This window comes from Silene latifolia, chromosome X, assembly GCF_048544455.1.
Source record: "Silene latifolia isolate original U9 population chromosome X, ASM4854445v1, whole genome shotgun sequence".
NCBI classification, from domain to species: domain Eukaryota; kingdom Viridiplantae; phylum Streptophyta; class Magnoliopsida; order Caryophyllales; family Caryophyllaceae; genus Silene; species Silene latifolia.
The window spans coordinates 134345334-134417422 of record NC_133537.1 but is presented as its reverse complement, the minus strand read 5'-3'; the positions used below and the strand labels follow the sequence as shown (position 1 = coordinate 134417422).

The 72089-nt window shown below is 36.2% G+C and overlaps 2 protein-coding genes and 1 long non-coding RNA gene across 3 annotated transcripts; 1 reads left to right on the top strand and 2 right to left on the bottom strand.

Moving 5' to 3' along the window:
- Positions 1 to 22834: 22834 nt before the first annotated feature.
- On the top strand, positions 22835 to 24409 carry LOC141618387 (uncharacterized). Its single transcript, XM_074435485.1, has 5 exons — positions 22835 to 22972; positions 23062 to 23181; positions 23769 to 23906; positions 23995 to 24195; positions 24278 to 24409. The coding sequence occupies exons 1-5, from the start codon at positions 22835 to 22837 to the stop codon at positions 24407 to 24409; spliced, it is 729 nt and encodes a 242-aa protein (XP_074291586.1).
- A 33957-nt stretch (positions 24410 to 58366) lies between these two features.
- LOC141621605 (uncharacterized) lies at positions 58367 to 59534 on the bottom strand. The gene is made up of 2 exons (XR_012532491.1): positions 58863 to 59534; positions 58367 to 58653 (listed from the first exon to the last, which is right to left on the bottom strand). It is a non-coding gene; the product is annotated as an uncharacterized LOC141621605 (long non-coding RNA).
- A 5016-nt stretch (positions 59535 to 64550) lies between these two features.
- Positions 64551 to 67470, bottom strand: LOC141623623 (protein TIC 20-I, chloroplastic-like). Its single transcript, XM_074439741.1, has 3 exons — positions 67310 to 67470; positions 66343 to 66531; positions 64551 to 65475 (listed from the first exon to the last, which is right to left on the bottom strand). The coding sequence occupies exons 2-3, from the start codon at positions 66500 to 66502 to the stop codon at positions 64814 to 64816; spliced, it is 822 nt and encodes a 273-aa protein (XP_074295842.1). The 5' UTR covers positions 66503 to 66531; positions 67310 to 67470; the 3' UTR covers positions 64551 to 64813.
- Positions 67471 to 72089: the final 4619 nt, after the last annotated feature.

Genomic DNA, 72089 nt, shown 5'->3' with positions numbered 1-72089 from the left:
GTTGCTTAAATAATGTAATTTCGAGTTTCTAAGTATGAAAATATGTAATTATCGTCTTAAATTATTTTGGTTAATTTTAGTTATAATTTTACCTTTAGTATACAAATTTTGAGCTGTAATCACTAGCACGATTCATCTCGTACTCGTAACACTCCCGATTTTGTCCGTTAATTGTTAATCATTAAACAGGAAATTAAAGAAAAAAAGGACGGAAGAATTGGGGGTGTTACAGAGTGGTATCAGAGCGGGTATTCTTTTATGTTAGGTGTTGGGATCTTCATATCCCAACACTGCCTGTGTTTCTTTTGACTGACCTTAGTTTGTATAATATTTTATTAAATGAACTTAGGTTGTTAAATTGGTATAAAATTTGGAATATGCGCGGTGAGTAGAGTGTGGGTTTTAATGGGATATCGATGTTCAAAATTTGATATTGTATTATTGGATGATGATAATGTTTGGGTTTTTATAATTCTATGTTGGATGAAGTAGAATGGTTATATGTTATAAAATATGTACTATGATTTAACGGTGAATAATAATGTGGTAAATCGTGCTTATCTAAGGAATTCTTTTTATACATGAAGTATGTGTACATAATTATGCTTGAATGGAATAATGTAACTATAGGATAAAAGCCTTAAACTATATTATAATCATGCTTGAATGGAATAATATTTCTGATATTTGGTAGGATATTGCACATATTTTTACTAAATTTTATTCTTGGTGTAATTTAAGAATAATTGACAATAGGATAGAAGCCTTGAACTATATTAAGTTTGTCTCTGGAATTTTATTTTATATGCGACTGTGGTATTTGCAAATGAATGCTACTCTAGTTCAATCTCTTGAGAATTTGGCCATAGACAAGGCTAGTGACTTCACGGCTAGTATGAGTAAGGCTTCCCTAGACACAGAAACAGAGTTACTATAATTGTAAGAGTGACCCCATAGAGTTCAGGAGAACTGGGTTCGAGAAGTTGATAAGTTATTTGCAAGAGAAACCAAAGCATATAGAGGCGTCTTTGACTAGTATTTCTTTTGTTATATCTATTAAGCATATCTTGTATTTCTCGTATTTACTTTATCTTATGAATTGATATAAAAGTCTAAATAGTTAACTTAGCTTATAAGTATAAAATCACGAAGCGTAAGTTATGTTTTAAGGGGGATGGATTGTGACACTCGAGTCTTTTGATATGCCATCCATATTATATAAGGGTCGTTTAATACACGTGATAAATCATTATTAGTGTTAGTTATTGTTGGGCCTGGAAATCCGCAGATATCCCTTATCAATATCTTACCTTGGTCTGACTGTCAGGGTGTCAGGATGTCAAGCTACCAGGACACATGAAGATAGGCGCCATGCCATGGAGAGGACAACGGTCAAAATATCAGGACAATATTTGACCAAGAAGTCATATTATTAGAAGAATATACGCGCAGTAATTAGCAGCATTAATTGGAAAGATTCTGCAATTAAAGACAGGAATTAAGGGCGTAATAATGGGCATTATTACGAGCAATAAAGACAGAATATTTGGCATTAATGATGAGATAATCCAGCCGTTCAGCACTACTATATAAGAAGCACTTGGAAATCATTCAAAGTGGACAAGACATATACAAGCATACGATACTCTCTTACAACACTTAAGCTAATTGCGACTTATTGTGCTAAATATTCAATATAATAGTGAAATCCTCTCCTGGCTTGGTGTCCGTGGTTTTTTCCCATTTAAGGGTTTTCCACGTACAAAATTTCTTGTCTTATTATTATTCTTTTATCGTACTTTAACTTTCTTGCATTATACCCTGTCAACCTAACTCACAGATTGATCAGAGCTAGTTAACCCTGCCTAGACCTATCCTGACCTGATTTCGCCTTGCGCAAAATCCATACAAAATAATTGGCACCCACCGTGGGGCATCTATCTCTTTAAATCTTTTTTCTCATCTTATAAAAATCCAAATAACCTACAAAAATGGCCCAGCCTACCATTGAAGAACAATTGAACACAGCCCTCCAACAAATAGCTGAGTTGGAAAGCTTGAAAGAAAAAGTAGCCCAAACCGAGGCTGAAATCCTTCAGTTAAGAGAATCTGAGTCAGCTCTGAAACAAAAATTGGAAAAATTCAGGGAGCAGGCTCCAGATTCCAGCCAGGAACACCATTTGCATCGATCATAAAAAACATTGATTTTTCCAGTTTTGGGAGCCCAAGTGGTTCTAAGTTCGTCAATGTTGATGACGATGGTGAGCCAAGAAATGACAATGAAAAACCTGATGAATCTGCAGCAGCCATCATGATGGCAGTGGTCCAGGAAATCAAGAAGCTAAATGAAAAATTCGAAAAGATACCTGGAGTACCTGCCAGTTTAGAAGAGGCTGCCTCTGACGGCTATGCTGATTCGCCTTTCATAGACGAAATAGCAAAAGTGGACTTGCCAAAAAAGTTTGTGGTCCCGTCCATGAAAATCTATGATGGAACTACGGATCCACAGAATCATGTGGCCCTCTACAAACAGAAAATGTTAGCTGCATCCATTCCCAGCGAGTTCAAGAAAGTTTTCATGTATAAGGGATTTGGAACAACCCTGACCGGACCTGCTCTACAATGGTACATCAACCTGCCAACTGGGAGCATCCACTCATTTGCCAACCTGGTCAACAACTTCAACCAGCAGTTCGCAAGCAGTAGGGAGTTGGAGAAGCGATCTAGTGACCTTTACTGGATTACACAGAAGCCTGATGAAACTCTCAGCACATTCCTCGCCAGATTCAACAAAGAAAAAGTGTTTATTCCCAGGTGTGACGTTGGAACAAAGAAGGAGGCATTCAGGCAGGGGTTACTACCTCATAGTGACTTATACAATGAGCTCACTAAGTATCCCTGCCATACCTTCGAAGATGTCCAGGCCAAAAATCTTGCTTTTATCAGGCTGGAAGAAGACAAGAGCTACAAAGTCGGATCATCCAGTGGACCAAAGGACTATGAAAAGAGCAATAGGAAAAGCAACAAAGGAAATAATTAAAGACCTACTCCATATTCCAGGCCGGGCCATTCAGAAGTCAACCTGGAACATGAATATCAAGGTAAGGCTAAAGTTTTCCCACCTATTTCTAAGCATAACTTCAGTGTTGATATTGCAGGGTTAATCCAGAGGCTTGACAACATGGGACCAGTAGTCAGATGGCCCAGAAAGGTGGAAAATCCTAACCCTAGGAGAGATAACTCCAAATGGTGCGAATTTCACATGGACGTTGGACACACGATGGATGATTGCTTTACCCTGAGGAAAGAAGTGGCTTACCTGCTGAAATCTGGATACCTGAAAGACCTGATCAAGACGAAAGGCAGGAATGCAGACCAGGGCAAAGAGAATCAGGAGCATAAGCAGGATCGCAGCCTTCCTCCACCACCTCCAATCTATGAAGTAAAGTTCATATCTGGTGGATCAGAAATCTGCGGCCTGACCAGTTCAGCAGCAAGAAAGATAGCCAGGACACCAAGGATTACATCACCCTATAAACCGGATCACCTCCCAACAGTCACTTTCAGTGATTGTGACCTGGTAGGCATCCCTGATGTTCATCATGATGGCCTAGTAATTTCTATGCAGATTGGAACTGCCACAGTAAGAAGGATCCTAGTAGATGGAGGCAGCTCAGTGAACCTGATCATGCTTGACGTACTGAAGGCCATGAAAATTAAAGAGGATCAAATCACCAAAAAGTCCAGCGTTTTGGTAGGATTAAGTGGAGAAACCAGAAGCACATTAGGAGAAATCCATCTTCCAACCTACGTTGAAGGAGTCTCATCCTATGAGAAATTTGGAGTCCTAGATTGCTTGTCATCCTACAATGCAATTCTGGGCAGACCCTGGATTCATAATGTCAAAGCTGTGTCATCGACCTATCACCAGTGTATTAATATACCAACGGATTGGGGCATAGCCACAATCAAAGGGGATCACAAGACCGCCCAAGAATGCTATACAACAGCCTTGAAACCCTCCAAGGCAGGTAAGTCCCTCGCATAACAATTACCATACCCTGTCAGGAGTACCTATGTGGCACATCTCAGAATGGAAACAGATCAGGTAATCCTAGACCCGGAGTACCCTGACAGGTATGTTTTAGTCGGATCTGATGCTCCAGTTATGTCGGGCGAATCGGTAAAATTCCTTAAAAATAAATCATCTTGGTTTGCTTGGTCTCATTTTGATATGACCGCAATTAGTGCTGATATAATTACACACGAACTTAATATTGATCCATCTTTTAAGCTTGTACAACAGAAAAGATGAAAATTTGCAGCTGAAAGAAATGCAATAATCAACGAGGAAGTGGAAAAACTCCTGGATATGGGAATGATCAGGAAAGTAATGTACCCTGAATGGCTGGCTAACGTGGTTGTTGTGCAGAAGAAGGATCGAAAATGGAGAGTCTGTGTAGATTACACTGACCTGAACAAAGCTTGCCCTAAAGACCCCTTCCCCCTGCCTCATATTGATGCCATGGTAGATGCAACAGCAGGACATGAGATGCTAACATTCATGGATGCCTCTAGTGGATTCAATCAAATAAAAATGCACCATACTTGACCAGAGAGTAATCGCATTCATTACGAGCATCGAGGCATATCTTTGTTACACAGCATGCCTTTCGGCCTGAAGAATGCGAGGGCAACGTCTGTTGCCCGGTCAACATGATGTTCAAGGATCAAATAGGTGATATCATGGAAGTCTACATAGACGACATGGTGGTAAAATCCAAGAATGCAAAAGATCATGTGAAGCATTTGGAAGTAGCGTTCCAAATATTGGAAAAATATAACATGAAGCTCAACCCTGCAAAATGCCACTTTGGAGTCTCTGCATGTAAGTTCCTTGGTTACATGGTTACAAAGAGAGGCATACAAGCAAGCCTGAATGATAAAAAGCTATCCTGGAACTTCAGTCACCCAAGTCTGTCAAAGATATTTAGAAATTGACAGGCCGGGTAGCCGCCTTGAACCGGTTCATATCAAGATCCTCTGAAAGGTGTAAAACATTTTACAACCTGCTCAGAAGAAACAAGTAGTTCCAGTGGACGGATGAACATGAAGCAGCCTTTCAAGACCTAAAATCTTATCTGTCATCTCCACCCTTACTGGCTAAACCAGAGAAGGGAGAACCTCTGTCAGTATACTTATCCGTCACTGACACAGCAGTCAGTGCAGTCCTTGTAAAAGAACAGGAAGGCCAACAACATCCTGTCTATTATATAAGTAAGAGCCTGCTGGATGCTGAGCTGAGGTATGGATTACTTGAAAAATATGTCTTAGCTTTAATTATGTCGTGTACTAAGCTACGTCCTTATTTTGAAAGCCACCCCATTATAGTCAGGACCAACTTACCCATAAAATCTGTCCTGCGCAAGCCCGAATTATCAGGTAGGATGGCCAAGTGGTCAGTTCAACTTAGTACATATGATATTTCCTTCGAACCCAGGGCAGCGATCAAATCGCAGGCCTTAACAGACTTTGTGGCTGATTTCAGTCCTAACCTAGAACCTGACCTGAAAAAAGAGGTTAATCAATTAGAAAATAAAACCCTAGACCAAGAATGGACTCTGTTCATAGATGGGGCATCTAATGCCAGGGGGACATGGTTAGGATTAGTGCTTAAATCGCCACAAGGAGACATGATAGCTCAGGCTATAAGCTTTGAATTCAAAGCTACTAACAATGAAGCGGAATATAAAGCTCTGATAGCAGGCTTAAAAGTATGTCTAGACCTCGGTGTTCAAAACCTAAAGGTAAAAACTGATTCACTTTTAATTGCTAATCAAATAAAGGGAATTTATCCGGCCAAGGATGCAAAAATGATTTCGTATTTAGAATATGCAAAACACCTTACCGCTAAATTTGCTTTATTTGATATAGATCAAATATCAAAAGACCTGAACACGCAGGCTGATGCTTTGGCCAGCCTAGGTTCAAATTTTACCCCCGCAGTTTTCGATAAAATACCAATTGTTCATTTATTAGAGCCGGCTATCAGTAAGGCTGAACAAGTCAACCCTGTCGGTCAGGATAGTAATTCTTGGACCAAACCCTATTATGATTGGTTTCTCCGAGGAATACTACCTCAGGGAAGACACGAAGCAAGAGTTTTTAAAATCAGAGCTTCAACCTATGCTATTATCAATAACACTTTATTCAAGAGATCGCAGGCTGGACCATACCTGAGATGCTTGGAGCCTGAAGAAGCCAAACAAGTACTTCAAGAAATACACGATGGACATTGTGGTAACCATAAAGGAGGAAATATCCTGGCAAGTAAAGTACTCAGGACAGGCTACTACTGGCCTACACTGAGGGCTGACTGCCTAGAATACTCTTCAAAGTGCGAAGCCTATCAAGTTCATGCACCAATAATACATCAGCCATCTGAGCTCCTTCACTCAATTTCCGCACCCTGGCCATTCATGAAGTGGGGCATGGATATTGTAGGAAAGTTGCCTGTAGCTCCAGGACAGAAAGTATTCATGTTGGCTATGACTGATTATTTCTCCAAATGGATAGAAACTGACTCTTTAAGGCAAGTAACCGAAAAAGAAGTAATATCCTTCATCAGAACGAATATTATTTGCAGATATGGAGTCCCATCAGAAATAGTATGTGACAATGGAACACAATTTGTGGGGAAAAAGACCAAAGCATTTTGCCAAGAACGGAATATCAGCCTGGTAACATCAACCCCTGGATATCCAAAAGCTAATGGTCAGGCTGAATCCAGTAACAAGGTAGTCATAAGCTGCCTAAAGAAGAAACTAAAGAGAAGACGAGGCAGATGGGCTGAGGAACTTCCATTAGTGCTATGGGTAGACAGGACGACCCCAAAAGCATCGACAGGCCAAACACCCTACTCTTTGGTGTATGGCTGTGAAGCTGTCATCCCTGCAGAAGTTCGGGTGCCGACATCAAGATATAGCCTGAACAACGTTGAAGCAAACAGAGACCTGATGCAAGACAACCTGATCCTGACGGAAAAGCTAAGAGACGCTGCCAAAATCAGGATGGCATCATACCAACAAGCAGTAGCCAGGACTTACAACAAAAATGTTAGAATTAGAGTCTTCAGGGAAGGAGACCTTGTCTTACGAAAAGTTTTTCCAAACAAAAAAGAAAAATCAGCAGGCAAGCTCGCCCCTACATGGGAAGGGCCTTACTTAATTGATTCAACCGTTGGACAAGGAGCATACAGGCTCCAAACATTAGAAGAAGAAATGATCCCAAGATCTTGGAATGTAACACACTTGAAATTATTCCATGTATAAAACCAATGTCAAGCCAAAATCAGGTAAAAAACTATACCTTTACTATCAGTGATTCAACCTGACATGCTATCTGAAAAATTACGTGTTTCATATGCTCTATGTGCAATCCGTGTCTATATATTTAACTAACCCAATTTCTCTTATTTTTGAATCCTGAACAATTATACATGATGAATGTTTATATGCATAAAAATTCAGGATTGAGGGCTACTCTACTATATATCAATTTCTAAAGCAAAAATTTGCACTTAATTATGCCTAACGAGTTGGTAACCATCACCGGATACAGTAAATGTCAGGACCAATCAGGCATGAAATAATTGTCTGACCTGACTAGGTTTACTGCACATATTTACAACCGGCTGGATGCAGCAAGACAGTGCAAGGGTGTTTTATCCCGACCATTAGTCTAAAAAGCCCTCCTGTCAGGCCGAGTACCAAGCCCTCCAGTCAGGCAGGGGACATAAGCCCTCCTGTCATGCCGGTTTTCCCACCCCTTTAACCACTATGGCTAAAACCATACTTGGTTGAATTACTCACGATAGTTCAAATGACAGGACAAGTTCAAAAATGTCTTACAGGTTAACAAAATAAAGATTTTGATAGGTACACAGGATTGGAAAAACAAAGTTCACAGGTTCGAAAAATTCAAAAGCAAACAGAACATCAGGAAATAAGCAAAATTAGCCAAGGTATGCCATTACTATCATATTAATAAAGCCCTTACCCCCTGGAGCAAAGGCACCGAATATATATATATATATATATATATATATATATATATATATATATATATATATATATATATATATATATATATATATATAAGAGAGTTTTTTCGAGCGATCCGAGAGCGTCCACATCATCAAAAAACCAATTTAGGAAACTATAATTTTTGATGTAAAAAATAAAGTGGAAAATCTTTTAATTATTATAATATGTATATTTCCTAAATTATATTCAAGGGATATTTCCAATTTTTATATCAAACTTTTACATTTCATTTGGCACAAAAATATCGTTAAAAAAATTATGAAAATAATATAATTAGCTTTGTGTTAACAAAATGCTATCATTAGAGTATAAATTTCATATTATTTGCACATATTAAAGATGGTGTATTTCTTAATATGTAAAATTGTGTACTTTTTCGTATATTTTGTCCCACATTGGAAAATAAGTAGGTGTGTGAATATACTACATATAAATAGTAGAATTGTCCCACATCGAAAGATTAGTATAAGGTTATGTGATCCTATGATTATAAATAGGATGCATATTTGGAACTTATGTATCCACCCAAAATTTTTTGAGTCTCATAAATATTGTTTTAAAGAGTTCTTAAGATTTTATATCATTATCTACAATATGATATAAAAAATAAAGTGGAAATCGTTGGGAACTACCCGGGAAAGAGTTAAGAACATGAACAAGAAAATAAAAAAAATAACTAAAGGTTTTACTAACGGTAGTCTCCTGACACAATACAAAACTAAAGATTTTACTAATGGTTGTCTTCTGAATGCATTAATAGAGCGTTAATGAGTCGTTATATGTACGATGTAGAGATCCATATCTAATGATCGAGACTAAGTGGTTTTACCTTCAAAGAAAAATAATATTTATACAATAGTGGTTTTTTAAGAAGAGACATGTATTTCTTGGTATGTTATATCTTTCACCTTGAAAAATAATGTAGGCATTATGAACATACTACGTCTAAATAATAAATTATGTATCTCACATTGTAATAATAGTATACGGTAGAGTGAATCTATAAATATAAATAAGAGGCATCCTTGAAACTTAGGTATTAATACAAATTTTTTTGATATAAAAGATATAGACTTTTTAGTATGTTATATGTCCCACATTGAAAAATAATGTAGGTGTTGTGAATATATTATGTATAAATAATAGAAATGTCCATATATATATATATATATTTTCTATATTATATTAAAGTGATGTTTATAATTTTAATATAAAAACTTTATATTTCATTTGAAAAAAAAAAGTATATTATGAAAATTATATAATTAGATAGTGACAAAAAAATGCTATCATTAGAGTGTATATGTATATTGTATTGTATTATATTTTCTCATTATTAAATCGAGTTGATGTCAAAGTAGGTGCAAACAAAAAAATGGTGTACTTAATATGTTATTTGTCCTACATTGAAAAGTAACGTAAGTGTGGTGAATATACTATTTATAAATATTAGAATTGTCCCACATCGGAAGATTACCGTAAGGCATGGTGATCTTATGATTATAAATAGAAGTCATAACCCAAAATCTTTTGATTCCCTTAAGTATTGTCAGAGATAACTCTTAAAAGAGTTTGACAATAATGAGTTCTAACCTAAGTTAATGTTTGGAAAATCTTTTATTTATTATAATATATACTATCAAATAGAATTTTCCCACATCGAAATATAGCATAAGGTGGGTGATTCTATGAGGATCCTTGGTACTTAGGCATTAACCCAAAATCTTTTGAGTCGCTTAAGTATTGTCTTGGAGAGCTCTTAAAAGTTTATATCATTATATTTTCTACCTATGGATTTTATATGTCACATATTGAAAAATAATGTAGGTGTGGTAAATATACTATGTTTAAATAATATAATTAGAATTGTGTTAAAAAATATTTTATCATTAGAGTATAAGTTCTTATCATTTGCACATAATTTAATTATGATAAAAAAATAGAAAACAAACGTCCATGGTAGCATGTGTAATCTATCAAAGTTCAAGGTTACCATGAGAAATTTCCAATATTATAATGATATAGTTAATTAAATTTGCATTTAAAAAAGAGATATCCGTACCAATAAAACAATAAAGGGGGTATTATTTTTTAATTTTTATTTTATTGCCACGCCATCAAACTTAACGTCCATTTAACAGTCTTTACATTAGGGGGTACCATGGGCAAAAAAATGGAACCTCAAGGGTACCATAGACAAATTTTTAAAAGTAGGGGTAACATGGAAAATCGAACAAAATTAAGGGGTACCACGAGAAATTTCCGTATCTCAATTATGTTAAATTTTGTTTGAAGAAAAACAACGTACAAATATTAATGGAGAGTACTTGATCATATTATTAAATTTAAATATAACTATTAGATATAATGAGTAGCAATTGTCTGTATTCGGTAGTCGAGATCTGGTTGGATGTCGAGCTAAGTGCAAAAAAGATGGTGTAATTCTGAGTATGTTATTTGTCCCACATTGAAAAATAATGCAGGTTTGATAAATATATATTACGTATAAATATTAGAATTGTCCCACATCAGAAAAAATTCAATTTTTGTGAATATATTACTTATAAATAGTAGAATTGTCCCACATCGAAAGATTAGTATAAGGTGGGGTGATTATATAATTATAAATGAGAGTTAACCCACGTATGTATTAATCTTTTATTTTTTTTGAAAGAGATAATTTTAATAATATGTAAACAAATCATTAGACATATAATGTAAACATTAAACGTTATAACTTTTTTTTTGCATTATAAATAAGCTAATTACCCCGTTGCAACGCACGGGCATTCAAACTAGTATTCATTAAGCCAGGGATAGTCTCCCTGACCTACACAGAAACAAAGAAAATAAAATTGTTTGTCCAGGGACATCCCCCCTGGATGGGCCAATACCAGCAAAGAAAAATTCAAATTACTGCTTCTCCTTAGAAACAGCATCAGCACTCTCACTCTTGGCCTGACCAGCCTCAGCATCAACATCCTGCTCCCCTGGAGAATCGACCTCTTGTTCATTGCCCATGTTGTGCAGATCAGGATACTTAGAGGCAGCGAAGGCCATCTCAGCTTCAGGGTTCCAATTCACCCTAGCCTCCACCGGCTCCGATATGGCAGCCACTTTTCCATTAATATAAAAATACAGGGAGGCATCATAAAGCTTAAACTCCAAATCATCCCTCTCCAGGGTGAGCTCTTCATTCCTGTCCAGCGCCTCCTGTAAAAGCTGTTTGTTTGAGCCTGCCTCAGCCTTAGCAGCATCCCTCTCAGCCTGCGCCTTCGCCAAATCAGCAGCCAGGGCAGCCCGAGCAAAATCCAGTTCAGACTTCTTATTATCATGGTCGGACCTCATAAGGTCAATCCTGGCTACCAGAGAAGTAGCCTGATAACCGTTTTGGAGACAGGCCGCGACACCCTGACCAAAAACAAAAAGAATAATATAAATATTATGTCATAATAATAAAAACCTCCAAATAAAATACACATATTACGAAATATACATAATAACAAAAATGGCGTACCTCCCTTACAGCAGTCAAGACACTTGCCAAAAGGCTGACAGAGTGATCTACTGAAGCAACTGCCTGAGTAGCAGTCTAAATAGGATCAAGGGTGAGCATGACATCCGACTTGGAAGCAGCATAATCCCTGATTTTTACTTTAGCAGCCTCCACATTATCTACCCTGGCTTTCACTTCCCTGACTGGGGCAGACATATCAACATCTTCTATTTTTCTCTTCTGAGCTGCTTCAGCAGAGCCAGCAGGAACAGTAGAAACCTTGGAAGCATCAGGCAACTCGGTTAAATCAATAATAGGCTTAGCATCACCGCTTCTCTGGGAGCCTTCCTCCTTAATCTTAGCCAATCTGGCAGAAAGATCAGCCATACCAAATGGCAAGGCGAGTAGATGACCTGGTAGCTATAATACGAAACACTACATTAGCAATAAAAACTAACTATCCTGGAAGAGCCAAAATAGGAAGAAAAAAGAAAACAAAATAGACTTATCGCTGAAAGTAGAAGCACCGACGTGACCTTCGAAGGTTTAGGCACCCTGGTAGCACCATCGCTTTCGAGCAATGAGAAGATGGCTACCCAACAGAGAGGCCAAGACCTCTCCAATGGAGGAATAGCAAGAAAAGCAGAAATGTTTGCAGTAGGGTACTCAGTTTCAGTAACCCAATCATCAACTGCGCACAAAGGAGGTATGATTCAATATGATTTTATTTTTTACTGACGAATAAACATGAAGGATAAAAGGAAAAGCTAAAGTACTCTCCAGCAACGCAAACTTCATAGCTCAAATATGCCAGATCAGGGCCCACAGAATTGGTCCTGATAAACATGTACCCAGCAGCCTAGTTCTTGTCATGGCCACTATCCAGATTGCTGAGAAGGGGAGTAGTGTAAGGCCTGACCTCGAAGCTTATACGGCCAGGGCTATTGGTCTTGACAGCATAACAGGTCTTCAGGTCATCAAGGGAAAACGAAATATTGTGTTTTTTTTGCAGAGATACTCAACAGAGCAGACTACTTTCCATACCATAGGCATCAGTTGATAAGAAGGGGCACCGATTTCTTTAATAACCTCCACCATAAGAGGAGAGAAAGGAAGCTTACAACCTGCCCTGAAGACCCAGTCATAAATACAGAACCAACCAACCAGGGCATGTCCAGTCAGCCCTGATAGGAGAATTTTCAGGGAACCAAACTTCGAAATCAACAAGAATAATTCCTTTATCTTTCAGCACCTTTTCAAAATCGGGCTTCAGGCGATTTGAGAGAGACTGATCATCTTTCAGATCTTTTGTGGGTTTGAATTCGAAATCACCATGGAAAATTAAAATCATCTCGAGAGAAGAATCGTTCGGTTTATTAACCACAGGAGGTTGAGCAGCAGAAGATGAAGGAAGATGTTCAGAAGTAGTTTCTTCAGGGTTTTGGACAAGTGGAGTTCCAGGAGACATCGCCCCCGTGGAAGATTTCTTTTTTGCGGCCATTGTTGAAGGATTGTTAAAAATTAATCGAAGATTAAAAACTGGAAATTAAGGAACTTGAAGAAGAAGATCAACTTAATGAAGAAAAAGAGTATTTATAGTCGGTGAAACTAGGGTTTAAACTGCAACTTGGAAGAGTAATTATTGAAGAGGTTGCAGTAAGTGCAACACGCGTCATAAACTGATCAACTAGCCGTTACAGAAACTGATTAATCACGATCCAACCGTTGAGCAGTTTTCCATAGTTGGAAGTTATCTCCTTATTTTTGTCCTGACTCATCGAAAATAAGGAGATAAGGGGCAATTGTTAAGCCTAGAAATCCGCAGATATTTCTGATCAATATCTTACCTTGGTCTGACTGTCAGGGTGTCAGGATGTCAAGCTACCAGGACACATGAAGATAGGCATCAGGCCATGGAGAGGACAACGGTCAAAATATCAGGACGATATTTGACCAAGAAGTCATATTATTAGAAGAATATACGCGCAGTAATTAGCAGCATTAATTGGAAAGATTCTGCAATTAAAGACAGGAATTAAGGGCGTAATAATGGGCATTATTGCGAGCAATAAAGACAGAATATTTGGCATTAATGATGAGATAATCCAGCCGTTCAGCACTACTATATAAGAAGCACTTGGAAATCATTCAAAGTGGACAAGACATATACAAGCATACGATACTCTCTTACTACACTTAAGCTAATTGCGACTTATTGTGCTAAATATTCAATATAATAGTGAAATCCTCTCCTGGCTTGGTGCCCGTGGTTTTTTCCCATTTAAGAGTTTTCCACGTACAAAATTCCTTGTCTTATTATTATTCTTTTATCGTACTTTAATTTTCTTGCATTATACCCTGTCAACCTAACTCACAGATTGATCAGAGCTAGTTAACCCTGCCTAGACCTATCCTGACCTGATTTCGCCTTGCGCAAAATCCATACAAAATAGTTATATTGTTGTGTTTTTGAAAATGTATAATTTGTTTGCTGGTGGGCGAGTTTAAACTTCGGGGACGAAGTTTGTTTTAAGGGGGTACGATTATAACACGGGCGAATAATTTGGTAATGACTAATATAATAATTAGTAAATGAAAGGATAATTTAATGGTCTAAGTTACTTAAATAATAATAATAATAATAATAATAATAATAATAATAGTAATAATAGTAGTAATAATAGTAGTAATAATAATAGTAATAATAATAGTAATAATAATATAATAATAATAGAATAATAATAATAATAATAATAATAATAATAATAATAATAATAATAATAATAATAATAATAATAATAATAATAATAATAATAATAAATAATAATAATAATAATAATAATAATAATAATAATAATAATAATAATAATAATAATAATAATAATAATAATAATAATAATAATAATAATAATAATAATAATAATAATAATAATAATAATAATAATAATAATAATAATAATAATAATAATAATAATAATAATAATAATAATAATAATAATAATAATAATAATAATAATAATAATAATAATAATAATAATAATAATAATAATAATAATAATAATAATAATAATAATAATAATAATAATAATAATAATAATAATAATAATAATAATAATAATAATAATAATAAATAATAATAATAATAATAATAATAAAATAATAATAATAATAATAATAATAATAATAATAATAATAATAATAATAATAATAATAATAATAATAATAATAATAATAATAATAATAATAATAATAATAATAATAATAATAATAATAATAATAATAATAATAATAATAATAATAATAATAATAATAATAATAATAATAATAATAATAATAATAATAATAATAATAATAATAATAATAATAATAATAATAATAATAATAATAATAATAATAATAATAATAATAATAATAATAATAATAATAATAATAATAATAATAATAATAATAATAATAATAATAATAATAATAATAATAATAATAATAATAATAATAATAATAATAATAATAATAATAATAATAATAATAATAATAATAATAATAATAATAATAATAATAATAATAATAATAATAATAATAATAATAATAATAATAATAATAATAATAATAATAATAATAATAATAATAATAATAATAATAATAATAATAATAATAATAATAATAATAATAATAATAATAATAATAATAATAATAATAATAATAATAATAATAATAATAATAATAATAATAATAATAATAATAATAATAATAATAATAATAATAATAATAATAATAATAATAATAATAATAATAATAATAATAATAATAATAATAATAATAATAATAATAATAATAATAATAATAATAATAATAATAATAATAATAATAATAATAATAATAATAATAATAATAATAATAATAATAATAATAATAATAATAATAATAATAATAATAATAATAATAATAATAATAATAATAATAATAATAATAATAATAATAATAATAATAATAATAATAATAATAATAATAATAATAATAATAATAATAATAATAATAATAATAATAATAATAATAATAATAATAATAATAATAATAATAATAATAATAATAATAATAATAATAATTGAGAGGAGAGGAGAGAGAGAGGCGATTTGTGCGACATCCCGTCTCCACCTTTAGGGCTCCTTTAGGGCTACTCATCCTGCCTCCACATCCCGTCGTCTGCCACCAGGGTGGGGTTCCACCACATCACGTCGACTTTAGACCTCACGTCGCCGTCGTGCGTGGTTGTGGGAGGTGTCGTTCCTTTCGTCGTGGTTTTCGCAGGTTAGGGCTCTTTTCTGTTTTCTGTGTGTTTGTCTTTTAGGGTTCCGACATCCCTACTCTGTTACGTGGGTCGTCTCTCTCGGTTGTCTGCGTGGGTGTGTTGACGGTGGCCTGGTGTTTGCCGGCCGTTTACCCTCGTGTTGATCGAGTTTTGCGGGTTTTCGGTGTGCGAGTTTCTGCCGTTTTGTGGTTGCTTTTGGGCTGCCGTTTTTCTTCGCCGGAGAGGGTCATTGTTCAAGTGAGGTTTTCGTCGGAAGTTGTTGTTTTTTTTTATTTTCGTTTTTATATTTTTTTTTTTTTTTTTTTATTTACAAGGTTCTTGTCCTCTCCCGCTTTGTGTTTGGGGTGGCCTGATGTGGCTCCTCTCGCCTTCCGACGGTGTTAGCTGGTGGTGGTGGTGCTGCCATTTTCCGCTGCTGTTTGAGTGGGCTGTTCAGACTTGGTTGCCTTTTTCTGGGTGGTGGTGTGTAGTTGCGTGTGGGTTTGGCTGCTCATTGCGGTAGTCTGCTAGCACGTGAGTTGCTCGCTTCGTTAGCCGCTGCTTAGTCACGGTTCTTGCTGTTACAGCCGCTGGTACAGTAGGTTTGGCCTGCCACCGTGATTAGGTTGTGGTGCGTTGGTGGTCATATGGGCTGCCTTTTTGGTTGCTAGTAGCGGGTACATTTTGAGCTCTTAGCTGCTTGTGTGTGGTGGTTTCCGCTCAGGTGGTGTGTTGGTGGCTCTATAGTTTTCTGTGCAGGTTGGTGGTGTGTTCCTTCATGCCCGAGCTTGTGCGGTACCATTGTCCTTTTTCGAGTCTTCATGGGTGTCGGGATGGTTTCGGTAAGGGCCTTACTAAGGCAGCTTGGAAGAAACATTTGCAGGACCGACATTGTCATGACGGGGCGTTGGACCTTACGCGGCAGACTCTTTCTGATAGTTGGACTGTCTATTCCAACGCCGAGAGTTCTTTGAGACGGATGGGGTTCTGGTTGTGTGGGGTGTGTTTTATGATCCATACTCTTGGTGCTAGATGTCGGCATAATCGGGGTGATATTGTGGAGCATCCGGAGTGTGTTGATGGCATTTACTCCTTCCATATTCATGGTATTCCGAGACCTTTGGCTCCTTCTACTTCGGTTTCTTCGATGATAGTGTGAGCTCGTTCGGTGGTCTATATCTTCGTTGGATCGTTTGCTGTCTTTGGGCCTTCGCACTGTGAAATCTATTCCTCCTAAGTGCCGTCTTGGGTTTGCTCGGGCTTTGAAAGGGGCCTTGGATGCGGTGTTTGATGCCCCTAGTGATCTCTCCCGCTGGGTTCGTTTGCTTGCTTTACCTCTTTGTTTGCTCAGGACTTTCGCTCCTCGGAGTAATCATGAGTGTCGGTCTGCTATTCGGCGTCAGCATCAGGAGGAGAGTATTGCCAGGGCTATTCTTGCTTGGGGGACACACCGGGGGTTTGCGGTTATTACGGAGTGCTTTGATGAGGGTCCTTCTTCTTTTTATGTGGATGAGGATCTCGATTTGAGTGACCTTAACCTCCGCCAATGCCGGCGGAAAATATCGATGGCCATTATATCTGGCTGCGTACGAGTGCTTTCTTCCTCTGGGGTCGCCCCCTACTCCGATGCCACTCTCGTGGCCCTGCGTGAGAAGCATCCTGTCGCCCCGCCTCCTTCATTGCCTCCTCTGTCTGGGGATCATCATCCTCTGGTTGCCTCTTCCGCGGTGGTCTTGGATATGATTCGGAGCTTCCCTCGTGGTACTTCTTGTGGGAGGGATGGTTTTCGTGCCCAGCACCTTATGGACCGTTTGAGTGGCGCCTATTGTGGCTATCTCCGATGATTTGATCACTTCTATTACTAGGGTGGTTAATCTTTTTCTTGAGGGTCGGTGCCCTCTTCCTCCTGGGTGAGTACATTGCCGCGCCCTCTCACACCACTCGTTAAACCGGGTGGTGGAGTTCGTCTATATCTTTGTCGGTGACGGTCCGGAGACGGCTTGTCTCTAAGGTTGGTGCTTCTATGGTTGGCCCGTCCTTATCTTCTTATTTTGATGGGCTTCAGTTCGGGGTGGGTGTGTCCGGTGGAGGAGAGGCTATCTTGCATGCCTTGAACCGGCTCATTGAGGCTCGGGGAACAGTGGGGCTTTCTATGTTGTTGATTTCGCACGCGTTCAACCTTGTTGACCGTTCGACCATGCTTCAGGAGGTCCGCCGTCGGTGCCCGCTCTCTCCGTTGGGTGGAGTTTTGTTATTCCACCCCGCCCGCCTTTTTTATGGGGAGCACCGCTTATGGTCTTGTCGGGGTGTTCAAGCAGGGGTGATCCATTGGGGCCTTTGCTTTTGCGTTGGTTTTGCATCCTTTGGTTTGCAAGGATCCGGACACTTTTGACCTCACTTTGCAGGCATGGTACTTAGATGATGGCACCATTGTGGGAGATACTTTGGAGGTGGGGAAGGTGTTGGACTTGATTAGGTTGGATGGCCCTCGTTTTGGTTTACACCTAAATGTCTCCAAGACGGAGGTCTTTTGGCCTGTTGTGAGGATCCACGGAGCGGCTTAGGGGTTTTCCCCACTTCTATTTCTCGGCCATTGCGCGGTGTTACGATTTTGGGAGGACCACAAGATTGTCCTGGTTTTAGCAAAGGAGATTGTGGCGACGAGAGTAACTAAGACCATTGAGTTGATGGATTTGGTTGCGAGGATTGAGGACCCGCAGTGTGAGTTGCTTCTTCTTCGAGCTTGACTTTGGTATATCTAAGCTCTACTTCTCTCTTCGCACTTGCTCCCCTAGTGTTTTTGGGTCTGTTCATCTTCCTTTTGATGCCGCTCTGCGTTCTAGCTTGGAACGATTGTCACCGCATCGGGGCCGGGTTTTGGGGATTGGCGGTGGCGCCTTGCTACATTCCCTTTTCATCTGGGTGGCCTTGGTGTTTATGCGGTCGGAGATGTTTTGTTCTATGCTTTTATTGCGTCCCGCTTGCGGTCTGGGTTTGCGAGGCTAAGCTCCTCGGCCCTTCTCGTGTTGTAGGTTTTGGCCTGCTTTTGATGATGCCGCATGGTGTTTACTGCGACTACGAGGTTCGATATATTAGGTCACCCTAGTGAAATTGTCGCCCCCAAACTTATGAAGAAATTGGCGATATTTATTTCACGACGGTTGCTCGCCTCGTAGTCTGTTTTTTCTTTGACACCTCGCCGATCGCTCTATGGCGGTCTCGGCAGGTTCTCACTCCTCGATTGGTTACGTGCGGTTCCTATCTCAGGGTTGGGGCAGACTATGAACGGGAGGACTTACCGTAGTGTGTTGGGGTATCGCTTGGGTGTTCCGTTATTCTCGGTATCTAGGCCCCGTCCCGCTTGCTCTCGGGTTTTTCTTTGGGGATGTTTTTGGGGACCACGCTGTTTCTTGTCTTTGATCGGCATCTTGTGGGCGTTAAACATCGGCATAACCTTGTCCGGACACTCTCTTCGACATCCGCTATAGATCCGTATTTCGGGGAAGGAGGTTGATATCGGTTTGGTTGATGGGCATGGTGGCTCTCTTCGTCCTGCGGATTTATTGCTTTATTCTTGGGACAGGGGCGTGATGTGTGCGTCGACCGACCGAGGTTCTTCACCTTTGACTCGATCAGGCCGGGTTAGCGGATTTTGTGCTTAGGGTCGGGTTGTCGCCGATCTTTGCTCGCGAAAGTGTGCTAAGTATGGGGATTTGTGCGCGGTAGCGGGTTATGGTTTCCTACCTTTCTCTTTCTCTTCACTTGGGAGTTGAGTTCGGATCTTTGCCTTGCTCAAGCGGATCCAGAAATTCTCGGTATCTCGGACGATCTTTGGGGCTCGGTAGCCGCTTACATTTTTACTCGTATTAGCTTTACTATTGCTAAGGGTGTGGGAGCCCGGATTGTCTCTCGGCTCCCCACCAATTTCATGTAAACCTTTTATTTTTATTATAATGAAAGTCTGCGCATTTTATAATAAAAAAAAAAAAAAAAAAAAAAATAATAATAATAATAATAATAATAATAATAATAATAATAATAATAATAATAATAATAATAATAATAATAATAATAATAATAATAATAATAATAATAATAATAATAATAATAATAATAATAATAATAATAATAATAATAATAATAATAATAATAATAATAATAATAATAATAATAATAATAATAATAATAATAAGATTTCGGATCATATGAGAATGGCACAAGCGTGAGAACCGTGAGAACGCGCGTCAGTCGTTGGATCTTGTCTGACGCGGCTAATCTAAGGGCCTATAAAGCACGCTGCTTTACCAAAACTTGAGGGCTTTGTCTTTCTTTTTCACTGAAATTTACTCGCGCTTCTTCGTTAAGCTTTCAACCATGGATTTCGACCTTCTTTGTTAAGCTTTCAACTATTTCTCTCTCCTTATTCTCTGTGGAGTTGCATTTTCGTCTTTCTGTTGGATTTTCTCTTACCTATTTCGTCATGAAGGTGAGTACTGTTTAGCTTCAAGCTTTTCTCGATTTCGTCCTTAATTTATGTAACTCTACTGTAATCTAAATTAATGTTTCTTATGTTCATTTTGCCGGATTATTCATTTTATTGATGAATTTTGAGTTCAGTATTGTTTTTAAAATCGAAATTTGTGTTTTCATTTGCATGCTATCGGAATTTGTATTTGTCGCATTGTTTGTTGATTTCGTAACTTGCTTATACATTTCGATTTGTTTGTTGTTTTTTAGTTTGATCTAATTTGTGCTTTTTTGAATTTTTGTTGAATTTAAAGTACTTTTAACGTAAGTAGCATCAATTTAAGACCACATGCAAAAGGTCATAATTGCGTGCACATTATTGTTGTAGATCATGTACATTTCAATAAAACTGATAGGACATTTCTTCGTGAAACGTGTACAACACAACAGAACTGATTAATATTACATGCAAAACTACTTTCGTTATTGAAGCGCAAAGGCGATCCCGAACTCATTACACGCCGTATTTCTCCGAGGTTGAACAACCTCAGTCCCTCTACTGTTGATGATCCTACTCCAACGTTCTCCCGTATTACCACCCGGATGTCACCTAAAAGTTTTGTTGATGTCCTTCGATACCTTGATTACAACCAATGGTGTGCTCTGGAAGAGATTGGTTTTTCTTCATTGTTTTGGCTAAGGGTTACAAGGCTTCCTTTACGCCTTGGTTATTGGTTAATTGAGAACTACAACCCGTATTCGGATTTCATCATTCTACCTGATAAACAGCGCTTTCGTGTTTCTTCTTCTTGTATTCATGATGCTGTTGGCCTCCCAATTGGAGGAAAACCTGTTTTACTTTCATGCTGTAGTGATGAAGATGCAGAATGTGATGCGTTTTACGCGCATTGGAAAGCTCAATTTCATGTTGATGGTCAAGTGGATATCAAGACCCTTGCAGAGCATATTATTTGTCATGATGATTACAAAGATCAATTTAAGATTAATTTTGTGGTGCTTGTTTGTGTCTTTGTTAATGCGCAACAATCGAAGCCGTTCGTCAATCACCATGTACTAAAATCACGAGGAATGTGTCTGCCATTGGTCAGCTTGATTGGTGTCAATTTGTCATGGAGAGTTTGCGGTATAACACAAAGGATTGGGTCAAGAAGGGAAAGAAGAATCACTTTGGTGGACCTCTCCTGTTTCTAATGGTACAAATCTTATGGGTTACATTTATTGTTAGTTATTATGGTTTTAAAACCTGCCATTTTCCAGTCATAATCCTGTTTTCACTTGCAGCTTGTTTATATTGACCGTGTTGTCCATGAAAAACGATTCGTAGAAAGAGATTACTATACTCTTTTGAATTGGACATCTGCTGCACTTTTCTCAAGGGAAAAGCAGGAGATGGAAGCTGGTCAGTTTGGTCTTGGTCGTGTAAAAGGTTGATTGATGGAAAGAATTAGATTTTCTAATCCATGTAGACAAGTGGTTGAAAAATTACGGAGAGTGTCGAAGGATGTTAGTACTGATACAAAATCTCCAATTTCATACTCGTCTCCGGAGGTATATCCATTGATTCTCGAAGTATTCACTATTCCTTTTCAAGATTCACTTTGAAATATTTTCTTTGTACCTTCATAGTACTAAAGATGTACCTTCATAGTACTAAATATGTACCTTCATACTGTGCCTTGTCCAGAGTTTGATGACTACACTGCTTCAAAGAAAGAGAGTCATGGAAGATATGGTTGTGTTAGAGGAGAAATACGCGGTTGGTTTGCAATGTTTCCCAGGTGAAGAGTGTGTCAAACAGGCCCATTCGGCAACTGAATTTGTATATTTGACATATGGTGGTGGTACCGAAGATGTGTCGTGTGCACCACCGTGGGAATCCAGCACACTAGATGAGGATGAACAGTTTATTGCTGTAGCAAATGCAGCTGAGAAAGCGTACAAATTAAAACTTGCTCGTGCTAAACACAGAGAACAATGTGCTAAGTGGAGAAATTCATTTGTGCCTGTCACTGGTGAATTTTCATTTGATTTAGGGGTGGAGAAAGACTTTGCTGAGAGTGAGGCAAGGTTAGCTGCAGCTAAAGGGGTTAAACGGGATCGCCGTGAATCTTCTTCAGCTACCAAAAGGGTTCATTTCATGGCAAGTCCTTCTTATATACCTCTATCCAGCAACAAGCAACAGTCATCTCGTTTTGATCCGTTGTTTTCTGCTATCCAAGATGACACCAATGTGTTAACACCTCTTACTACGGTGCACCTTCAAGTGGCTGATTATGTTTTCGATGGATCGGGGCACTAACAATCGTCGTTGCAGTTAATCTAAAATGTGTACTTGCTAAATTACCATTTTGTGTATGTCATTTTCAGTGTTTCACACCTGACAAGTAATTTGTCATATTTTTTGCTCTAGTGAGCACTTATATTCGTACAAGTTCGAACAAGACTTATTTTGCAACGCGAATGCATTTGTGGTCATTAAAGCCGTCTGAACATGTTTCGAGTGTTGTAACTGATTGCTGGTCATCATATTTGAATTGTAAAGAGGAAGAAAATAATCTTGGTACTCCAAAGCGGTTCTTTTTTACCATGCTTGTGCATGTAAGTAGATTTACATACACTCTTAAATGCTGTGTGTAATATGTATTTTGAAATATTGTACTTCCCTCTTTCGTTACTTTCTCATGCAGTCTGTATTAGCGAAACCCAGCCCAGGTTTAAGTGATGAAAAAATTTATGAATTATTCGAGGCTCGTGCAAAAATGGAGTTGCAGCTTTTCCTGGGAATAGAAATAGCTTCAATCGCACTCGTAAGTTGTTATTGTTTGCTTGACATACTTTGCAATTTTCTTTGCCATTGTTGTATTGCATTTTTTAAAAATTGAGACATACTATTGTCGCATAAGTCCTTTCTTTTTTTGATTAATTCCAACTACTAAACTCATTTGAACCTCAACTTGTATATACCCATTTTATATTAAAAAAATTCAGATTAGGCCAAAGTAGGATAAATGGCCATTTAACACAATGTTAATGCTATAATTTCTCAATGTACTTTCTAAACGTACTAAATGTACTTTTTAAATATTTACAATGTTAACGTTGTAATTTCTCAATGTGGGGAATATCTAATATGCATGAGCAGTTGCAACTATATGCACACGTTGGGAACATAGACCATGAGTCATACTATCATTCCATGTCTGCATTCTGCTTTTGTTTTATTTCAACTGCTTGAGTCAAAGGGAATTTTCTTTGCGTTTGTATTAAATAAGGTCACTTTATATTACAATGTACTGTTCTCATTTTTTACATGTGCCTCATGATTAGTTAAAATGTACCCTTTGAAGAGTTTGACTGTACTTATGGTTGTACGTCATTTGTTTTGTAATTTCAGTTTTTTTTCCCAATTGTACACGAGAAACACTTTTTCTTATACGTGGTTGACCTGGTGAGGAAGTGTTTCGTCATTCTTGACAACTCACTCTCAGATGAAGATGCCATCAAGAAATATGGTGTATCTCCACTGTTAACAGTATGTTTGAATTTGACACATTTTTGTTGTTCTATTGACTTTTGACTATTAGTCACGCTTAACACTGGTTTATAATATTTTGTCATAGATTGATGCTTTTGGAAGGTTTTTGGGTGAGAACCCAAAAACTTCTGACTCTAGCAACATTGTGTTGGCTATGGATCCCATTGTTGCAAAGCTTAGTTGGAGAAATAACTACAATGTTGATGACTGTGGTATATACACAATGAGACACATGGAAACATTTATGGGATTAATCTCTTGGAAATGTGGCCTGATGAAAAATGATGTGAGTGTTGGTTCTTATTTTAAAGAAATTCATGTTCATTGTGTTTTGCTTATCTTGTTAATTGTTGGCTTCTGTTTTGCAGCGGAGCGTGCTTAAAGTGTTACGATACAAATATCTATGCACATTACTTATGTTCGAGCACAACGATTGCCATGAAACTGTTGCTGATCATGCGAAGAAGGCTCATTTCTCTAAAGCTAGTGATTACATTTAATGTTCGGATATTATCTACGCAGATATGTTAGAATTTGTCGATGACATCCCCTGTTCATGTAGTATGATGTTTTAAATTCTAGTGTACGTTAGTATGTGTAATGATTTGTAATTGCATAAGCAAAATGTTGAATTTGTGAACCAATGTTTTGTTGCACTTAATTAAAGTACTTTTTTGTCTATTTTTGGCGTGCTATTTACTTGAACGTTATTATCTCCTTGAATAGCGACTTATGATGTACTTGAATTAGCAAAATAATATAATGTACATTTCAGTGCCCGCTTTTAAATCTCTTTTGTAAAACAAAGACATGCACATTATAAACATACATAATGGACATTTGAATTAAATTGAAAGCACATTTATTTCTATTATACATTGAAAACAGGGAAATAGGTCTAAAATCACGTCAAAGATCTATCTATAGCGACATCATAATCTAAGTATATGAATGAAATTTTGAAGTTTTCTATCTTATTAAACGATCACATGTATTACAATTTAATTAATATTTCATGTTCTTTTTAAAATAATTTAATGTACCTTTAAATATAATATAATGTACATTTTCCAAATAGTGCTTAATGATATTTTAGTTGCACCTAATTATCAAAACATGCACATTATGAATATAGATAATGGACATTTTAATTAAACTGTTTAGATAAATTACATAATATATACAAAGTGTAAACAGGAAAACTGTTTAATAAATCATCAAAGATCTATTTTTAATCCCTTCCCAAAAAATGGATTCACTCGCCCCTTGTTGGGTGTCTTTTGGTCTTGCGGCTATACAAACCACACATAAGGGAAAGGGTTTAGAGTTGGATTAGGTGGATTCGCGGTAGCGGTCTGCCTAATGCAACCCTAAACGCTTTCCCATCCCATTTTTGGATACCTGACCCCCTAGATTTAATCCCGTCCCCAACAAGGGTTCAGTCGCCCCCTCTAGGGTGTCTTTTGGTCTTGCGGCCGTTCATAATCCAACCGTAAACCCTTTCCCATGCCGTTCTAGGATACTTGGTCCCCTAGTTTTAATCCCGCCCCAACAAGCGTTCACTCGGCCCCTCTATGGTGTCTTTTGATCTTGTGGTCGTTCGTAATCCAACAACTTGATCTAATTTGTACATTATGAATGTCGAAAAAGTACATTTAGAACTTTTAGAAAATACATTGACAAATTATAACATTACCATTGTGTTAAATGGCCATATATCCTAATTTGACCTAATCTGAAGTTTTAAATTATAAAATGGGTATATAAAAGTAGAGTTTCAAATGGTTCTAGTAGTTGGAATAAACAAAAAAAGAAAAATAAAATAAAAAATGGACTTGTGGAATTATAGTATGACCCAATTTTTTAAAAAAAACCGCCACTTTAAACTTCTTCTCTTTGATATCTTATTACTTTTTGATAAACTCACAATTAAATTGTACTCACGTTTTCTCATTCTCAGATCGTTCATTTACTCTTATCGCTCTCTATCGGAATGAAGGTTATACTCTTTGCCTTAATTATTTGCTAAAAACAATCTGTGTTTACTTTTCATCTCGCTTGAATTTAACATAGTTTCCTTAGTCGTTAATGTTCAAGATGTTCATTATAAATCAGTCCTACTATTATTTCTCGTGTGCATCAATATGTCTAAATTTATACGCATTGTTTCCTAATGATTTTGATGTACTTTGCTATGGCTTAATATTTTTAAATGTTTAGGATGTATTTTCTTCATGTACTTTTTTAATGTTTAGCATTTACTTTCTGGATACGTGTCCTTCATATCAATATGTCGGAATTTATGCGACTTGTTTGCTAATGATTTTGATGTAGTTTGTTACTAATGTTTAGCATTTACTTTCTGGATACTTGTGCTTCATATTAATATGTCAGAATTTGTACACATTATTTCCTAATAATTTTGATGTTCTTTCTTTGTGGCTTAATATTTATGATGTATTTTCTTCATGTACTTTCTTAATGTTTAGCATGTTCTTTACGGATATCCGTATTTTTAAAGGCTTTATGTTTCTTCTAATATGTTTTTTTTTCTTTTTATTTTTTAAAAAACAACATTTAAAACTCAAGAACACAGATGTCACTATGGTTGTGCAAATCAGTCTGATTCACCTCTTGTTTGTCAACCTCCATCAAGATTCACCACACTCTTCTTCTCACGAGATAATTGAAGTTTCCGATCCTACAATAGGAGTAGTACATCATCCTAGCATTTGTCATACTTTACAAACATTTGACAAAAAATATTCTTCTCGTTGCGATAATTGATGTTGTTGTGACCTACGATAGACGAGATTGTTAATCGTCCTAGAGTTCACCGCACTTCGTGTAGCATCTTAAAAACTCCTCTTATCCTTTGTTGATTGATGTTCCCGACAGCCCCATTGAAGATGGGATTGTTGATCCATCTTGTAATCGCCACGCATTAAACAGACCGTGAGGGACAAACATGACATTGTTAGGGCTACCTTAGGAACAAGTCATGCGAATGCCACCGATAGAAATTCTTGCTCATTTAACTGAAACACCAATTCAAACGTCATATCAAACAGACAAGGTTTTCAACAAACAACCCACTTCGCTAGCAAACACATAGCGGCTCTTCGTAAAGTGAGAAAATTAATTCTTTGAAAGGAATAAGGATACGCCTACAAACGCTGCTTGTGTCATTCGGTTTAGGTGTGTTCCCGAAGATGAGGACTCTTACATTTTATGCGATCGAGCGGGGTAAAAAAGAAAGAAATTGTCTGCTAATCGTCCATCTTTATATCCGAAAACAGGGAATCAATATCATTTTAGTCGAGTCCTTCCCGTGAACCTCTCCTTGATGCTATTGACGACACGAATCCCTTCATACCTTTGACATCAATGCAATATCGATTTCAAATTATGTGTTCATCGCCCACGGCTCTGTGGATAACAAATGGTAATTACATCTGAAAGATTTAATATTTTATATTCATTTACATAGTTCATCTTTACATATCTGCTTGTTAATCATAATTCTATTATTGTTTTTGTGCGAGAATACGTTATTTGAGTTCAAAAATAATGTCCTTGGTTGGGATCAACTGTTGTCATTAAAACCGTATCACTATATCTCAAGCTTTGTCATAGATTCTTGCTCGGCATATCTAAACTACAAAGAAAAGGATGGGAATCCAACCAATCCCACACGATTATTTTTTAGTACACTTACATATGTAAGTTTGGTCATTGTTTTTATGTGTTTCAGTTTACTATTTCCAACATTTTCACATTACTAAAATTTTATCTTCATTGTGCAGTTGTTATTAATGAAGAACACAGGTGCTTCTATTAATGATCATCGTTACAAACCTTTCAAGCGCCGCATCGAAGTAGAATTAAATGAGTTTGAGTGGATTGATCTTCCATCCATTGAACTAGTGAGTCCCTCACTTCATTTAGTAATTGAAATTAAATTCAGATATTCTTGTAGTAGTCTATTTAAATAGAAGTCGGTGAATGTACTTTGTCAAAGTTTTCAAAATGTGCTATTACTTAACATGAAATTAACCTTTATTTGTCAGTGACCTTACAATTGTTTCTTTCCTCGATGCTAGTTCTTCTTCCCTATTGCACTTGAGAATCATTTTGTGTTGTACGTTTTCGACATGCCAAGGAAATGTCTCATTATTCTTGACAACCGCATTAGAAGGGGGAGTGTCTTAGAAGAGTATGGTGATAGTGTACTTGAACTGGTAAATTTACATTCTCCTCAACTATGAATTATTATCGTTCACTTGCATTGGTAAATTCATATATATTATGGTTCATCTCGTCTAATTTTTATTATTGTGTTACAGGGTGATGCTTTTGCACGGTTTTTGGGTGAAAATCAATCAACTATAGAGAAAAGTAATATAGTAATGGGCATGGATCCTACAATAGCAATGCTTCCATGGAGAAATAACAGAAATATTTTTGACTGTGGTATTTACATCATGAGGCACATGGAAACATTTATGGGAATAGCCACTTGGGACTGTGGACTGTCCAAAATTGATGTGAGTTTTACATTTTAATTGTAACTTATTTAGAACAAATCAATGTTATTTTGTTGGTTATTAAATTCTAATTTCATGTTTTTTTTTTTTTTTTTTTTTTTTTGCAGATGAGATCGTTGACAATGCTGAGATTCAAGTACCTATGCACGCTACTAACATTTGAGCACAACAAACATCGTAACAAAGATTATTACACATGCATTAGCGTGTAACGACATTCACAAATAGTTCCTGAATATGATTTATTAGTTTTCTTTTGTACTTTTGATCTTTGGCGTATGTACATCGAAGTTGTCTTTGGATGTGCATTCACCCAAGGTACTTGTTATAATGTACATTCTATAATGATCAGTTGTCCATTTTAAGGAAAACAAATGTTCACCAAAATCAATGATGTTCTTGCTTTAATACGAGAATGTTCATTTTAAGGAAAACAAATTTACATCCTGTGTAACTTTCTTGCTTTAGGATCTCACAATTGATACAATTAATTTATATCGTCCGTGGTCATTTTAATACAAGAATGTTCATTTTAAGGAAAACAAAAAAATATACTCCGTATACACTAATACTCCGTATACACTAATAGCAATATTGGAAATTGAGTAAATATGTACAATTAGTACGTAGTATTTTAATTTAACTATTACTTCTATATCATATGTTGCACACAATTTTCCTACTTGCCCAAATAACCCCAACACACGTAAATCTAGGGTGGACCTAATAATACCCTATTATGGAAGTATAGCCAATTTATGTTCAATTATAAAACACACAATTAGGTGTAAATCTAAAATAGATAAAAGGAATACTTCTTTCAAACAATCTTTCCAAAGAAAATAGTTCTTTCAACTACGGAGTATTAGGTAACTTCTCCATAAATTTTGGTTATACTCCACCTTCGTTTTCAATACTTCTTCATTGCCAGGTAATCACGTTCATTTACTAAATTGTCCTGAATTTCGTCCATTCTTTTGGTGTATTTCTTAGGTAATTATACTTGGTTGATTTAAATCATTGACAAAATCACCTGAAAATCACGCCTCTTTTGTTGGTTACATTTTCATCGTTTTCAGTTTAATTGGATGTTCATGTCAAGTTTAATGGGATGTTATTTATTGATTACAATTGTGTGAGATTTTACGTGTGTTGGTATAATTGGGGCAAGTACGAAAATTGTGTACAACATATGAAATACGAGTAATAGGTAAATTAAAATACTAATTGTACAATTTACTCAATTTCGAATATTGCTCACAGTGTTCATCGTTTAATTAATAGTGTTTTTAAAGTTTACGATGATGTTCTAAATGCTATCGTCAATGAACATTTTGGCATAACCATTTTAAATCATCTCTACGAGCAAATCATGTCATTATTTTGCTTGGGATTGGTAACAAATTCAAGAGGAAGATGAAAACAATTCATTGCACATCATCTTGATGCAAAGAAGACAATGCTAGGATGGCTATTCAATGGGAAGGATGCCATAATTGCGGGGTGGAGGATAACTATGCAAAAACACAATACTACAAGATGAAACTTACATGCTACAAATCTTTCAAAAAGTTAATCAAGCTGACAAACATAACATGGAAGCAGTATGCAAGTGTTGGGGTAAGATGTTTATCTTACACAATGAGGAAGCCCGTTTAAGAGAGGAATATGAAAGCAGATTACAGACAAGCATTTCATTTGGGGTTAGAACGACTACCAGGGATAATGTAGTGGTTTTCCGAAGGTGTCTTTGTTACTTGACAGACAATCTCTTAACAAGGAGGACATTGCACCTGTTTCAATATCATTTGGCACCCGAGTTAGAAAATCTTGTTGTTGTAGATAGTGAAGAAGAAGATTTTGACTCTATCCCAACGTCAATTTCCCGACCAGCGGCCGAACTTGCTTTTATTCTATTAAATCAAACCGAGTAATACTATATATTAACAGCTGAGGTACATTTGAGTATAAGTTTTATATTTACCTCATACCCCTTGTACCTACTGTTGATTTTCAATGTCCATTCAGAATATAAGAATATAAGTACATTCTCTTATTTGTTAATGATATTTCATTATATTGACGTAGTACCTTTTGTAATTTTTGAATTTTCGATACATCATGAAAAGAATTGTCCCATCACTGTATTTACAATGTCCATTACGTGCATTAACAATGTACCATTTAAATTAAATAATATAAATTAATGCATCTAATAATTACACTCTCATATGCAAGTTGTAAAATAATTCAGGTGAAAAGACACCACTATTCATGATTATTTGCTTAAATGAGACATGTGTCAAATGGCAGTTGTAAACTAATGCATGTGAAAAGACAAATAATACTACACTCATAAATTGTAACTTCTCCTATTCTTATCCAAAGCAGTTTATATATAAAAGTCACTATAAATACTTACCTAAACTAGTGTGGTAATTACAAATCTAAGGAATAATCATACAAACCGTCTTCACTGCCTTAAAAAGGTACTCTAATTTCTGTTTTTTTTTTTTTTTTTTGTTCTTATTATTTTTTCCCTGCAAAAGAAATGCATATCTTCATGTAAATAAGTATATCGAATATTATTGCAAGAATAATGCAGTAATGGAATTGTAATATGCTCTGGTAATTTATTTCATACAAATAAATGTTTCTATCTAATGTATTCCTGCCAATGTCCATTGTCATGCCTTTAAAGGAACATTTATTTTATTGATAATGTTCATAGGAAATATTGTTGTGCACTTTGATATAGCATATATAAAAAATGTATTGAATGTTAATGACAGTAAACGACACAATACTATTTAATTAATATTAGAAATACTTACAAAAGCCATTCAAGACTGTTTCAAAATCAGTTTAAATATAAAACTCACTATAAATACTTGTCTAAACAAGTGTGCTAATTACAAAATCTATGGAATAATCATATAGAAAACGTCTTCACTCCCTTGAAAAGGTGATCTGGTTTATGTAATATAGTAGCCTATATAACATTCAGATTATTTCATTTATAAGTATTATTTGATTAATCAGTATGTTTTTTAATCTTGTGAAAATAAATATATACTATAGTCCCCAGACGAATTAAAAGTTGTTTGGTCCGAAAATCAAACCGCATTTGTGGCTCGAACGTTTTGCCAAAATTAAGTATAGTAGATATTTCAATCTGGCAATGTGCTTAATATTTGCGGGAGAAGATTATTTTACCTTTTCTTTGTAATCTGTTTTCACAATAACATTGTTTGCTCTTTGCATGATTATACAATGTGAAAGCCCACGTTAATTTGTTTTACCCTACAATATGGCCTTAAATATGGTTGAAGTTGGTACTTCCCATACTGCCTTAAGTTTATTGTCACTCTTTTTTAAAATACGTTTATTTTTGCACGAACGAGAATATGAGTTCGGTTACCAATGTGGAAATAATGTCGGATATCGAGCAAAAACTCGCTAACGTTGAGTATGATCTCGCTGAAACGAAACGTGAAAGAGATTCACCGGATCAACATCTTATTGAGGTGCTTGGTAAAAACGAAGTATTAGAAGAACATCGGAAGGGGTCATGCGAGAAACTCGGACATAGCCGAAATGAATGCAAAGTCACTACAACAGGTGGGCATTCTTTGAAGCGCAGATGAAGTATATCACGGTTTGAAAGAGACAAAGATAGCCCGACAACTTGAAGCTAATAGACAAAAACAAAGATACCGAGAGGCCGACATGGACCGTCGGTTTCTCACGTGTCACAAAATTTGAGAATCATATGCTCTTCTTGATGGTGAAAATACTATACCTTGGCCAAAATCGTGAAGGCTATGGAATTAATAGACGGTTATAAGAGACATCTAAAGGAGGACTTGCTGGAGGGTGAGAGCAAAGTGTTCATCCATCTTTTGCGATGTAAAACGCGTTAAGAACTTTGATGTTAATTTATGTATAATTATAATATGCGGTTAAATTTAGAAACATATGCGTTTTCATTAAGTATTATTGTCGAACATATTAGCGATTTATTATGAATGTTTATTTGAATCTAAATTATTATCATCTACCTAAGCTTTAATCGTTTAGAATTGACCCTTTCTAATGTAAAGCCGATTCAATCTTGATCAACTATAATGTACTTTCAACATTTTACAAATGTCCATATTACTATGTAACGATGTACCAAAGCTTTAACCCCGTATTTCTTTCAAATATTATCCTCTTAAAATAAGGGAATGGGTGTGAGGTTGCACTAGGAAGACCGCTGTCTGCCTAATCACACCATAAATCCTTCACTGTCCCGTTTTAGGATACTCAGCCCCCTAATTTTAATCCCGTCCCCCAAAAGGGTTCACTCGTCCCCTCTAGGGTGTCTTTTTGTCTTGCCGCCTTCGAATGATAAGCAAGGGAAAGGGTTTAGGGTTTGATTAGAGGGATCCGCGGTAGCGGTCCGCCTAATCAAACCCTAAACCCTTTCCCGTCCCGTTTTAGGATACCCGGTCCCCCAAAAAAGGGTTCACTCGTCCCCTCTAGGGTGTCTTTTTGTCTTGCCGCCTTCGAATGACAAGCAAGGGAAAGGGTTTAGGGTTTTATTAGGGGGATCCGCGGTAGCGGTCCGCCTAATCAAACCCTAAACCTTTTCCCGTCCCGTTTTAGGATACCCGGCCCCCCAAAAAAGGGTTCACTCGTCCCCTCTAGGGTGTCTTTTTGTCTTGCCGCCTTCGAATGAGAAGCAAGGGAAAGGGTTTAGGGTTTGATTAGGGGGATCCGCGGTAGCGGTCCGCCTAATCAAACCCTAAACCCTTTCCCGTCCGTTTTAGGATACCCGGTCCCCCAAAAAAGGGTTCACTCGTCCCTCTAGGGTGTCTTTTGTCTTTCCGCCTTCGAATGAGAAGCAAGGGAAAGGGTTTAGGGTTTGATTAGGGGGATCCGCGGTAGCGGTCCGCCTAATCAAACCCTAAACCCTTTCCCGTCCCGTTTTAGGATACCCGGTCCCCCCAAAAAGGGTTCACTCGTCCCCTCTAGGGTGTCTTTTTGTCTTGCCGCCTTCGAATGAGAAGCAAGGGAAAGGGTTTAGGGTTTGATTAGGGGGATCCGCGGTAGCGGTCCGCCTAATCAAACCCTAAACCCTTTCCCGTCCCGTTTTAGGATACCCGGCTCCCCAAAAAAGGGTTCACTCGTCCACTCTAGGGTGTCTTTTTGTCTTGCCGCCTTCGAATGAGAAGCAAGGGAAAGGGTTTAGGGTTTGATTAGGGGGATCCGCGGTAGCGTTCCACCTAATCAAACTCTAAACCCTTTCCCGTCCCGTTTTAGGAGACCCGGTCCCCCCAAAAAGGGTTCATTCGTCCCCTCTAGGGTGTCTTTTTGTCTTGCCGCCTTCGAATGAGAAGCAAGGGAAAGGGTTTAGGGTTTGATTAGGTGGATCCGCGGTAGCGTCCGCCTAATCAAACCCTAAACCCTTTCCCGTCCCGTTTAGGATACCCGGCCCCCCAAAAAAGGGTTCACTCGTCCCCTCTAGGGTGTCTTTTTGTCTTGCCGCCTTCGAATGACAAGCAAAGGAAAGGGTTTAGTGTTTGATTAGGGGGATCCGTGGTAGCGGTCCGCCTAATCAAACCCTAAACCCTTTCCCGTCTCGTTTTAGGATACCCGGCCCCCCAAAAAAGGGTTCACTCGTCCCCTCTAGGGTGTCTTTTTGTCTTGCCGCCTTCGAATGACAAGCACGGGAAAGGGTTTAGGGTTTGATTAGGGGGATCCACGGTAGCGGTCCGCCTAATCAAACCCTAAACCCTTTTCCGTCCCGTTTTAGGATACCCGGCCCCCCAAAAAAGGGTTCACTCGTCCCCTCTAGGGTGTCTTTTTGTCTTGCCGCCTTCAAATGAGAAGCACGGATCCGCTTAATCCAACTCTAAACTCTTTCTCGTCCCGTTCCCCCCTGTTATACTAAAAAAAAAAAAAAAGGTTTACTTGGTCCGTCGGGTGTCGTTTTATTTTATTTTTTTTAAAAAAAAAATATGTTGACGAGGGGGTTGAATCCCCCCCCCCCCCCCCGGGTCCATGCATTCTCGCACCAACACATGGAGCATGTAAGCCACCCTTTTCGGGGACTGCAGTGGCCAAGCTTTAAGGTAACTAACTAACTATTTTAGGGTATTAAATGTATTTATCATTTCCTTTATTTTTTAATGGATTACATTACAATAGTAACTAACTACCTACAAGAAAAAAGAAATGGAGTAAAAAAATAAAAGTAGTAACCGCTTTTAGCTCGGTCGTTTTACATTACCGTGTAGACGTTGTCATAGGAGAATTGTTCAACAAATAATAATTTTGAAGTTACGCCCAATTTCCCTTGTTATACTAAGGTATTTTCTTTTCAATTTCGTTTCTTCTCTATCATAACTTAATATAATGTTTAATTTGGATCACTTAATTGTTCAATAGCGAATAATTTTGATGTTTTGATTTCGATATTTATATTTATTTCTTGTTAAAAATTAATTCGGATTAATGTGCATGAATTATTTTTTCTACCTTTAGAAACACATTCGCATTGTTCTTCCCCAATTTTATATCTCTGAAGTATTCTTTTAACATTTACTTTCTAGTTTCTATTAATTTTGAATTTTTAATTGAAGGAAATAATATATATTGTTCATACAACTTTAAATTAATGTGCGTATTGTTTTTAATATAGAAATCTTTCCGAATCATCTAAAAGTACATTATCTTTGTGACTAATGTACATTTCCTAAAATTAGGTAACCGGTGATTATTTCTACATGTCAATTTTATATTTTCAATTGAATGTAATAATATAATACATTCATTTAAAATAATATCTTTGTTTGTTTTTAATATAGGAACTTTTCTGAAATATGTAAAGAACATTATATTTTTTATTAATGTACATTTCGTAAAATTAGGTAACTGATGATTATCTCTAATTGTGAATTTTTGGGTTTTTAATTGAAGGTAATAATATAATGGACATTCAGCTTAAATTAATGTGCCGTTTGTTATTAATATAGAAATTGTTCTCAAATCATCTAAAAGAACATTATATTTGCGATTAATGTACATTTCGTAAAATTAGGTAAATCTATGATTATCTCAGACTTGTTTCGTAATTTCATTTTTTTATTACGGACTATGGAGCGGAAGATAAAAAATCAAAAGGAGAAAAGTTACTTTTATTTTTTCACCAACTGAAAGTTCCACTGATGGTAAAAATGAGTGTGCTCCATTTACAAGAAAGCGTAAATCAGCTACTATTAACAGTAAAACTAAGTCTATAAAATCTTTCGCAAAGAAGATAAATGAAGAAAGTGACGATGATCTTGCAGTTAAGAAACAAATTGTTTCTGTTAATAAACAAATTGTTACTGCAAAGAAAGAAAGTCCTCAAAAGGGTAAAGTAAGTAATAAGATGGTATTGGGTTCCAAGTGTAAGCAGAAGTTTGATTTCTCTTCGTTTAAAAGTGCATATACGAGAATGTCTCCTACAGGAGTAGTTGAGGTAGTTGAACGTTTGTCATACGAACAGTGGTGCGCGCTAGAAGAGATTGGATTTAGTGGGCTGTTTTGGTTAAGAGTTCGTTACATTCCTTTAAAGCTTGGGTACTGTTAATTAAGCAAAGATAACCCATACCAAAACTCAGACGATCTTCTTGATGGTGAGAAGTTGTACTTGAAGGTTTCTGATGTAAGATCAACATTTGGATTTCCAATAGGCCCTAAAACAGTTGAATTATCCAAAACTCATACTGAATCAGAAGAGTTTCAAGAGTTTTATGGCAAATGGAAGCAACAATTTGGTATAAAAGATGGACAAGTTCCACTCAAAACGCTTGAGAATTGGTTGATAAATCATGATCATGGTGGTGATGAATTCAAGGTTAACTTTGTTGTGTTTGCTGTTTCTTTGCTAATGAGAAACACGCAAAAGCTTTTGGTTAATCATCATGTTTTAAAATCGTTGATGAATGTTGATGAAATCAAAGATTACAATTGGTGTTCCTTTTTGTTAAAAAGTTTGCAAGAAAGCAAGATTGAGTTGGTGGAAAAGGAGACTCACTTCGGCGGGCCACTGTTGTTTTTGGAGGTAAAAAGTCCCAAAAAATATATTTGAAGTTCATAAATTAATTTAACATTGGAAGGTACGTTTTCATTCTCTTGTAATTAATTAATTTTTTTTTTTTTTTTTTTTTGCAGCTTATCTATGTTGATCGCGTTGTTCATGTGGAACGAAAAGTTGAAAGAGATTATTATACGTTGGTAGGTTGGACTAGTAGTTTGTTAACATCGAGAGAGAAGGATGAGATGAAAAGCGGTATGTTTGGAAATGGTAAGTTGGAAGCACCAATGGAGGAGGTGGTTGACAATACAGTGTCGAATCATCTATCAAACAAAGGACTACACGGAGGAGTATATTCTTGATCTTGCTAAATGTATAACTAGTTTAGCTCAAAACATATCATCTGTTAAGGCTAAGTTAGAAAAAGGAGCATCAATAATTAAGGAGAACAGACTCGCTCGGAAGCTCTGTGATCATGCATTTAGTTTACTCAATTTATCAAATGAGCATTAAATTACTCATTGATAGTGAAAGTTCTGTTGGTATTAATGTTCTTTGATATTCCGGATCTTTTCCTCGCCACTTTGAGATTGATGTTAGTAATCATCCTTTGGTTGTTGAAGCTTTGAATAATGTAAACATAACTTTAAAAAATAGTATTCAAGTTGAAAGCATGTCATTGAAGAGGCCGATTTTTTATACATACAAAAAGGTAAATATGTTGATCATATTTTTTGTTATATTATGTTAACTTGGTGCTTAAGTGTATTGTTCTTTAGTTTGATACATTTCAACTATTCCAGAAGCCTTGTGCATTGAGAAAAGAAGGTGAATTAGTTGACAATGGGAATGAAGATAACAAGGAAGGGGTGTCAAAAGGAGAGTCAGAAGAAAACAAAGTTGAATCAATTGAGGTTGAAAATGGGAATGAAGACAACAAGAAAGAGGTGTCAAAAGGGGAGTGTGACAACAAGAAAGAGGTGTCAGAAGGGGAGTTTGAAAATGGGAATGTTGACAACAAGAAAGATGATGACAAAAATGTACGAAATGATTCAAGCATCTTTATGTTGATAAAGGACGTGGAGAATGAGGAAGAAGCCAATACGGATAATCTTATAAATACCCTTGTATGTAGCATGTTATCTGAAGATTATAGTGAAGAACCCAAGGCAACCAATCCCAATCCAAGCTTAGATATTAGTATTGAACTTGATTTACTAAGAGGAGACAACGACCCATGTACAGAGCCATCTAAGTTTCAAGATCAGATCAGTATTGCGACTACGTTTACTACACCAAGGAAAAGGCACTGTTCTTGCTAGGTATATTTTATTCTACTCATTATGTTTCTTTTATTTAATCATTCTGTACATTTCGTTTGGGTATTATGTGCATTATTAATAAAGATAATGTACATATGTGTAATTAACTGACTTGTTTTGTGTAACGTCTGAACCAGTGAGAAGCTCTTTGAGTTTAAGAATGTCGTGGGTACCCGATATCTTTTTGCATCTCTAAAACCACTTCGGTATATAGCAGATGTTGTGGTTGATTGTTGGTCAGCTTACTTGAATTTCAATGAACTTGAAAGAAAATCTTCAGCACCACGTCGATTCTTTGCTTCAACCCTCGTATTTGTATGTAAAATTTTATTTCATTCTATATTACAATAATTTTATGTTATACAAGTGTATATTAATAGAACAATATTATGTTATGTGTGTGCAGCAAGCATTTCAAGGGCAAAGGAAAGAATTCAAATTTGAAAGAGAATTGGAAGTATTCAAGAGGCATTTTAGAAATGAGTTAAATCATGCTGGGATTATTGATGTGACAAAAGTTGATATGGTTAGCTCAAACAATATATATAGTCAATACAAAGTGTTTTCTGCTGCTAATTTTATGTCTGTTGTATCTTCTAATCATTTCTTATATAAAACAGTTTTTTTTCCCAATAATATCCGACAAGCATTTTTACCTGTTCGTATTCAATATGGAGAAGAACAAGTTTGTCATTCTTGATAATCAACAGCATGATGAAACCCCAAAAACTCGTTATGGAAACAAACCTTGGAATATGGTAATTGTTCAGTTGCCTTTCATTGGTTATTTTTTCTTTTACAATGTCATATTTTTTGCACGGTCTCTCTATATAGTTTGATCTGAATTTTTCCATGCAGCGTAATGCTTTGGCAGAATATTTCAATGACATTGGTGATTTGAAGGAAAGAGTAAGAGCAATGGAGCCTGCTGTATTGAAAATGCCTTGGAGAAACCATCAAAATGTTGTTGACTGTGGTATTTACACAATGAAACACATGGAAACGTACAAGGGGGGTCAGTATTGGACTTGTGGGTTGACAAAAAACAACGTAAGTTTCTAAACAATTTATATCCAATAATTGTAAATGTACTTTTGGTTTAATTAAATGATCTTTCTTAAAGTATTAAAAGCACATTCTTGTTTACAAGTTACCTATCTTAAAGATATTTTAACTTTTGTAGATGGATGGACTTCGAATATTGAGAATCAAATATCTTTGCACTTTGGTTTCATCCAAGTGCAACATTGTTTGTGATGACGTTTTAACAAAGGTGAAGCGAAAGATCAAGAGAAGCCCTTCCCAAAGAAACTGGATTCGTCTGATGAAGAATTCTACGAGGGTGATGAGACTGTTGGGGATGAGAAGATAGAAGATGAGGTAGTTGGAAAGAAAGAGAAGAGTACCGATGATATTGGTGTCCCTGACAACAATGAGATTGTTAGGGTTAAGAAGAGAAGAATGGAGGTAGGTTGTACGAAGGGAATATTATACCAAGATGGCTATGATGCTTCCGAAGAATGAGAACATGACAGATGTAAGTAATACAAACGACAAGAATATAAATGAGCATAATCTGGTTGACAGTGGTGACACTACCAAGGGCGAAGTCATCAACAATGAAAATGTTCATGAACATGAAAGAAGTCAACCAGAGTCTCTGAGCATCCTTGCAAATCGTAATTTACTAAGCACAGATACATGCATTATTACTCCTCTTCGAGTTTCGTGCATTGCATTGCTGATTATGTGTCGTATAGTAGAGGAAAACATACCGATTTAGCTAGGTATATATATATATCTCTACTAATGTACAATATTTAAATTTAAAATGTTCTGTATCCTGTTTTGAGTTAACACTGGTAGTCCTGAACCAGGGAACTTCTTGTGCATGTGGGTGAAATTTCTCTTCGGCGTATTGAAATGGCAACGCTAAGACAATCTAAATATTTAACGAGTGATGTGATCGATTGTTGGGCAAAACTTTTGAATGCCAAGGAATCTAGAAGAAACTCTTCTGAGCCTTATCGATTTTTTTTCACCACAACTGTGTCTGTAAGTCAAATATTTATATAAACTTATTTCAACAAGTAAATTTTGTAATGTTTTTTCCCTTGATTAACATTAAAAACTTTACTTGTCTTGTATACAGATGATGCTTCATGGAGAACTGGACACTGTTGAAAATTTTATCGTGATTAAGGATATAATGAAAGAAGAATTTACCCAATTCTCGGTTAACCCAGATAGAATTGATTTGGTTAGTATTGACAATATACACTCTTTCTGCATGTTATATTTAGTTTGCTTGTTGCCTAATTAAATCTTTTAAAATCTACAGTTCTTCTTCCCAGTTATATATAAAAGGCATTACAATTTACTAGTCATTGACAGCAACAAGTATAAGTTCATCATCGTTGATAATGTGCATCGTGACGGAAAACCAGAAGAATTTTTCCACAATAGACCACTGTCTTTTGTAAGATTCTATGCTCTCTTTTGCTTAGCACTACATACTGTTCTTATTCATTATTGTGAATGTACAATGACTTTACATAGAGTGTACCTTCCCCAAAAATTTTGTGTCTGTCTTAATTTTCTAATTTTTGTGATATTGTACCTCATAATTATTAGTGTCCTAATGTTTTCTTGCACCCCTTCTCCGCCAGCGTAATGTTCTAGCAGAATACTTGAAAGACATCGGTGTTTCAAAGGTAAAAGTTGATCGCATTAAAAAACTGCAGCCTATTCTTGCAAAGATGAAGTGGAGAAACAACACTAACAAGACTGATTGTGGTGTTTACGGTATGAGACATATGGAGATATTTAAGGGTAATCTAAATTGGACCTGTGGGCTTAAAAAAGGCGATGTGAGTTTCAGAAGTAATATAATTATTTTTAATACATAATTCAGTACACATTTGTACATGTTCTAATCCCTTGTTTTCTTTATTTTGCTAGGATGCTCCCCTACTGATTCTGCGGAAGAAATACATTTCATATATGATTTCAACAGAAGGCAATGTATGTTTTGATGCTGTACTAAAGAAGGCAATGGATTTCCGTTCAAACCCACTGCCATGGGAAGAATATGATGATGAAGATGAGGAAGATGCTGAATTGAAGCCGTAAAAACTTTTTTTAGTTTCGTTTGTGACATGTGTGTGAGTAATGTAACATATATTGAGGAAGCTGCGAGTCGTACAACCTGAAGTTTGAAAAAAATTTAATTCAAGAGAGTGTTATATTCCGGAAACAAATTTCAATAAAGTTTATTATGTTCTTGTTGAACAACAATAATGTTTATTGTGCAAAACGTCTTAAAATTATTGTACTCTGGGAAAACAATTCCAATCAAGTTGATGTTGTCCCTGCAGAACAACAATAATGAACCTTTAATACAAATGTAATATACTTTGGCAATAAGAGTAATGTACTTTGGCTATAAGAGTAATGTACATACAAGCCTTTAAGAATGTTCCTTGCAGAACAACAATAATGAACCTTTAATACAAATGTAATATACTTTGGCTATAAGAGTAATGTACTTTGGCTATAAGAGTAATGTACATACAAGCCTTTAAGAATGTTCCTTGCAGAACAATAATAATGAACCTTTAATACAAATGTAATATACTTTGGCTATAAGAGTAATGTACATACAAGCATTTAAGAATGTTCCTTGCAGAACAACAATAATGATCCTTTAATAAAAATGTAATATACTTTCCCTATAAGAGTAATGTACTTTGGCAAGATATAATCGAATTGTGCATACAAGCCTTTAAGAATGTTCTCGTAGTGTATATTATGGATGTCTATCCTTGAATCAAAAATTTGCACCTTCCACTTCGTTATCAGATTCATCTTCTTCATCGTCGTCCTCCACATCATCAGATTCATCTCCTTCATCGTCGTCATCTTCATGGTAGTATTTGGTGAATATGCATCAAAATGTAAATTAAATATCAGATTTTATAAGGAGAAAATGACCAAAATGAACAACTAAATTGATAATAGATTTAATGTTAACCAAATATACATTCTTTGAAATTCTCATCTGTGCCTTTAGAACAACCATAATGTTCATTGCACAAAGAGCTTATGTGCCTCCATATAAGATTGATGATTTTGGAAGGTAAACACTATGCGCTATGCTTGTATAATTTAATAATTATTTAACATTAATGTAATATGCTTTAACAAGAAACCAAATTATACATACCTGTCAGATGGTTTGTTTCTTTGCAAGTCCTAGAGTTGTGTCCTTGCCGGCCACATGTTTTGCAGTACCTCTTCTCTTTTCCTCTCTTATTTAGGGCTTTTAACATTTGTGATTCAATTCTCTTGCCCTTGGTCCTACCCTTGTTTTTAGATTTTTTAGGAACATGAATCACCAACTTCTCGTATTTTGCACCCACGTACTTTTCTATTTCTTTCATCTTGTCTTTCTTTTTTTTGTCACGGGTACACTTCATTACTAATCATATCCAATCTAATATCTCTCAGTTTTTCAATCAAAAGCTTCATGTCGTTATCATCACACTCAGCTACGCTGACACAAGAATAAACCTCTTGCCACATTTCGACTCTAACTTTTCCTATTCGAAAACTTTTGAGAGACATCTATCGATTTGCCATCTTTGTCAAAGACAGGCTTACTCATTGCGACTTTTGTCCATCTTTGCGTTATGTACTTTTCGTATTTTCTCGAAAATCTTGGTTCTGTAGAATCCAAAGGCGAGTGCACACAACAAGCCCATTCTCTCAAACATAGAACAGAACAAGTAATCTCCATGTTATCTGGTGAATATGCTACGTTCCATGACTTATTTGGCATCTGCAAGTCTGTTAGAATATATATTTTTGTCTCATCAATCTTCTCCACATCTTTAAAACGGCAATCAGACAAAGCTGCAACCAATTCTGTTTGGAAGTCTTTGAAAATGTTGTGTGAGTACATTTCAGAAGCATGGACTTCAAGGTTTGACTTTGTTTTCCGTGGGATTTTAGAGTGTTTGTTGTCACTGTTCAATTTGGACTGCTTGTGTCTTTGTGCTTCCAAGGCACTCTCATAGCACACCCAAAACTCAACAAGGGTCAAATGAGGTGTGAGGAACTCAAAGAAACTGTTTTCACTCTCGCACCTAGAAGTAACCCTCATCAAGCCGACATTGAAACATCTTTAAAGTAGGCGGGGATCCACTTTGTTCCCCGAGATCGTACAAATCTGAAAACCACTCGTGTTCTACAATTTGATAATCAGTCATTATCTTCCCCCATTGTTCTTCGAATTCATCAGGCTCAAGTTGGTTGTTCCAAACACACCTATTGAGCCTGGTCTTAAAATCCTCATCTTGAAACAGTTGATAACTGACTTTCTCTCTTAGTTTCTTCATTATGTGCCACATGCACAGTCTGTGTGTTGACTCCTTAAACACTTCCGGACCACCGACTTCATTGATTTGTCCCGATCGGTAATTATAATTCTCGGTTGGCACCCGCCCATTGCTTCCAAAAATGTCTTGAACAGCCATGTATAACACTCAATACTTTCATCACCTATCAACCCAACTCCAAACGTTATGCACCTTTTGTGGTGATCAACTCCTGTGAAAGGCACAAACACCATATCGTACTTGTTTGTTCTATATGTAGCATCTCGCCGATAAAACCTCACCGAACAAAGATGTAGTTCTTTATGCGGAGATCGGATCTCCCAAAACACTCCAAATGGCACTTGTTTTCATCTACTATAAAATCAAAGTAAAATGAACTGCATGTGTCTTTTCTCCCTATAAGATTTTCAACAAACATTTGTGCATCAAAATTACCAATGTAGGTTTTTATGTCCCTGACAAAGTTTTTGAAATCAACCTCAGTAGCCCCAATGTTGTTGTAACCTCCACACAGCTCCTTCCAACCTCTATAGGCTTTCACACCACCTAGTTTTAGCACCTTTACCTTTGTGACAAATTGCTTCAGACCTCTCTGTCATTTTTCGGTTTCCTTTCAAGAATATTGTAGATTCAGGCGAAGCAAGTGGATGGTTATGCGCTTCATCGAATCTGGTAACAATATAAGTTCCATTTTCTTGGTATTTAAACTGCACTAATGCACGACAGTCAATTCTTGTAATCGGCCTCACACGGCTTATATACATCACATCGATTCTCGCATCATTCTCGCAGATCGGTATCGATATCGATCCTCTTCCTTTTCCTACTTTCCTTTACACCTTGCCTATTGCAGACAACATTCCTTAATGCAAAACTGTTTGGTAACTCATTGCCTTTAATCCTTTTTGTTGTTGCAAGTCTTGGCGTAAACCCACAGATTGTACAATATTCTTTGTAGAATAACTCTGCTGATTCTAGCATTTCGAATACTTGTCCTACTTTAGGTTTCTTTTGCTCTGGACAGAATAGAATGTACTGGAGTGCATTTAATGTTTCAATTATTGTCCTTGGTGTTTTAAAGCTGTTATTTGTAGAAGAAGACGTAGTTGCATCACTTGTACTCATTGTCTGGTTCAACAGTAGTTAAGTAAGTAAGTATATTGAATATTATTGCATCAATAATGCAGTAATCCAATTCTAATATGCAGTAATCCAATTCTAATATGCTCATTGTCCATTATCATGCCTTTAAAGGAACATTTATTTTAATGCTAATGTTCATAGGAAATATTGTTGTCCATTTTGATATAGCATATATATAATGTATTGAATGCTAATGACATTAAACAAAGAAATAGTCATAATATTATTTCATTAATATTAGAAAAATATTTACAAAAGCCGTTTCAGGCTTTTAAAATGGTAAAGCCTACTAAGGCTTATACTGAAAAAAAAAAAAACACAAGATAATACCTAATAACAATAAACAGAAGATAACACAACATATTTCTAAACTAATCTAACGATGAGTCATAATAACCCTCATCCCCAGACTGTTCCTCAATTTCATATTCTTCTTCTCTTTCCTTCAAAAATCGTCGTTCTTGTCTTTTGTGATGTCTAATTATTTCTCGCACGATTAGACATAGTCGTGCAGATGCGAGAATGGCAAGGTACCGATTATTCTTTATGATAGTTATCACACCATTTTCATTTCCGTGAACCGCGCCTCGGTAATAATCCCTCTCCTTTACCTCTGGGTCGTTCCCTATAAGGAACCACTTTGACCAGCCCTTGCACACCATGGCCATGTTTTTCTTTTCTTCCCTCCCAAGTCGCTCAAACAAAATCTGGAGCAAAGCCTGAGTAGTAAGCAAATGATGTAAAGGACGACTGGGAGATGGTACATCCATCTCCACAGGAATGTCATCTCCATCAAACCAGTTTGAAGAAAACTAGCTTACTTTCCATTCCCTATAATGGGCCATGAAATTTTGTTTGTAAGCATCATTCTTCTAGGGAACTATCAGGCATTTTGAGTAGTCCATTGTTTTTTTTTTTTTAAGAAAATTAAGTACTTTTCTGAAGAGATTAAAAGTTTTGGTTATTGGAAAAGGTAGGATGGAAAACTAGTTGTGTACTCTTGGGTTTATATAGTGGATTAATTGATTATAAGAGATTAAATTCTGTGAACAGTTGTGTCTTTTCAACTGACACAAACATAATCATGGTAATTAATAAATTGGGTGAAGTTATCTATGTTACTTTAATCTATTGCATAAAATAGTATATGCACATTATGAAAATACGTAATGGACATTTGAATTAAACTGAATTCACATTTTTTTCCAAATAATGTTCCATGTTCTTTTTTAAATAATTTAATGTACCTTTAAATATAATATAATGTACATTTTCCAAACAGTGCTTAATAATATTTTTGTTGTACCTAATTATCAGGAAATGCAAATTACGAATATAGATAGTTGACAATTTATTTTATGGAACATGTTTTTTTATAATTAATATAATGTACATTTAGAAGTAATATTCAAATTAATGTGAATAATTGCGCGTCTTTTCACCACATAAGCAAGTTATTTCGTACAAATAAAGGTTCATATATAATGTATTCCTTCGAATGTCCATTATCATGGCTTTAAAGGAACATTCATTTTACTGCTAATGTTCATAGGAAATATTGTTGTCCATTTTGATAGAGCATATATAACATGTATTGAATGCTAATGACAGTAAACAAACAAATAGACACAATACTATTTCATTAATATTAGTAAAATATTTACAAAAGCCATTTAAGGCTTTCAAAATTATAAAGCCTACTAAGGCTTATACTAAAAAAAAAAAAAAAAAAAAAACACAAGATAATACAAAATAACAATAAACTAGAAAACTAACTTAATATATTTCTAAACTAATCTAACAAATGTCATAATAACCCTCATCACCGATCGCTCCTCAATTTCATATTCTTCTCTTCGGTTTTTAAATTGTCGTGCTTGTTGTTTATGATGTCTAATTATTTCTGCACGACTAGTCATAGTCGCGCAAAGGCAGAATCTTTCAAGGAGCCGATTATCCTTTGTGACAGTGATTATACCATTTTCCTGTCCCCGAACCGCCCCTCGGTAATAATCCCTTTCCTTTACCTCTGGCTCCCTCCCTATAAGGAACCACTTTGACCAGCCCTTGCACACCATGGCCAAGTTTTTCTTTTCCTCCCTCCCAAGTCGCTCAAACAAAATTCGGAGCAAAGGCTGAGTAGTAAGGAAATAATGTAAAGGACTACTGTGAGATGGTACATCCATCTCCACAGGAATGTCATCTCCATCAAACCAGTTTGAAGAAAACTGGCTTACTTTCCATTCCCAATAATGGTCCATGAAATTTTGTTTGTGAGCATCATTCTTGTAGGCAACTATCATGCATTTTGAGTAGTCCATTGTTTTTTTTTTAAGAAAATTAAATACTTTTCTGAAGAGATTAAAAGTTTTGGTTATTGGAAAAGGTTTTAGAAATGAAGGTAGGATGGAAAAGTAATTGTGTACTCTTTGATTTATATAGTGGATTAATTCAGTATAAGAGATTAAATTCTGTGAACAGTTGTGTCTTTTCAACTGCCACAAACATAATCATGGTAATTAATAAATTGGGAGAAGTTATCTATGTTAGTTAAATCTCTCGCATAAAACAGTATATTCACACTATAAATATACGTAATGGACATTTGAATTAAACTGAAAGCACATTTATTTTCCAAATAATGTTCCATGTTCTTTTTTAAATAATTTAATGTACCTTTAAATATAATATAATGTACACTTTCCAAACAGTGCTTAATGATATTTTAGTTGCACCTAATTATCAGAAAATGCAAATTATGAATATACTATAGATAGTGGACAATTTATTTGATGGAACATGTTTTTTTATAATTAATATAATGTACATTTAGAATTAATATTCAAATTAATGTGAATAGTTGTGTCTTTTCACCACTTAAGCAAGTTACAAACCGTCATTTGACATATTGAACAGTTGCAAGACCACTTGCAAAAGGTAATAATTACTTGCACATACTTATTATATATAATGCACATTTCACTAAGACTGATTGGACATTTCCTTATGAAACGTGTACAGCACAACGCAACACATTATTTTTACATGCAAAATTACTTTTCAGTTACTTCAAATTGCACACTTTTCCTTTCTCATTATTTTTAGTACATTTTTTCTCACCACAAAGTACATTTGCATTTATCATCCTTCTAAAACCAAACAAACAAACTATAAACCCTAATTTAACACTTTTCATTATAAAATTAATGTTTTTGGGGTTCTGTACATTACATCTAGTTAACTAAATTTAATCAAATCCGAAATTATGTTGAATTTAATCAAATTCAACTTTAACATCATCATAAAATCAATTCAACAACGATTCAGAAAGGAATTAAATAATATTGAATGAACATACCTCAATATTGACTATAGAAAACAATAATTCCAGATGAATGACCAAATCAATTCCGATTTTTCTTACAAAGTTTTGATCTTGAAATAACTGAATAGCTGATGAATGCAAAAGTTTGAACAAATTGACTCGATTTGCGCTTGAACACAAATTGATGATGAATAAACGATTTTAGATCACTAAATTTGATATCGAAAGACAAAAATTTACAAATTAAGGAAGGATTAATGATGAAATCGATTGATTTTGTTTCGTGTGGTTTGATTTTGTTACGTAGGCTTGATATTGCTTGACATGTACATCTTATTTTTTGTTTTCCGTGAAATTTTAAGAGCAAAGCGTCTAATCTCAAAGTGAGTCTTATTTGATGGACGGTTGAGAGTCAATTCTCACACGTTCTCGATAAGCCCGTTCTCACCGGAACTCTACCCTAATAATAATAATAATAATAATAATAATAATAATAATAATAATAATAATAATAATAATAATAATAATAATAATAATAATAATAATAATAATAATAATAATAATAATAATAATAATAATAATAATAATAATAATAATAATAATAATAATAATAATAATAATAATAATAATTAATAATAATAATAATAATAATAATAATAATAATAATAATAATAATAATAATAATAATAATAATAATAATAATAATAATAATAATAATAATAATAATAATAATAATAATAATAATAATAATAATAATAATAATAATAATAATAATAATAATAATAATAATAATAATAATAATAATAATAATAATAATAATAATAATAATAATAATAATAATAATAATAATAATAATAATAATGAGATAATTTTAGTATATTAGATGAAACCGACTTATAATAAAAGAGACGTAAGTTATTTACTCGGATTGATAAGCAACCCGTTTTGTTTTAGCTGGACCCGTAAGAATAACTTATTTAGTAATTAAAAAAAAAAAGATGAATCGACACATAACGTGTCTTTGGCATAGTCTTTCCTGGCAATTGAAGAAAAAAGACACTCATACTCACAACAACATAACACAAACCCTAAAATAGAAGGAGAAAAGGGGAAAAGAAGAGGAAAACAGCCCAAGTAATTCGTTTCTTTGCAATTTTTGCTGTCAATCTCCTCTAAATTTGTAAGTTTATCATAATTTATCACTTATTTATGTTAATTGTAGTTAGTTAGCGTAGTATTTGACTATTTGTCACCAAAAGCATGAAATTTCATTGATTTTTGATTGTTGTTATGATTTGTATGAACTATTCAATCAAAGGGTTTTTGTGACGATTTGTTAATGATGTTAAGTACGGTATAACAAATATGAAATAGTCTTATATTTTCTGGTTTTTAATTGTTGAGAATTAAGTTACTAGACTCTTCCATAAATGCAACAGTCTCAAACTCACTCAGCTCTCTCTTACGCGTCAAAATATCTTTCATAAATTTTGCATAAGAAGGTACATGGGTAATCAGTTCAGTAAAAGGAACAGTCACCTGGAGATCCTTGACCACATCCACAAATTTACCATACTGTCGCTCGACCTTGGCATCTTTCAGACGTCCCAGATAAGAAATTCTGGTAACAAGAAGCGGGTCTGCGACTTTCTCTTTACCTTTGTCTAAATGTGGCATCTCCGCAGCAGGGGAAGACGACACATCAGCAAGTTTAGACTATGGAAGAGCGTCTCCACTGTTGCTCATACTCGATCGAGCACAATTTCCACTCGATCGAACACTTTCTTCATGGGATCTACTCGATCGAGGAATACATACCTCTCGATCGAGAACTTCGATTTGGGCACTCCTCGATCGAGAACATAGGTCACTCGATCGAGGACTTCCGGAGGAAAAACCTCTCGATCGAGTACCAGATTCACTCGATCGAGAGCATGGAAAATGTTCAGCAGCGACGTCTTCAATTAGTTCCTCCAAAATAGTTTCCGGGGTTTCATAAACAATAATATCATCATTTTCCGGCATTTTTGGTCCATCATAAGTAAGACAACTTCGGAGATTGATTGCATTATATAGGCTGCAAGGAGGTGATCCATTCACTTGATTTGTTTGCTCGGATGTAAGTTGCGTGACTTGGTCTTGCAACTTTTCTATAGAATTTTCAGCTCTGTCTGAGTTTCTCTCGAGTTGAAATGCTAGGGATAGCACCAAGGACTTTAACTCCGCAATTTCTACATTTGTAGAAGGTGAATCGACTTGTTGTGGCATCGGATTAGGAGGACTAGAGGTACTTGGCATGGTTAAACCTTCATAAAGTTTAGAGAACGGAACTCCTTGCTTATATTGTTGGTAAGCACGAACTCGCTCTACATCCGCCATACAAGTAATAGGATCATGTCCTTCGGTACCGCATCCGCCACTAATCACCTCTTGCTTAATCATAGCATGAACTTGCTCATGTCCACTTGAAGTTTGTAGATTCTCCGAATTATCAACCCTTCCACTAAGACTTTCCACTTCAGCCACTAGCTAGAGATTCGCAAGCTCTTTCATTCAATCGTCTACCCCCTCTGGGATCCAACACGGCCCTTTGATCAGCATACAACCCATTGTAAAATTGGGTGCATAAGAACCATCGTTGGAAACCATGATGAGGTACGGAGCGAACTAACTTCTTGAACCTAGTCCAAGCTTCATTCAAATCTTCAGTGGCCAATTGTGTAAAAGTGGTGATTTGGCCTCTCAGCGCGTTGTGGTGGAAAATACCTTCTGTAAAAGGCTAAGGCTAAGGAATTCCAGTCAGTAACACCGGCAGCGCTTCCCTATCCAAGTCTCTCAACCATTCTCGGGCGTCATCAGTCAAAGAAAAAGGAAAAAGGACTCCTTTGACCCTATCCTGTGTCACCCCAGCAGCTAAAGGAATAGTAGAGCAATACTTCGTAAACAACTTTATATGCTTACATGGGTCCTCACCAGCTACTCCCTTGAAGAGGTTCCTCTCAACCAGCTGAATGTAGGATGGATGAATTCCAAAGGTGCCCGCGTCTGTAGTAGGAAGCAGGAAACCTTTAGGCAGAGAATCCACCGTAGGTTCTAAGTGGCTGGCGATGTTCGGCATTTTAGCAAGCAAAGTTGAAAGAACAGCAGGTATGACAATGTCCTCTTCTAGGACAGATTTCCGCAACACAGTTAAAGCACTAGAGAAAAATATAAGATCAGTCTCAAGGAATAGATTCCTTGAGACGAGAGACAAACTTAAAATAAAGCAACAAAATTACACCACCTCCCCGGCAACAGCGCCAAAATTTGACACGGCTGTCGCAACCCTATCAAAAATAAAACCAACGGGTCCCTATAAAACGTAGTAGAGGCAGTCGGGTATCGAATCCACAGGGAGATAGGAAAATGTATGCTAAACTAAGTCTGTCTAAGTAACCGTTTCTTGGGGTTTTGATTGTTTTGGTTCTAAACTACGAAGCTTTAAGGGAAGAGAGCAAAGAGGAAGCAAGGATTAAATTATAGAGAAATTGACAAACAAAGAGAGATAGCTAGGACAGTCGGTTCACCATGGTTTTCTAGGAGTCTAATCTAGGGTCATAGGTCAGCATAAACTCGGTCTGGAAGGTAATAAAAAGGTCCTCTCGGTCCGCTATTTGCCCTAAAACATTACTAGCTTAGCTTTCACCCTCACTAGCATGCCCTAATGTTCATTGCAGGTCTTACCTATTCCAATCTTTCGATCTAGGTCAAGGTGTAACGATATTGACTAGCCAAATGCGTCGACTCAAACAGCTAATTACAGTTAAATTCAATGATAACAACACAAACCTAATTTACACCAAACCCTAATCACATATTCATAATTCCCTTATTACCATGGCTCCCCTATGTCCTAGCATGGAAGAAATTAGCTATGCATGATAAATATTGGTGAAATAATGATAAACACAACAAATAAATTAAACATAACAATTAATTAGATGAGAGATAAGAGAAAGAGAAATTAATAGAAAAGATAAGAACAAGAATGAAATTACAATAAAGATTAATTAGAACAAAGATTAGGAATACCGAATACAAGAGAGTAGCAATGGAGTAATTAGGTCTAGAGAGTAAAGTTCTATGAGAAAGAATGAGATGGAAGAGAAGAATAAAGAGTTGAAGAAGAAGTTTCTCAGATCCAAAAATTAAAGGTCAAAGAGGTCCTGCTTCGTTCTACTGTCGTCCTCCTATTTATTCTAAAGATAGGAAATAAAATATCTTTGCGTAAAATACCCCTACGGCAGAACCTGCTCGATCGAGCAGAATAAAACCACTTGATCGAGGGAAATCCAGACCAAACATCTTGATCGAGAACATTAAGTGCTCGATCGAGGAACCAGAAAACACCCCATCTCGATCGAGTACAGTAACAACTCGATCGAGGATCTTTAGCAGCATAAAGCATTCGATCGACCAGTAATAGTAGCCAACTTGGTCGATCGAGCTGTATTAGCGCGGATGAACTCTTGAACACCTTTCGAAGCCACTTCACGCATCTCTAGGTGACAGATTTCAAGCTCTGGTTCTTCCTTCCCAAAATGCATGCAATTGGGACAGATTTAGGTTTGATTACCCTCCCTCCGGCTCATTCCTGCAATAAATACAAGGCGAACCAAAGTAAACTATTCGGGAGACATTTGTAGTTAATTACTACAAAAATAACACAGAAATGCGTGTAAATATAGGGTAAAAATCATATATAAAATACACGCATCAATGAGGGTGTTACAAAGTGGTATCAGAGCGACGATTTTGGAATCTAAAACTAATGAACCAAATGAACATAAGGTGTTCAAATAAAATGAACCCGGGTAGGAGTTGTTTGGAGCTACCGCAAAGGTTTGGGAGACGTCCTAAAACCTCAATAAGGCCCTCACAACTCCGAGCCGGCCACTACGGGATATGTCTTAGGGGGATCGATGCATGTTTGTGTTTATATGTGTGTGTGTGTGTGTGTGTGTGTGTGTGTGTGTGTGTGTGTGTGTGTGTGTGTGTGTGTGTGTGTGTGTGTGTGTGTGTGTGTGTGTGTGTGTGTGTGTGTGTGTGTGTGTGTGTGTGTGTGTGTGTGTGGTTGGAGATAGTATGGCATGAATTAGTTGAACATGGTGTAGAGTAATGGATGTGAGATGGCAAGGCATATTGTATGTCTTGATTGTTACGTTCTTGACGTATTTGGTTATAGGAATATGTGAATAGGTTGTTGGTTGTGTACTTTTATACTTGTTGTGAATGTGTTGGGAGTCGTTTTAGCATGATTCGGCCGAGTGTGGCAGGTACTCGACCGAGTAGAGGGTACTCGACCGAGTGACCTGGCACTCGACCAAGTGAGGGTATTTGTGAACATGGCAGTAGCTACTAGAATATGACCACTCGGCCGAGTAGAGGCAGTACTCAACCGAGTGGGGCATACTCGACCGAGTATGCTTTATGTTCATTTTAGATCAGCTACTGGAGTCGGAGCACACGATCGAGTAGTCAGTATACTCGACCGAGTAGCTTGTACTTGACCGAGTATTTCCAGGTACTTGACCGAGTAACTCTTTGGCGGACGTGATATTTGTTTAGAGCCGTAGGCTATGTGCGTACGTTTGTCTTGGTTATTGAAGCTCAAAAATGCTGCCAAATAGATCTGCTACTTATATCCAGGCTTCTGAGATTAGCCTAGATGAGATCAGTAGGATGATCGCGCAGCAGGAGGCGCTCACTGAGGCACTAAAGAATGTGGGGAAAGGGAAGGAAACAACGGTGGATGCATCCCGTTTGAGCGCCATTATTTCCCGCTTTAACCATACCACCTATGAGGGTACAGGCAAGCCTAAACTGCTTGACAACTGGCACCGGTAGATGGAGAGTGTATTGAAGGTTGTTCAATGTCCGGAGGATATGAAGGTGGAACAGGTTGTGTTCTACTTGAGAGATTAGGCTGGGGTGTGGTGGCACCGTGGCAGGGAGGCCGCATGGGAGTACTATAGAAACTTGGGTAAAACTGCGATTCCTTGGGCAGAGTTTAAGAAGGCGATGAGGGGCCACTCCGTTCCAGAGCATATCCGTAGGAGGTTGAGAGCCGAGTTTGATGATTTCGCTATGAATGATAGCATGACTGTGGCCGAATACTATCACAGGTTAAATGAACGGTCGCGCTATGCGGAGGACATGCAGTTGAGTAAACTTAGTCTGGTTCTCCGTTTTGAGAGAGGGATATCGCTGAAGATTATGGAGAAGCTAACAGCTGGGGTGATTTCTAATTTAAAGGAAGTCTATGAGAGAGTGGGGCATGCAGAGAGGTTGGTTGACATGGCCAAGGAGGTCAAGGAAAAGGGAAGTGAGAAGAGGAAAGCTGAGAGTGAGGGTGGCAATCAATCTAGCTACAAGCATGGTCCACAACCAAGCTACAGCTTATTCGAGAGGGTATAGCTTTAGTGGGAGATCTCGTGTGTAGGGAAGAGGTGGTCGGAGTACGAGCGGCAGCTTTAACTTCCAATGCTTCAACTGTGGTGGGGTAGGCCACAAACGGTTTGAGTGTAAGAGTGCTGGAGGAGGAGGAAGCTTCCCGCGATCTTATCAGGGAACTATTCTCAAAATCAGAGCCAGAGTTTGGCGAGTAACAGGCCAGCTGGGTCATGGAACACCAGGGAGGTCAAAGCAACAACAATGGCGGCTATAACCGCAACAATGGTCGATCCTATCAGCGCTCGAACAACAGTGTGACTCAGAATTCGGCGGCTAAGCCTACTACATCGGCGACTACTGTCCAAGGGGAGATCATAAGAACAGCGGCAAACGCTTTCTGATGGGTAAACAGGCAGCTGAGGATGATATGCGCAAGTTGTCACTAGTACTTTTCTTGTTATTCATAAGCAGACTTTTGTTTTGTTTGATTTGAGGGTAACCCATTCGTTTGTGTCTAGAGGTCATCTTTAACCATGGGTTTGGGGGAGTATGAGTTAGTAAAAGATAATGTGTTTATACCATCGGCGGAGTCGGTGTCATGTCATAAGTTGTATAAAGAGGTGTCTATGGTAGTCGGGCAAGTGGACTTATCAGTTAATTTACTTGAGTTTCCTATGGATGGGTTTGAGGTCATTGTTGGGATGGATTGGTTGGGTAAGTATGAGGCCAAGATAGACTTTTGTCAAAAGAAAGTGTCCTTAAAAGGTCCTAAGGGAGTTAGAGTGTCATATCGGGGGTTTGTTGTAAAACCCAAGGTAAATATGATTGCATCAATGACTTTAAAGTCATGTTTGAGGAAGGGGTGTCCTATGATCCTTTGCCATGTGAGGGATACTCGAGTGGAGGAGCCGTCAGCAGCAGAGATACCGGTAGTAAGTGAGTTCGATGATGTCTTTCCGAAAGATATACCAGGGTTACCTCCTAAGAGGGACATTGATTTCAGTGTTGAGCTTAAACCAGGGACGGGACCTATTTCTAAGGCTTTGTACCGTATGGGACCAAAAGAGTTGGAGGAGTTGAAGAAATAGCTGAAGGAGTTGTTGGGTAAGGGATACATTCGACCTAGTGTATCGCCTTGGGGTGCGCCAGTTCTATTCGTGAAAAAGAAGGACGGTAGTGCATCAACAACAGAGAGCTAAACCATGTTACCATGAAGAACAGATATCCTTTGCCGAGGATTGATGACCTTTTTTATCAGTTGATTGAAGTCGGTGTATTTTCAAAGATTGATCTGAGATCGGGTTATCACCAGTTGAGGATTGCGAATGAAGATATTCCTAAGACAGCTTTTCGGTCGCGGTATAGTCACTATGAGTATGTGGTGATGCCTTTCGGGTTGACTAATGCACCGGCAGTGTTCATGGATCTTATGAACCGGATCTTCAGTCCGTTTCTAGATAGGTTTGTGGTGGTTTTCATTGATGGCATCCTAGTCTATTCTAAGACTAAGGAAGAGCACGAGGAGCATTTGAGGCTGATACTTCAAACTTTGCGAGATAACCAGTTATATGCTACGTTGTCCAAATGTGAGTTCTGGTTAAAAAAGGTGGCCTTTTGGGGTCCTGTGATTTCTAAGGATGGTGTAGCTGTTAGGGGTAAGCAAACCCGGATATTCGATACGGTTTTGAAAACCGTATGCAATATCCGGCTTTTTAAATCTCCTTTTTTAGTATCCTTATTGTAACACCCTTATCCACCAAAATGTCTTACCAAGGCCTACCTTAGTAAATGGAAGTGCTACCATCTCGGTTGCCCGAGGCAAGGTATATCAAATGGACCATAATAGAAAGTTTATTAAAAGTACAATACTGTTTAATGAAATATAACATCCAAAATCCAAACCAAAACTGAAATACAAATCCGAGAGAAATTTAAGGATTAACTAAAGTTTAGAGTGACAGCAGAAGATAGCTAAGGGAAAGATGATGACTCAGCGTTTTGAAAACAATAAACGGGGTCAGTCAACTGCATAATCAAAAATAAGAATTCGCAATAAAAACAATCCAATCAACTGAGACCAATCAATCCTTGAAAATGATTAAGGTAATTTCACCTGGCTTTATAGTAGTAGGTTCAGTCATATACTCATATGTAAATTTTGTTTTTTTTTTTATCTTTATACAAACTTATCATATTTAAAACTCATTTAAATAATTAATATACTTGATTTAATTTATGATTTTTTTTTTACAAACTTATCCTATTTTAAACTTATTTAAATAATTGATATACTTTTAATTTATTTCCTAACAAAAGTAATAGCCAATTAAATAACTCCAAATTAATAACCAATGAAATCGCTCCAAAAGTTCCTCTTTTAAGTATATACTAGATTTAATGCCCGTGCGATGCACGGGCCACCTAGTAAAGTCTTTTAAGTAATATACACTTAGTAAGTTATATATTAAAGAATAAGGAACTTAAAGAAACACAAATGAAACGAATTTAACTAATTGACTTTATTAAACTTAAATTTAACTTCTAAATTAATTGATTTAAATTTACTTCATTTTAGTAACTGGGCTATGTTGGTGTTAACTAAATTGAACTGAACTCAGTGAACCTGAATCAAACTTAACTTAATTTAACTCAGGTTAATGAAGTTAATTGGAGTAAACTGAACTCAAGAGTTGGATTGAACCTGATAGGACTATACTCAATTTAACTCAATAGAGCTGAATTTAATTTAACTAAAAAGAACTGAACTAAATTTTATGAAGTTAAACAAAGTGATCATTTTTCTTTAATAAGAAACTAAGCGACTCACACTCTCCACTAAATCCCCGTCTTGAAATCTCAATAAAACCCAGTTACTAAAACTCATGTTTTCTCTGATTTCTATTCTATGTCTATAAGATAACTTTTCTTATAATGTGTGTCTAAAAAACAAATGTATATTAATATTAATCGTTTGACATATCGATTCATATGAATCTTCAATTTCTCTTTGTCAACGTTGAATTATTGTTTAATTTCTCTCTATTTTGCTTTTTATTCTTTCTAAATTTGATGTAAGTATCTTATGTAGGCTACCACACTTATAAATGATCAAGTACATTTCAAAAACCAATTTATCGCTCTAATTTATTAAAAAATCATAACAAAAGAAAATAATCCAATTAAATTTGTGTAAGACGGTTAGACCTAATACGAATATAAAAAGATCCAAGCATCTACATATAATTGTCAAGTGCGTTTAAACAACCAATTTGCCGCTCCGATTTAATAAAAAATCATAACAAAAGAAAATAGTCCAATTAAGTTTGTATAAGACGGTTATACCTAAAACTAATATAAACGGATTCAAGGGTAACCATATTAGTGTAAAAGATACATACTAAAACCTGTTTATAATAAATTTATGTAACATTTTGCACAATTATTTATGATATAAGGACACAATTAAAATAAAGAGAGTTCATAAATATTCTCAATTTCTCATCCATCCAAAATCAAACTATATGGCTGGGACTGGTGTTTGCATTGCATGATACTGTATTAAGAGAGTATTGACTATTGAGTGAGTTAAAAGTCTTATCAATGCATGTAAAAAGCATTAATCGTTAAACAAACACTAATTACTTGCCTTTGTAAATCAATGCAAAACGACTAATAGAGGCGGCAAATTTATCAACCAAAATAAAGAATAATTGAGGTACACCAAATTAGAAAAGTTTGGACTTTATACAATAAAAATAAGGAGGCGTCGTCGATTATATAGGGTCTTTTACATAATTTTACTAATATATTTAACGGTTAATATGTCAATTACATACGCTTTTAATTTAAGTTAAAATAACTAAACTTGAATTAGCTGGAATGAATTCTAATTTTTATTATCAATAACAATATCTTATCGGGTATGCGAGTTTTAAACATCGACATAGTCGAACTTGTCAGTTAGTTAGCTGATTTTTTTAGGAATCGTATTCGTAACTAAAAACACATGTATTATACATCATAATTTCTACCGTCATTTATTTTCTGAAAAACTAACTAAAAACACATTAAGTACAAACACAAATTAATAATTACGGCATACATCCTCCAACCAACACCACCATAATCACAAAAATCAGAAGGACACCATAACCACAAAGATCAGAAGGATGTTTGAATCAAAATACGAATAAAATCAAAGAATACTCACTTTTATTGTACTTTGTAGATATGATCATTGAAGCAATACTTTTCGAACAATAACGTAATTTTATTAAGTTGGTTACATTGATATCAATGAATAGACTATACCATCAGTTATATGATGTAGAAATTCGAGTTTTCTTTTAAAGAATCCGAGCCATACTTGTAAAATATCTGAATTCATCCATTTAAACATAAAAAAATATAATAATGCTTATTATACCATTGTAGGTATAGTAGTATTTACCCATTGATATGAGGGACACGTTCCATATTTGCATTTCATAGTTCTTAGCATCTCCATCCTGTCAACATAACAAAAAAAAATCCATTAGTAAAAGCATCTTAATTAACCACCATTATATAAATTGTCATAATAAATGAAAAGAAACAAATTTCACAATAAATAAAAAGGAATTCAAGCATAAATATACACACATAAAAAAAAAACACAAAGGCTTTACTACGACAATGATTCTATAAAACCATATGAACCATCTTATTATTATAGTACCGAGTAGTAAGGATAGAGAGTTGAGTTGGTGTAGCATTAGGATACCAATAGACATCGTCTCCTGCTAATCTTCTTGTGGAGTTTTAATGCTGTCACCAAATTCTTTTTGGATCAATTTTTAAAAAACTGTGATAATAATCAGATGAGAGGAATACTCACAGATGCTTAAGAAAAATGCAGATTACCAAGGTGCAAATTAAAGAAGGGTTTCCGTATTTTTTTCATTGTTAATTCAACGTCCTTATATCCTGCAATCAAATCAATAAGTTCTTTCCCGCCTTTCGTCATGATCTTTGCCGCGGATCGAAATTCACTTCTATGATTGTAAATAAAACCATAAAACTTTTTAAATAGATCATAATGATTCAATTCTTGCACACTTTCAACAAAAGTATATAGAAATAGAATATATAAAAAACAATTAACAAATATGATGCAATGGATGATAAAAACAAAAGTTTCAAAGCATCAAACCTGCAAGACTACTGCAAGAGATAAATCCGAAAATTAATGGGGAAATAAAGTCATATCACCGGCCTGCAAAACCAAATCAAAGGTAACGCAATTAATTAGAGGACAAAAAAATAAGAATAGAATGAACAACAAACGTATAAAGTGTAAAGTAATTATGTTTTGGTAAACGATAAGGTAATAAGATTCATGTTTGGTAAACGATGCGACAATAATAGGGATTATATATGCACTACAAAATAGCCAAATTGGTAAATAAAGTGAAGCGTTCTCGTCAGATTGGTAAAAAAACTTTCGTGTTCGCCAAATTGGTAAAAAAAGTTGGCACTTGCTACCAAATTGATAAAAAAAACCTTATGTGACAAATCGGTAAGAAAAGTGATGGTAATCGTACAAATCGAGAAGTAAATATAAAACTACAACCTTAATTTCTTTGATTTTTTATTTTCGGGTTTAATACGAATTAATTCGAGTTGAGTTAATATCCTATCGACTCGATTTTGTTACACTTTTAATTTTCTTGAACTAGATGCAATTTTTTTTTTGTTAAAAAAAAAAAGATAATAAATTAAGTAACCGATAAAACCTTTCAACTCGATTTTGTTACCGTCACCTCTAATTGGTATGAGTAAACAATCTGATTAATACAAATTGGTATAAATATAAAAATTAATGGTGGATTGGGTTAGAAAATAAGTCGCATATATTTTTTGTGCTTTTTAATTTGCTAATTTTTTAATTAAAATTTTATATTACTTTCTTTATGGCTCTGTAGTCTGTCCCAATGATTTGGTAAACAAATGAGTGAGATGGGGGAGAATATTTCATAACCTTGAATTTAGTTAATTCGGCAAAATTACAATATCACTTCTTCTAAGACATTAGAGTCGTACAATTTTTTTTTTTTCATTTTAGGCTTGAACGTTGCTTACCCGAACTTTTTATTCATATGGCACATAAGGATTTTTTTACCAATTTGGTTTAAGTCCCAACTTTTTTTACCAATTTGGTAGCAAGTGTCAACTTTATTTACCAATTTGGCGAATATGAAAGTTTTTTTACCAATTTGGCAAGAACCCTCCACTTTATTTACCAATTTGGCTATTTGGCCCATTTAGGTAATTGGGTTTACCTAGTGTTGTTATTCTCATACAATTGTAGTTTGCAAACAAATCTAATCTAATCTAATACATGTAATTGAGTAGTAATCAACTTAATGTCATACGTGATATTTTTTGATATGGTTATTATTATTTAACATTATCTATTTTGTTGAGGTGTTTTGCTAATGTTGGAGACTCTGTAATCGCTCGAAAAAAGCTTCCTTTAATAATATAGATAGATAGATAGATACTGATTTGATCTCTACTTGTACAACAACAACAACATCAGAGGCTTAATCCCAAAATGATTTGGGGTCGGCTGACATGAATCATCCTTTCGAACCGTCCATGGGTGAACGCACGCCTCAAAATGCGAATAAAAAGGGGAAGATAAAAACAAAAGGGAGAACGAAAATGTAATGGAAAGTCAAGGTGAACTTAGGGGTTTTAAAATCGAATTCCGTCTTTCTTTTATAAAAACTTAAAATTTAAATCGAGAGAAAGGATTAAAACGATTTTTAAAAACCGAAATAGAGTTAAGGATCCGGAATGAACCAGGTAAAATCTATAAGAAAGTGGTTGTTGAAAAAGTGTGTAATAAAGGAGAGAAAAATAAATAAATTAATTTCTTTAAATTAAATAAATAAATAAAAACACTAAATCTGTCAAAAAACATCAAATACTAAAAATCCACATGTATCCTTTCCCTCCATTGTGCCCTCTCCGTCACCATACTCTCCTCAAGCCCCAGAACTCTCATATCGTGCTCTATCACTCTCAACCATGTCTGTCTCGGTCTTCCTCTGCCTCTAGGGACCTTTTCTGTTCTCCAAGTCTCCAGCCTCCTAACTGGTGCGTCCATAGGTCTCCTTCTCACATGGCCAAACCATCTTAGTCGGTTTTCCATCATCTTATCCTCTATTGGCGCCACTTTACCTTTTCCCTAATCACCTCATTCCTTAACCGATCTTTCCTTGTATGTCCGCACATCCACCTCAACATGCGCATCTCCGCCACACTCATCTTTTGAATGTGACAATGTTTCACTGCCCAACACTCGGAGCCGTAAAGTAGGGCAAGCCTAATTGCCGTGCGATAAAATTTTCCCTTTAATCTTTGGGGCATATCTTTATCGCATAGAAACCCTGAAGCACTCTTCCATTTCAACCATCCCGCTTTAATTCTGTGAGCCACATCTCCGTCTAACTCCCCATCTTTTTGAATAATAGATCCTAGATATCTGAAGAAATCCGAGCCCTCAACAACATTCCCATCGAAAATAATACTCTCCGCCTCTGTCGATCTCAACCCCGCCACCTTAGTGAATTGACACCTCAAATACTCGGTCTTACTCCCGCTCGGCTGAACCCACGAGTCTCTAAAGTCCGCCTCCACAATTCCAACTTTCTCTCCACCCCCTTTTGTCTCATCAATCAACACAATATCATCAAGAACATCATACACCAAGGGATGTCGTCCTCAATATCCCTTGTCAACTCATCCATAACTATAGCAAAGAGAAAAGGACTAAGTGCGGAACCTTGATGCACCCCGATGGTAATAGGAAATTCTTCCGTTCTCCCAACATTAGTGCGAACACTTGCACTAGCCCCCTCATACATGTCCTTTATGAGGTCAATATATTTTCGCGACACACCCTTTCTCGCCAAAGCCCACCAAAGTACTTCTCTTGGTACCCTATCATATGCCTTTTCCAAGTCAATAAAAACCATATGCAAATCCTTCTTCTTGTCCCGATGGTATTCCATCAACTGTCTCATGATAAAAAACGCATCCATAGTCGATCTCCCGGGCATAAATCCAAATTGGTTTTCCGAGATGTCTACATATCTCCTAAGCCTTTGCTCGATTACCCGCTCCCATAACTTCATTGTATGACTCATAAGTTTAATTCCCCGATAATTGGCACACTCTTGGACATCACCTTTGTTCTTGTACAAAGGGACAAGAGTGCTTTTCCTCCAAGCCGATGGCATCTTGTTGCTTCTCCAAATCTTGTTGAAGAGCATGGTTACCCATTCGATCCCTTTCTCCCCCGAAGCACCTCCAAACTTCTATGGGTATACCATCCGGTCCCTCTGCTTTCTTTGACCCCATCTTCCTTAACGCCTTTCTAACTTCACTCTTTTGTATTCTACGCACAAATTCCCGGTTAACCATGCTTGGTGTTACCTCTACATCCCCAAAACCTTGTTCCTGATGTCCATTGAATAAATTATCAAAGTAAGAACTCCATCTAGCCTTTATCTCGTTATCCCGAACTTAACCTTGTCGTCCATATCTTTCACACACCTAACTCTCCCAATATCTCTCGTCTTTCGGTCTCTTATGCGAGCCAGTTTATAGATAGCCTTCTCTCCTTCTCTCGTGTCCAACCTGGCATACACTTCCTGGTTAACTTTTGATCTCTACTTGTAGAACAATAAAAATTACGAATAATAGTATATAGTGTTTTTTTATTATTTTATAATTTATAATGTTTAAGATTTATCTATTATAAAAAAAAAAGAGGTTTTTTGATAACTACTACCACGTATAATCCAGATTTTACCAACTGCTACCAAAGTAAAATTTCTTTAAAACTGCTATGTTGGTTCATTTTAAAACTAACTACCAAATGACCACGAATCTCCTAATTGTCCATGAGAAGAAAATAATCACTCTATTTTACACTCCCCTCACTTATATCATCCATTTACCCAAACACATTCCCTCTTTAACCCAATCTTTTAACTTCCTTCATCATTAACCTAACCTAAATTACTTCCCAAATAAATTGGGGATTGTGAAAATCATCTTAACCCTTTAAACTTCTTCCCTAAATTGAGTCTCATATTAGGGTTTACATCTAATCTAAATCTCTGGTCATTTTTAATTTCATTGTTTGTTGGATTCACCATTGCTCTCATTCGACATTGCTACAAACTCGGAAAATGAAAAATGAAAAATCCTAATATGAAAAATTACAATGGTTATATTCAATAGAGGAAGAAAAAAAAAGAGATATACTATAACTACCTGAACTTGTAAAAAAAAACTTGAAATAAGAAATGGGAATCAGATTAATGGAATCGAGAGAGAGAGAGAGAGAGAGTGTGTGTGAGAATTAAAATTGGTGAAATTGAAAATTAATTGAGGTGTTGATGAATAAATTAGAAACATATAAGGAAGGGGGTAATAAGGACATTAAAGGAAGAAAAATAACTTAAGATGACAATTTGAAATGGATGGCCAAATTCTTTTTTTTTTTTTTTTTTTTTGGCTTCCTAACCTAATGTGGTAGTTATTTTTAAACCGAACCAACATTATTAATAGCAGTTTTTAAAGAAATTTTACTTTGATAACAGTTTGTAAAATCTGAATTATACGTGGTAATAATTATCAAAAACCCTTTAATAAAGGATGAGAGAATATCATGCACCATAGTGCATGGTATAATTTACCAAGAATCCAGGAAAAAAATGAACCCCAAAAGATGCTCAATGTAGACAAGTTTTAGAATCATAACCAAATTAATTATGGTATCAACTTAGATAATTAACATTTGTTATAGATAACTGTTTGTTTCCTGAGGGAATAAAATAACTTCGCACCTAATGTATAAACTATAAAGCAAATACCAAGTACTTGTAGTTGTTTGTGAAAAATATAGAAGTGTCCCAGGTTTTTTTTTTTTTTCTCTACAAGAAAGATGACGCTCCTTGAGTTATAAAGTTTGTTACGATCGGAGATAAAAAAAAATGATTCGACTACAAACCTCCTGATCATAAACTGTATCATCAACTTTTAAAACGACAATACCACTCCATATCACCGTCGCTAACTCCATCAGCAAACCACCCCCACCAACTATTACAACACCACTAGACGATCCTCACCTCCCGCCTCGACACACCACAGGAAAGAAAGCAGAGAGGAGTACCCATCTCCCATAACCATGTGTGGCTGGTGATAATTCAGTCGTATACTCACCCATCTGATCATACACTACTCCTTCAGGGACTAATATACTCTCACATATATCAAATATAAGCGGTCGAGGCTATACCCAAAAATGTTGGTTAGTCTACAAACAAACCTATCAGTTAAGTCAAAAACAAAAAACAGTCTCACACTGCAATAATCAGAAATAAAGCCTGCTGATCGAGCTACAACTCAGAACCACTGATAAAATTTCATAAAACCAAGTCCTCATAAATTTATCTGGTAATCAGCTCATACCTACCATGGATCAATCATCCACGGAATTTCCTGGTCTATCAACAATTGAATCTACATTACCAGAACTAGAGAATAGCTATGATGACAATGGAGTGGTAAACCTTTGATCTCAAGTCGCAGTTTTGAGCTTAGATGTTAATCATATGGAATTTGGATGTATGCAGCATCACAAACAAAAGGAACGTCAGCATACATGCCAGCGAGAGCACATCGCATAGCTTCGAGCACAGTGAATAAGTAGCCAAAAGCCACCGCTGTCCAAAAGTGCATGCCAAATTTGCCCCAGTAAACAGCAAGTGGCATCCAACGACTGATAGTACCAATTACCTGCAATGCAATTTCCAGCAACATTCCCATCACGACATGGAACCTGAAGAAGTGAGGCCACTCCTTTCTCCTCACAATCCCAAGGTAAGCCATGAAGAAGTAAGCCATAAAAAACCAACCAGGTAGACTGCCAATGGATTGAAAGAACGGGTATGTCAAAAACTCAAGGTCTTCGAGAAATGGATGAAGATGATAGGCTGTTGCTGCATACATCCATGTCTCATGGAGAGGCATGAGATAAGGAAGGCAAGCTAAGGTTCTCCACCACCATCGGGGCTTCTTTGTCATTGGAGGGAAGCGATAACTGTAAGGAACATCCTTCGATGCTCGGCGAGCCATGCCAGATCCTCTACGTTTACGTATATGAGGAATGGTGCTTAACAACCCACCATGTTCACCACTCAAAAGTGAAGTTGATGAAGCTGAGAGAAGAAAGGATGATGACGCCCTTGCCAAGTGGTGAGTAAGATCTAAAGGAAGACTCAAAAAGTCACAGCAAAAATAAGACAGGGTCGTAGAGTAATTATGATCAATAAATGCCCAAAAACTAGATCATAAAAATGGAAATTGACTTATAACTTGCCAAGACTCCAACGTACAAGAGTGGTGGCTCTGAGATATCCCATGCTAAGAACATAACATTGTATAAATACTAAACAACAGCATTATCCAAGTGCCTTAAGGTCTCTGAAAATGACGTCTGATGATGTAGTAATCATAATTATGCCCAAAATTGCATTGAACGTCTGCTAATTTATAAAAAAAAAAAAAAAAAAAGTGCAACCAAATCAATGTGCCATTTTATGCTCATTTCTCTATGTTCCAACAACCTATCAACTTGAAAGTACAGATTAAATGTTGAATTTCACCTAAAAATAGTAAAATGTACCATAAATCAATTATCATACTTGTAATTTTTTCTATAGGGTCTGTTGGCCTTGAACTACCCTAATAACAAGGTTTGATGATGACCCAGCACTAGAGTCCATTCACTCACTGAAACATCATTACAACAACAACAACAACAACAACATTACCCCAATGCTTCAATGGCTCCCGCAAATTGCGGGGTAAGGGGGGTCGGATGTACGCAGCTTTACCCTTGGGTCCAAATGACCCAAGATGGAAATTACTTCACAAAAGAAAGAAGAGCAGCCACTTTAGTGAGCCATTTTGATTTATTCCATTATAATCAATAACCAAAGAGTAATAAGTCTTTGGCTCCATTGGAAATATGGAAAATACTCACTGAAATACCATTGCATAGCTTAAATACCAAATGCAAAGAAGTGAAACGAACTGATCAGAAAATCATGTTAACAATTACAATAGTTTACCTGCAAGACACTGTGACTTCATCCCCTCGCTCAGTCCATACAAAGCTTTGACAGTTGGAAGTGAAGATTTTGCAGGCAAAGGGGTAGGCCGTTGCCAAGAAGCATTACAAGAAAGAGGCTTCCATCCTCTAGAATGCATTGTGTACCCATTTATGATCATTTCTTTAATCTAACTCTAGAGCTGAAGCGCTGAAAACAGAAAATTACAAACATCAGTAAAAGGGCTCATAGAGAAGTTTTACCATATCTCTAGGTTGCATCAAACAATGCACAGGTAAAATTCAAATTTGAAATTAGCCACTACTACGGGAAACTGCAAGCAATAAAAGAAAACAGCTGATTATATTAAATCGACGAATTCTAGAGGGAGTAGGTGTCATCCACGACACCCTATTACCTACCCAATATACAGCTATACGGCTATACCACATAGCCTAATAATACCTTTAGGATGGATTGTGAAAAAAGATAGACGAAATAAGAAAGATGGGGTACGGATTTTATTGTTGACATAACATTCATAAAGTGGTCTCATAGGATAAGGGTGTCATCATAGAACTACTCGAGTGGGAAGCCTAGTGTAATTAATCACAAAATCAAAATCCAGCATCCCACATTAGCCTTTCCGAGAAGTTCCACTTTATACGTTACAATCGCACTTCCACTTATGACAAGTTCCAGCTAACGCACGACTAATTAACAGGCGGATTACCTCGCAGGGGATACAATGCGGAAATGCGAAGGTCTATAACAAATTCACTACAACTTTATAAGAATTGATGTTAATTTTTTGTGACGAAAAACAGGAATCAAATTTCAAGCCAGAATCAGGAATTCAAACAGCAATACAATAACTAAGACATGAGGACAAGAATGCAAGGAAGAAATGGGGGAGGGGAAAAGATAGATAGATAGATAGATAGATAGATAGATAGATAGAGACAGAGAGAGAGAGAGAGAGAGAGACCTGAAAAAGATGAGCAGAAGCATAGAAAATGAAGGGATTTGGGGTTGATTGGGAAGGAGAGGGGAGAGAGTTAAGTAGTTAGGGTTTTGGGAAGAGTAAGCATGGTGGTGGATAAAGTGTGGTAAACTGGTTATGTAATTGATTGCAGATTAGGGGAGATTGAAGGGCTTTGGGATAAGGGTGGAACCGTCCAAGTAGTACACCTTGGAAACGGGTTATTTGGATCGGGTTGGTTTAGAGTATTCGTTTTGAGTATATTGTTTCCAAGTAATTAGGATTTAGGGGTGTTTATTTGTCCGATTAGACCAAGTTCCTTGGACCGAAAACTAAACAAAGGGCTAAATGGTGGATTGGGGACCGGACCATATTAATATTGTTCTAGTTCGGTCTGAACCAGAAAAATGTGTGGGACCGGACCGGCCAAATGGACCAAATATGATTGACATTGACATGCTGACAGTATATTAAAATTAAAACTCAAGAAATTCGTAACGATTAAAATAAACAACATTATCTTCTTACTAGAGTTAAATACATAATCACATATCATATAATACGTGTAAACAAAAGTAGTAAATAAAATCAACACTTGTACAATTTTAAAGACCTTTTTGTTAGATAAGTTTGGTCCATAGTCCGGTCCGCGGTCCATTCGGTTTGGTCCAGGACCGGACCGAAGACCAAAGTAAAGTAAATAGGTGGACCGAATCAAATAAAATATGGTCTGGTCCGGTATGGTCTTTGGTCTGGACCACTGAATGAACACCCCTATCGAGTTAGGTCATCTCTTCATCTCTAGGATTAGTAAATTATTTATTTGCTGATTTGATGGGAAAAAAGTTGTATTTCGAGTTATATATTTTATTTTAGCATAAATCATAGTTTTGTGATTTCAATTAATCATTTAAGTTCAATTTTACTTATTCCTCGTCGCGTCATTTTCAGTCGGGTGTTTTTAGAGGTTATTTTTACTGGGTCATTTAAGGATAAAATTATCTTAGACTTGTTTAACTCATATGTTTACCATTTATACTGAAATGTCGAATCTATCAAAAAATTATGAGACACATCCACTACTTCCGCGATTAATATTATTACTTTCACGACATCTCATGTTAATACTATGACATTCACTACTCCTATAGTAGTCCTACGGTTATTGTTGTTTAAGTGACTACTCACGTTATTTTTAGGGTTATATCCATTCCCGTTAATTTTATCAAACACATATTTAAATAAATAATTTTTTGTTCTTAAATCGAATTGTTAACCGATTTTTCATACTTTCACTGTTGTTCCAACTATTACTTTCATTATATTTGTTGTGATTACCTTTACTTTCATTATTCCCGCCATCATTTTCATTTCTTTCACTACTGCATTTCTATTTTCGTTGTTATTAATAGGGATATTCTACATGGTACCCCTTAATTTTTCGACTTTCTACATAGTACCCCTACACTTTTTAAAACATACATGGTACCCCTAATTGTTGTCATTATCACTAAGTATACCCATAAACTTTATTTTCCATCAATTAAACTCTGTTTTAGGCGTTAGGTAAAGACTTGGACGCGTAACCAAACTTGTCATTTATTATCCCATGACATAAGGACTCTATTAGGCTCAATATCCATCTTGATCCTAATATTTATTGATATATATGTAGGGGTGAACAAAAAGTGGTCCGGACCGGCAAACCGGACCGACCCGGACCGTCCGGTCCGGTCCGGTCCAGACCGGATACATACCGGTCCGGTCTCCGGGTCCCAAAAATTATGGTGACCGGTCTCCGGTCCGGTCCGGTCCGGTCCACATAAAAAAATAAAAAAAAATTGCCTTATAAATTAGTACCGGTCCGGTCCAAACCCGGAAAAAACCGGACCTAAAGGGTTCCGGTCCGGTCCGGTCCGGGTTCCCTTCTAACCGGTCCGGTCCGCGGTCTTGGGATATGTGGTTATCCGGTCCGCGGGTTCATCCGGTCCGGTCCGGTCCGGTCCGGTTTTGGACCGGTGAACACCCCTATATATATGGGCTAAAAATTTTTTGGCGGAATATTTATTGATTCCTTGCCAAATTATCACGTTCAAAGATGGATATTGAGCCTAATAGAGTCCTTATGTCATGGATGATAAATGACAAACTTCGTTACACGTTCAAGTAATCACTTAACGCCTAAAACTGAGTTTAATTGATGGAAAATAAAGTCTAGGGGTACACTTAGTGATAATGACAACAATTAGGGGTACCGTGTATGTTTTAAAAAGTGTTGGAGTACCATGTAGAAAGTTGAAAAATTGAGGGGTACCATGTGACACCCTCATTCATTGCGGAAAAGTAAACACATAATTCTAGATAAAAACTGCATGGATATGTTTGTAATAGGTTCATTTGGGTAAAAACCTGTAATTTTTAAAACCGAAAACGAAACCTGAACTTGTTATAAAAATATCCAAATGGGAAGGTGTCGAACATGCAAGGTCTAAAGTAAATCTCATAAATAAAACATCGCTAAAGTCGCGAAACAAAGTTATACAACCCAAATATGAAAAAGGGAGACATATGTCCCTAAAAGGTATATAACATAAAAAGTGTTTAAGGGTCACAATAAAATAAAGCCAATCTAGGTCCCAAGGTTACTTTGTTCGCTAGCTCGTCCATGAACCCCATATATGCATCACCTACCTGTCAATCGCATTTTATACAAATACGAAAGCCATCGATCGGTGGGGAGTAACTCCGAGTTCTCCCAGCCACGAAATGTCATAATTAATATAACATGTAAACATAAGAATATGAATATGAATAACACATAGCCTTAGCATATAGATGCTAGACAATCGTGCCTATCATGTGAACAACAATATAACAACACATAGTCCTAGCATGTGAATACTAGACCGACTCATACTACACTATCATGTGAATCACATAACATCCGGGAATCCAAACTCTATCAACCATAGCCGGCTTGCATCTCACCTTCTATGATTCATAGAATCATCAAACAAGAAAGGACAATATATCTAGAGACAGGCATAAGTTCTTAGGACAGTCAATAGTCACTCTGTAACTCGAGTCTATACCACGAGGTAAGGTAAACACCCTAGTCCTAAACCTGCGCAGACCTAGCGACATGCGGAAACTACCGCATCCAAGACCCATGATAACAACACATGAGTACCCCTAAGGAGTCCACCAAAGGGTTGGCTAGTACTTAAGCTGACCACATACTTCTACGAGTACGTCAGGAGGTCATGCCCTAACTTGGATATAAACCCACCAAGCTAAGACACAAAGGCTATTAAGCGGTGAACATACACTCGTCAAAGACTATAATGGCCTATCTATGGCGAAGGCCGAAATACTCACCTAGGACCTAGTCCCAGCTTGAATACTTTAGCCCACACCACACAAGACAAGTAGGACACCCACTTAACCATAAGAGAGGCAAAGAGTCCAAACTTGTACACACAAATGATCATACACACCCTAGCATATGAAAGGCTACGCAAGAGCATATTCAGCTGACAAACCAACAATATCTCCAATATCAATAATAATCCAAGTTCCAGCTAACCAACAGTACCATAATCCATGAGAACAAGCTAAAATGGCAAAGAGGCAACAAGACTCAAGCATAAGGCATCCAAAGCATCCAACAACCAACATGTGAAATGATAATCACAAATATCAAGGCATCAATATAAAACATCCAATACAACCAATCTCACCTCAAAGACAAACCCTCGACCCTAGTCCCGCGACGGGTCATTGGTCAAATCGAGGCTGACCGGTTTAAACCTAGTTTGACCAAACTCATTCGGTCAAACTGGCTGATGCGTGTCTTTTATATAAGGTTTTCACCTCGTTTTTACACGCATTTCTGTGCTTTTTGTGTAGCATCTGGCTACAAATACCCCCGAATGTTCTACTTTGGTCTATTTATTGTAATTTGCAGGAATTGACCGAGGAGGAGCTAAATCGGGCCCTAATTGTCCTATCTGTACGCATTTACGGGAATTGAGGAGCCGGAGCTCAGGAATCTTGCATTTGGAGGACGTATGAGCTGAGTCAAGGAAGTTGTTCAAGTCCTGGTGCGCCTATATAGCTCGATAGAGTACTTTGATGCTCGATCGAATGCTTTCCATACTCAAAGGGGTCGATCGACCACCAAATTTGAAGGAGTCGATCGAGGAGGACCAGCGAGCAGTGCTCGATCGAGAGGTTGTCATAGCTCGATCGAGTTGCTTGGAGCTCGATCGAGTGATATCTTTACTCGATCGAGAGGTTTTCGTGTGCTTTTAGTCTTCTTCCGCCTAATCTTTTATGGGCTTTGTTAATCACCCATAGATTAGGTTTTAAAACATTTTCTACAAGATAAGATCGAGGAGAACACTACGTTACTCCTCTCTCGACTACCACGCACAATTCTTCTTTACTCTTGACTTTCTTGGAATTTTATTCTTTACTTTGCCACTCAAATTCGGTATCATTAATTAATTTACTTCTCTTTCGTTTTTATTCTTTTAATCCTTTTTCCCTCTTTAATTCGTTATTGTTCAATCAATTAGATTCTTCACTATGTTTAGTTTCAATTGCTTGGCTATTGTTATTGTTGAATTGATAATTATGAGTAGCTAAATCCCTATGCTAAGACTATAGGGGACCCATGATTTGAAGGGAGAGTAATCGAATCACTAAGTTAATACCTAGATCTTGTCTTTGTTGTTAAATTGCTACATATAACTGTAATTGCCTAATTGAGTCGACGCAATTA

Coding starts and splice junctions, on each gene's coding strand:
- LOC141618387 (XM_074435485.1), top strand. CDS start 22,835: ATGCATTTGTGGTCATTAAAGCCGTCTGAACATGTTTCGAGTGTTGTA. Junction 22,973..23,061: donor TTTTTACCATGCTTGTGCAT/GTAAGTAGATTT, acceptor TTTCTCATGCAG/TCTGTATTAGCGAAACCCAG. Junction 24,196..24,277: donor GTGGCCTGATGAAAAATGAT/GTGAGTGTTGGT, acceptor TCTGTTTTGCAG/CGGAGCGTGCTTAAAGTGTT.
- LOC141623623 (XM_074439741.1), bottom strand. CDS start 66,502: ATGATCATAAATGGGTACACAATGCATTCTAGAGGATGGAAGCCTCTT. Junction 65,476..66,342: donor GAAGTCACAGTGTCTTGCAG/GTAAACTATTGT, acceptor GTCTTCCTTTAG/ATCTTACTCACCACTTGGCA.